The sequence below is a fragment of the Marmota flaviventris genome, chromosome 6, assembly GCF_047511675.1.
Source record: "Marmota flaviventris isolate mMarFla1 chromosome 6, mMarFla1.hap1, whole genome shotgun sequence".
Taxonomy (NCBI): Eukaryota; Metazoa; Chordata; class Mammalia; order Rodentia; family Sciuridae; genus Marmota; species Marmota flaviventris.
Window position 1 is genome coordinate 122391077 of NC_092503.1, and position 72089 is coordinate 122463165.

Here is a 72089-nt window from a genome sequence, read left to right on the forward strand (position 1 = left end):
TGAGCATCCATGAGAATGCAGGAGCTTTTTGAGTACTAAGTATAGAAATCATTGCACACACAGCTAGTTCACATGATTTTCCTAGTTCACATGACTTGGAGTTCCAAGAATTGAAAATTGAACACTCCAATTTCAAAGGATGAAATGATTACAAGCTTAACTATAGCTTCCGTAATGGCCTATCAATTTCTGACTTCCCACTTTCTTTAGCTTATATCTATTTGGGTCTCAGCCTACAGCTTAGCAGTGATTTTTTAAATCTTAGATGGCAAAAGTGCTTCCTCTGTTTTTAAGTACCTTTCTTCAGAATCAACATGTGTCCCTAAGTGAAAAGCAACTCTACAGAAGGCTCACCTCCCTAAGACTTCCTCCAGTCTTGGTATTTTCTTAAGGGCCAGGGTTTTGAGTCAGTGGTAGAGTGATTGCCTTGCACCTGTGAGGCACTAGGTTCAACTCTCAGCACCAGATATAAATAAATAAATAAACTAATGGTCCATATACAACTAAAAACATTTAAAAAATATTTGGTCTCTCCTTTCAAAAATAAAGCTTTCACCTTTTTATTGCTTTTAATGTTTCTTTTCTCCTCTGTAAATATTTTGCTCTGGATTCTCTATAAAGTATGTTCTAGAACTCTCCTTTCTCTTGAATGAATGAATATAAGAGAGTGTGTGAGTGTATATGTGTGTGTATACGTACACATATAAAGTTGTAAGGAAATCTTCAAAGATTTAGAGAAAAATTAAAAAGACAGAAAAAAATTCACTCCAACAGTGAGAAACTTGAGTATCACCTTTCCTCTTTCATTTATTTGACTTTCCAACCCAATATACCTGCATAACCTTTTGATTTATTTTTAAATTGTGTTATCTTACCAATACAGTATTATCCTTTTTACTACTATATTCAACTTAATAGCAGATTGTTAGCATCAACACACAAGTATAAAAATCATACATTTTTATTTACACTTAATTTTTAAAAATTCGTCATTCCTGACACATTTGCTTCAATGTATGTCAAACAGCAAAATACAGAAAGGCAAATTTAATGTCAGCATGATTGGACATCATAAGAGAAACTTTATTAGCTCAAAATTTGAAATTGTTTATATCTATAGACAACCCACATTGTATTAATAAGCATAGTCAGAAATGTTAATATTTTATTTGCAGAATTCAAAATTTAAAAGCTATAAAATAATTTTCATGATAATGTAGGACAAAATGAAACCTACTACAATAAGATTATTTCTGTACTGGTAGACATTTAATTAAAATCATTTATTATCTTTTGAGCAATGGGAAGAAAATCTGCATTATGAAATCACTAACCAAAAGAAAGCTCAAGTAAGTCTGGTAATGTAAGAGAAAATGAACCTCAAAATAAAAACTACTATATGAGATAGAAGGCACATTACCTGATGAAGAGAACCATTCCATAAATCTTAACAATCTTATATTTGCATGTTCTCCCCAAAATTTTTAAAGTATTTGAACACATAAAATGATAGACTTATAAGCAATATACTTAAGCCCAACAACAAAGTTGGAGATTTCAATAGCACTTGTTCAACACAGAAATTCAACAATTCATAGATTATGATCTTTATGATATCATCAGAGAACTTGAACTAATTTACATTTACAGAACAAAATCCCATCACCAATAAAAAGGTCACTTCTCAAATGCACAAAGAATATTAACCTAAACCACAGATACAACAAACATCAAAATGTATTGTTGATATCATATAATATATGTATGTGTTCAATAATAATGGGGACTGGGGTAAATAGCTCAATGGTACAGCAGTCACATTGCATACTTAAAACACTGGGTCCATTCCTGGGCAACAGGTACACACACACACACACACATACACACACACACAAGAAAGGGACAGATAATGTATAACATCCCTAATACTTGGCAATCAAAGAGCATAAATCTAAATAATCCATGAATAAAAGATACAAAGAAAATTTTTAAAAACTTACACTAGATTGAAGATGTAATAAAATCTATGGAGTGCATTTATATAGTGTTGACAGGGAACATATGTAGCATTAAATGTTTCTTTTAGAAAGAAAATAGTTCAAAAAAATTAACCTCAGCAGTCACATTGATTAAAAAAAAAAAGAAAAATTTCAATTTATGGCACAATATAACAAATATGAAACTCGGAATCAATAAAGTAGGTAAAAGAAAATGAATACAGAAAATTTAATACAAACCTGAATATTAAAAGAAAACATATGATAGATAAATTCCTAATCAAACTGAAGATGGGGGCAAAAATTGTCAATTATCAGGAATTAAAGAAGAGACACCTTGAATAACTCCATATATATTAACAGTAAAAAGATATAATACTTTACAATACAATACAATACTTGATCCCAAAATTTGACAATTTATGTAAAACAGATTAACTCCTGGAAACAGATTTTCTATTAGTTATTTAAAATGAAAAGGAAACTTGAACTGTCAACCCTCCCTCCTCAGCCTCCTAATAACTGGGATTACAAGTATGTGCCATCATGTATCACCTGTATCTAATCTGTAAATCAATTACTTATGAATAAGCAATGTGTGAAATTATATATATATATATATATATATATATATATATATATATATATATAGAGAGAGAGAGAGAGAGAGAGAGAGAGAGAGAGAGAGAGAGAGAATGTATTCTCATCTGTATTAATATATACGAAGAAGTACACATACCTTGCTAAAACGTCCCTGTAGTGAAAGTAGAGTTTTTCCGCTTGTACTGGCGAGTGTTTTCTTCCTAAGTGACAAACCTCTGCAGCCAAGCAGCTCTTGATAGCAGGTTCTGCCCACTCAGCCAAAGACCTGCCTGGAAGACACCAGGGCAGCTTGCAGCCAGTGTGTGGGTCAATGCCATTGGTTCACGGTTATGCTAATAAGTGTTTGGAAAAAGGAGCAACACTATTGGCCCAAAATTATGAACTGAGTGCCACCACGCCTCCTGAAACGAAAATGGAAGTAAAGGCGGAACACCTGAGCTAACTAATAGTGTGCTTCCTTTTCCAAGCCACCACTACCACAGAAGCCTTCATGAGTCAGAAGCATAGGAATAGCCACAGGGGTGCCGCCGCCACCAATGCAGCAGGAGCAGTCCTAAGGGCCACTGCTTTAGCTGTCACTGGAGCTGCCAACGCTAACTTTGAAGCCACAGCCAATGCTGCCTCTGCCACCGCCTCTGTCTCCTCCGCTTGAGCTACAGCGGCTGTAGTTTCGCCGCCACCAATGCCAACGCAACAGGAGCCAATGGAGCCGCTGCAGGAGACGCCGCCAACGCCAACAGCACCGGAGCCACCAGAGCCAAAGCCCACGCCCCAGGAACCGCCGGCGGAGGCAATGCCACCGAAAACTCCAAGGCCACAAATGTTGCAGCTAACACAGCTGCCGCCGATGACAACCAATGCTGTCGCTGCCAGAGCACAGGAACCTTTGGAGCCAGTGCAGCCACAAGAGCACGGAGCCGCCACCGCCATCTCAGCTGCTGGAGCACAGGATCCCTGGTAGCCTCTTTGGGAGTGGGAGTGTAGGAGCACAGAGCGTCGCCTCATCCCCCAGAGATCAGGAACCGCTGGAGGCAAGGATGCTCCAAGAGCACAGGTGCCAGAACAAGAGAGTGAAAGCTCATGTAGTTGCCGCCTGCAGAACACCTTGAAAAAGGAGGTAGGTGCTGGGACCTACTCGGGAGGGTTTAGCCCCCCTGGGGTGGGGAGGCAGTGGCTTCACTAGAGGTGGTCCTTGGAGGCTGGAGCCGCCACCTTAGAGATGGGCTCAATCATTGTGGGCATCTATCTATCTCCACAGGGTTGGGGGTGTGGCTTGCGAGTTTGGGGTTGTGGGGCTAGAGGCAAGGGGATGCCTCTGGTGTCTTGAAGCTGTGTGAAAGGGCAGATGCAGCGTGAAGATCAAACAGGTGCGGGGGGGGGGGGTCTGGGTGGGACTCCATTTTGTGAAGGAATAGGTGTGGGTCTCAGTGAAGGGATCTTAAAGGAGAGAGAAGCTCCTGGGGACTGGCAGTACTGTTGTGGGCTTGATGTTGAAAGGAGTTGTCAGAAGGGTCCTAGCCTTGAGCTAAGGGGAGAGATTCAGTTTGGGGACATAAAGACTCCTTCTGGCACCTCCACCTTCTCAGTCCTACCAGCGACCTCCAGGAGCCAGGAGGTCACTCTCCCTGAGGGTCCCAGGTCAGAGTTTGTGGATTGCTCCCTTGGTAGGCAGGGTTTCCTCACCCCTAACTCCCTACAGAGGAGGATGACAGAGGGACATCTGCTGCTCCTCTGCCTTTTCACTCTCCCTTAGGCCCACCTGGAGCTTAGTCTGGCCTCTGGATTCATAGCCAACCTAAGTACCTGTATCTGTAGGGAGTGTATATAGTTGTGGGGGCTAAAGGTAAAATTCCCACCTCTGGACTGTGAGCGAGTGCACACACATGGCTATGTGTATGTGAAGACATGTGTCTGGAGAATGTATATATTAGAATGCATGTGCCTCTGTATCTGGTGTATGTGTTTGTGTGTGAACTGTTTTTGTGACTCTGTAATTGTGTGATGCGCAAGTATGTGTGAATGAATAAGGCTATGATAGTGTGTTTGTGTGGCGTGTGTCAATAATCCTTCCCTTGTCAGCCCTCCATCACTCAGTCTGGCACCATATTTCAGGCATGTTTGGATCTTTTGAGTTGTTGGCCCAAGATTATGCGTGGCTGTAGACCTTATGGGCCAACTTACTCTTTGTGTGTGCATGGGTGTGCATGTGTGTATTAGGGGTGGAAGCATGTAGTGGCAGCATTGAGCACATCTAAGGAGCTCTTTCCTATATGGAGGCAGACAGGTTTCTAGAGCAGCCTGGAGACTGGGATCTGTTTCTGCCCTTTGTGCAGGGTGTGTGTGTGTGTGTGTATATATTTTCCCTTTTTGTTTTATAAATCAGCTGCAGGGCTGGTTGTTCATTCTAATGTTTTCTAATAAGGAAATGTGCAAGATATCTGGGCCTGGGTATTACATTCTTGAGTTTGATCATAAGATAAAGATCGTAAACAGGAATCATAAAAATTGCCCATAAGCATTTCCTAGGAAAGTGCCATGCTGAAGATGGATAAGCCAACTCTCAATAAGTTCTGCATAACTGGTATTGTCTTCTCATTATAAAGAACGTTTTTTTTTCATTGGTGCACTTGTTGGAGGAACTTAGTTACATTAGGAGCCCTCATGTGTGGAAACATGGATTTTGAACCATGAGAATCACATTCAATGCAGTAAGGAGTTTATCCCAAGAGGCACCTGTGAACTGAGCAGATTTCAAACCTCATCTTTGCACGCTGATTTTTGTGCTCATTGGTAGGAGTGATAAGGGGAACTATAGCAGTTTTCTCTTCTGCCTGAGCACACTGTCTTGAATTTCCCTAAGTTAAGTTCATTAGGTTACTACCTAGCAGATGTGGGGTGTAGAACAAAAGTATAAAAAGGAGGCAGGTATACCTTATATCAAATATTGGAAGTTTATAAATCAAAATAACAAAGGATTCAGTAAAATATATTCCATGACAAAGTGTATTTCTTGCCAGATTTACCTCAGCGGACCTATGTTTTGTTCAAATGTAGTATTTTCAGATGTCTTGAACTTCCATGCTGAAATGCAAAGGAGGTTCACCTCTCCTGCCCCTCTTCCCTTCCCAAGCCTGGCTTCCTGTGTCCTCATTGCTCCCTTATAGTCATTGAAGGTTCTTGCAGGCACATATAGGGGTATCTTATCTCATGTGTCTAAGCTCTACCTATACCCCTTAGAAATACCTACCCTTTAGCCACCACCAAATACAGGGGCTATCACCAGTGGGCTTGGGCTTGATTAATCGAGGGGACCACATTTCTTATTTGTAAAATGAAGAGGTGGATTAAATATATCTATTCATTTCAACTTAAAACTTCAAGGTTTTTAGGAAAGAAATAAAAAGAGATTTTTATTAAATTATTTAGGTTTATTCTTACTCCAGATGGCTATGAAATTATCCAATGTTAAATAGATAGTTTTTCTGTGCCAAAGTACCTACATAGTAGTTTAAGAACAGTGAATTGATTTTCAATTATCATATACTTTTTGTTTTGAGGGAGCTTAACTTAGGCTTATTGCAATTTCTATTGCTAGAGAAAATCAGTTTTCATTTTTTTTTTGACAAATGCAAAATACATGGGATGAGTCACTTATGTTTCCATGATAGTCTCTTGGGGTACTCAATAAAAGTGTAAATAAAGTCAGGTGACTTTGAAACAAAACATGATACTATTGAGATGTGTTTTTATTCTATTTGCAGATAAGATAAAGGGGAAAAATGAAACAGAATGAAATTTTAAAAAATTAAAACACAGTGTCTATTTTAAATTAAATTCATCCAAGAAATTCTGAATTTTTTTCTGTGTCTGTTGTGGGAGGCACCCTTTATACAGCTGTGGAATTTTTTTCTGGTCCACAGCTCTTCCATCAATGGAGGATGCTCTAGCCATCATGGCATACTTAGATTGTCCACCCTATTTCCTTAGTATTTAGATTACTCCAGATCCCTTTGTATTTCCTCTGTGGATGCTTATCTATTTTTCATTTTTTAATTCTTTCTGAGGGATAGGACAAGTCTTCTGGCATCAAAATAAAAAAGCTGAAATTTTTTACCTTAAGAGCTTGTTAAGAGAGATTATTCAAACTTTAATATTGAACATATCCCACGTTTAGGATTTTTATAATAAGAGATTTGGCAATAGATACAAGCTTCTGAATGAATTAAGGAAGAATCAAGTAGTGTGGAATAGCTGGAGGTTTGTGTGTTGTCTGGCGTTCAACTCAGCTCCTCTTTCCTTGGTTTCTTGGGATAAGAAGTTGAGACTACCATCATTCTCGTATTTAAATCTCTGAGCTGCCATTAGATATCTGCCCAGCAGGTGCCTGTAAGTCCTGAACATGCTATAGCCTCTTTCAGAGGCATGTGGCCTGAGAGGTCTATGACTCCCCTGATTTTTGATGTATTTAAATCTCTGAGCTTATAATCTCTTATAAGCTGCTGATGAAAGAGGCATTTCGTTGCATATGTTTTGACACGTGAGAATAGATTAGGGTGATTTCCAAAGAGCTTTCTTCACTCAGGAAGGACCACCAGATCATGTCACTCTGTAAAGTGCAGAAGGCAACAGGTTGGTGATGGGTTTAATTTGAGTTGTTCACTCTATTTCCTAGTGTCTCTTTATTTCTGGCAAAGCTCAGCATGAGGTCAGTTACAATAATTATTTGTCACTAACATGGTAGCTGTTGCTCAGGGAGTAGGGTGAGGTCAGGTTTGGCAGATCACAGGCCACAGCTGCCAACCCCTAGCTAAATTGAAAATGGAACAGAAAATCTGTTTGAAGAGATATCTGATGGTTTTGTAATTGGAAATTATAAAAATGCAGAGCAACTAAAATACTCCAATTTTGGATGATTTTGAAATGTCAACTTTAGCTAATTACAGAATTTCATTGTAATCACCTTTTGTCCTTTTAGTGTGGAATCTTATCTGTTTTGAACCTCTCATTAAAAAAATTGGTGTGGTGACTTTCTAGACCCATGTGCTTTCTTTCACCTTCCATAAGAAAAAATTGCATTTGACTTCTTATCCTCTGAAAAGGCACAATTAGTATAAGTGTCTGGAAGAATGAAAGAGACTGAATTCCTTTTAAGTATGTGTATGTGGCTGTGGACTGGTGTTTTGTTAAGTCAGTGGAAAGGTTATGGAATCTACCATTCTTCAACCAAGGAAGTGCTTTTGGTGCCAAGCCCTGGTGAGCAGACTGTGCCTTTATATCTCTCTCCAACCTAGGACAGTGATCAAGACATTTTTATCAATGGGGTTTTTGCTCATAATAGAGCCTAAAATGGGAATCTGGTGGTCATGAAACTGCTGTCCAAGAAGTAGTGGAAGGTATGTTAATTTTTTTGTCTATAGATATTCTTAGGGCATTTCACATTCCATGGAACACCAATGCAGCATCAAAAATCAGGGGAGTCATAGACCTCTCAGGCCACATGCCTCTGAAAGAGGCTATAGCATGTTCAGGACTTACAGGCACCTGCTGGGCAGATATCTAATAATTTGGATTTTCTTCTTGCTCCCTCTCCAATCCATCTTTTCTATCACATTCCTTGTATTGGATTCTGGTATTATTTTGTATAGAAGAAAAGCTTGCATTGTTATTTCCCTACACTCTACACAGCAAGTTCTGGAAAGACAAAACCATGGAGATAGTGTATTCTTCACAAATTTGTGCTTAATGTACTGGAAAATCGGGGCAATACATATCAGTTCTGTTAGGCCTAGTTTGGTGATTCGACATCCGTTATCAGATATAAAGATTACCTTTATGCATATTTTAACAATAATTTAGTTGCAAAAGAAAACATTTTTTAAAAGTGGATTTTTAAAAAAAATTATTATATGTTTATTATAGGATCGAAACAGTGCCTCACATATACTAGGCAAGTGCTCTACTACTGAGCCACAACCCAAGCCCCAGAAAATGTTTTTAATATGAAATGATTTTCATATGGAGAATTCAGTTTTTGAGTTTCAGTCTCCCATCAGTGACTATCATTTGAAAAGTAACAGTGGTTGTAGTTTTGACTGTTGTTTTAAATCACAATAAGAAACCATGGAATTGAGGTTGTTTTTTTTTTAATTGTGATGTGGAACGGTGACTTATATGTATAAGATTTTAGTTTAGTTCATTGATATTTAAAAATTTGGATTCTTTTCAGAAAGGCAAGATATACTATAACAATGAGAAGTGCTTTTAGGTAAGACTTTCTGGGTTTGAATCTCATCTCAGAAGGTCCAGTGTAAGAAGGTGGCGGAAGGCAGGGCAGGACATCCATTACTGAGGAAGAAGTGCTCATCCACAGCAGACACTGGTAAGCCACGGATACAAATTTTCCTCTGCTGCCACGCCACCGAGGGAAATTTCTGAGGCTGCCACCAACTCTAGAACTGGCTTGTCCAGTCACTGCTGAGAACCTAGACTGGGAGAAGGAGAAAGTTCTATATACATCAACTGCCTTCTGATGGGTGAGTTCTAGACCATCTGGGACAGCTGTAACCATGTCCCCACAAGCCCATGCATGGGCCCCTCTACATGGCGAGGGGCAAGACCTCTGGCATCACTGGGCCTCAGCCAGACCTTTCCCCACCACACCAGCACTGCCACCATGGAAGCCTCCACACCAAGGTGGGTGGGCTGTGCTCTCTCCTCCCACAGACACCATCCCACCTCCAACCTTAGCCTCCCCTTCTTTCCCAGCCTGCCAATTGCTTCTTTGGCCCTTCCTCCCAGGCCTTCTCCCAGCATATTGGCAGGCTTGGCTCCACAGCCAGTGGTCCCCTTTGGGGTCACCCCCTTGAACACCACTATGCCTTCACAGTCCCCCCAACTGGGGCCTCCATCTAGCTTGGGTAGGAGCTTCCTTCCCACTCACCAGGGCCCAAAGCCCAACAGTATTCTCAAGGCTTCACCTGTATATAGCTCCAGCTGGCCAGCTCTAAGGGTACAACAACACACTCCACATGGGAAGCCACCTCACATCCTTAGAGCCACCATCCCACCAATCCCTGGAGTTCCTGATGGGAAGAAGCTCAGAGCCCCCATCTTTGCCAGCTGTCAGCAGTTTGGATATCTGGGAGTTCCAGGTCTAGGAGCAGTACCATTCCCATCCTTGACAGCAGGCCCCACAACCTTAGGCAGCCCAAACCTCTCAGCTCTTGTGGTTGACAAACAGAAATCCCAACAAGGGTGTCCATGCCAGCTCCCAGACACAGGCTGCAAGGCCCACTGGTGCATCTAGTGCATCAGCCTCTGCCTCTGTAGCTGCCACCCAGAGGCCAGGGCCTGTGGCCAGAGTTTGTCCAAAGAACAGGGAGCTCCAGTCAACATGGAACAAAAAGGTTCATCCCCCTAAAGGCTGCCAGTGTCAGTTACCTCAAAGCCAACTGGGAGGACAGACTTGTCACCAGGTCCGATGTCTCACATAGCAGTAATGAGAATTTACTCAAAATGTAGGGGAATCCAAAACCAGAGAGCACCATGAAGCAAACTTGGGACAGAACACCTACACTGCTCCTAGCCAGAGCATCACCATGATGCCCAAGAAACACAGACCAAGAGCAAACAGGTGCAAGGAAATACTGGTGTTCCCACCCTGAGTGCTATCCCTCAAAGTCTGCCCTCCCAGAAATCCCTAAGCTCACATTGGTGGACCAGCACCAACCCAAGAAAGGCTACCTCTATTTGCTCATTTGTCCTGTGACATCAATGGGATCTGGGAGTCCAGATTTTCTCCCAGATCTCATATGAGACTTGGGGCCATGTGCATCTTCCCTCAGAGAGGAGGGAATCCAAGCAACAGACAGCAACATGGGACAAGCTTAGGAGAGAACAACTCCAGTGCCCCTAGGCAGAGCACTACAATGAAGAACAAGAGACACAAAGCAAAGCACAAAACAGAGCAAAGAACCACTGGTGTTCCTATAGTCACTGCCGCCCCCAAAGCCTGCCCAAGCAGAAACTCTTAAGCTCTCTTGGGGGAGCAAGCACCATATCCAAAAAGGTCGCCTCTACTTGCAATCTGTCTCATTGCCACCAATGGGGTTTGGGGACCCAGACTAACCCTAGGATCTCATATCTGCCTTTGGGGCTATGTGTGTCTTTTCTCAAAGAGGAAAAACAAGAAGCATGAGATAGCATGAAGGAGCCACCTTGAGCCTCAATACCTACAGCCCCACAAAACATACCATCCCTGTAGTGATCACCTTACATGGGACATGAAACAACTATGTTCTTGGAGCAACAGGGGTCACTCCTTTAAGTCCCAAAAGGGCCCCCCCTCAAAGAAACCCTCAAGTCCACCCTGAGGCAACACAATGAACAAGTATGCATATAGCTACACATGTGTCCTGGCCTCTCACTCTGGCATCCCTGCCTCTCATGGGTGCACATTAAAGAGGAAACTGGCCTTTAGGGTCCCATTCTCATCTGGATAGGGCTCTTCTGGAACCAGGAGCCCTGGAGAAGCCCCTAGATCCTCCTCTTCCAGGTCAGGATCCACTCCTGTGGGGTCCAGGAGGAAAATGCTGCCCTAAGCCAACATCCACCTTCCCCCTTGCAGGACCTGGTGTGAGCCCTGTTCAGGCGCATACCACCTGACCTCTGATCCTGGGGCAAACATGAGGCTCACAGACACAGCCTCCCATTCCAACCTACTTCCTAGGCAGCTTTGCCTCAAAACTGTCTAAGAGGAAGTGGGGTCTTATTTGACCCAGTGGTTGGGGTCCTTAACACTATACACTCAGGCCCTTAGCCTGGTCTCTCTAGTTTCTTTGCAGTTTGGAACTCTTTGGTGTTCTTTGGGCTTTGGCCATTTCCTTGATCTGGGAATGTGAAAGATGGCAGATCTGGGGTACCAGAGGGTAAGAAGAAATGGAATGTAAACAGAGAAAGTAGGCCTTTGGGGAGATCTTTGTTGTCCTTGTTAACTGTAGTATTACAATAGATTAAGGCCCTGCTATTTTCTGGGTGCTGTGCTGAGGTCTTTGGTTGCATGACCCTCCTGAACCCTCCCTCCTCCATGGTTCTTAATTTCATAGATGAAGTAAACCAAGAAAGGGTTTCTTTAAGTGCATACAGCAAGAAAGCATCAGCTCAACCTCTGACCACAGCCCATGGTGATGGATCTTGCTTAGATGAACCCCCTTACTCAATTGGGGTACTTTAGAAAAGTAGGGTGCCTAAGCCTTACTCTAAGAGCCACCTTACAAAATCCATGCATTTCCTTTTTGTGCCAAGTACAGAGTCTGGGAAGCCGACTGTACTGATCCTTTCTTTATATCCTAGAAATTTCTCCCCAAGATAAAAGACTCAATGGGTTTCAGCTCTACAGGCACAGGAATGTGGGCAAGGGTAGAGCCAGGGACTACCATGTCCTAAATTCAGAGCCAGGTGCCTCCCACTCAGTTGGACCATTCACCATGTCAGCACCATCACCTAAGATTAACTTGGAAAGAGTTGGGAAATTTTTCCTGGAGACAAAGCCTTCCTCAGAAACTGAGGAATCCCATCACTTGATCCATACTATCCTGGCACAGACTCATACCAGCATCACAGAGCAATGTTGCAGCAGCTCAACCATAAGAGGCCTCTTCTTCCTGCAATATCCCTTCAGCGCCCTCTAGTGAGGAAGCCCACATTATTCACAGTATAAATGGGAAATGGTTTAAAAGCTAGGCTATTATGGAGGAGCAAACAGTGAAGAAAGAAAACAATTGAGACCAGAGCCAAAATTAATGAAATTGAGAATAAAAATAACAGTACAAAGGATCAATGAAACAGAATTGTTTCTTGTAAAAGATAAACAAGATTGATAAGCCCCCATGCAAACATAACCAAGAGAAAAACAGAGAAAAAGCCAAGTTTATAAAATTAGAGAAGAAAAAGGGCCCAGGCTAGCTCTAGTATCTCATATCTGCCTTTGGGGCCATGTGTATCGCAAAGAGGAGAAACAAGATATCACCATAGATAGCACAGAAATCCAGCAGATCATTAGGGACTATTTTGAAAACGTGTACTCCAATACAGTGAAAAAAAAAAAGTCAGAAGAAATGGATACGTTTCTAGATATATATGATCTGTCAAAATTGAATCAAGAGGAAATAAAAATAACTTGTAATGAGATAGACACAGTAATAAAAACCCTTCTATCAACTAGGGGTAGGGAGCTCAAGAGAAGAATAAGGAGATGGTGTGGGTGGGGAATTCATACAGAGCTGGAGACAGACAGGAGTGAGGAGATTAAGTGAACGGACTGCATGAGGAAGGCCAGGCAGTGGGAACTCTGTGGGTTAGGCAGAAAGAATGATACCTGTGAGCATCTCAGGATGCAGAGAGGGAGAAGGACGGGATTCAGAAGGAAAGGAAGATTGAGTCATACCATAGAAACAGCCACAGCTAGCAGGATGGCATCATCCCTCCCCCTGCCCGCCACCCCCAAATCTATTTGCATCTGTGCCTTAAACTTCCCAAAATACTACCATCCTCACCACCATCACTGTCCCAATTCCAGCCTCTCCCAGCCTCACCTCCTCCCTGCCTTTCCCATAACAAGTTAAAAAATTCAAAGCCACCAGCTTTTAAAATATAGCTCTTTTCCCTGTACCTTTTCCTTCCATCTGTTCGTAACTTATACTCCAAGTCAGCTCTATAGGGGCAGTTGTGTTTGCCACACAGGCTCTTTCTTCTTTAGAGTTGGAGAAACTGAGGCCAAGAGAAGTAATTTCTATTTCTATTTCAGATCTTGATCTATACCACCTCCAGGAAGCCCTCCTGAACACCCCACTACCCTGTCAGGTTTGGTTTCCTGGTTATTTGTTTTTATATAACTATGTTGTGGGGGCTGTAGAGAACTGGCCTCAGGTTGTCACTCTTTTTCAATTTGTTTGGTTTAGTCAATGCCTTTCTATCTCACAGAGCATGCAGGAGATGCCAGAGAAACAGTGAATGAGTGAATGTCAGTTTGGGTTCTTGTGACAAGTGCCAGGAAGAGGTGTTAGTGGAACATGGAGGGGGCACCTCATGGTCCCCACATGGGGTATGAAGAGTTTTGGAAGCTTCTAGAAGGAGGTAATTACTTGACTGGAGCTTGAAACTTGAGTTGCAACTAGAACACACAGGATGGGTCTTGGTGGGAGGCTCTGCATAAACAAAGGCATGTAGGTGATCCCCAGCCCCCAACAACTTTAGAAACCTGGGTTCAAGGACTAATGGTGAAGCCCTCTGCCCCTAGCCCCATAACCTCAGGTGCCTTTGAGGCAGTCAAGGTGGCAACATCCATCCTCTGCTCACCCCCCTTACTCCAATGGTTACCATGGAGCATTTGATTCACCTGTCATTTGCCCCACTATCCCACAGTGAGATTTATTTTTAAGTCACCTTCAAAGTCCTCCAGGCTTCCTGATTTAGTCACCCTGTCCTCTGTGACTCTCTTGTAGAAGTAAAATTGAGGTCCCTGGAGGACTCCAGCCCATGAAACTCACTCGCTCAGCCTCATTTACCCCATTTTTGTTGCTATTCCACTCTCCCCACCAAGTGGCAGAGGCATCTGTTTTGGTGCTTGAGTTCTTTGCACCAGGAGTTTAGAATAGACTTGTTTATGTAGAAGAAATCCAACACCTAATGTTTCTTCCCATGTTCCTGGTCTTTGACAAAACAATTCTAATTGGATAATAGTGTAATATTTCAGGGACCTATTTAAAGACAGTTTTTTTTTCCTTTTATTCTAGCATATACAGACTCCATGCTCTATTAAATCTTTTTTCCCCCTTGGTCACAGGTTCATTGTTACAAGAAGGGCAGTCAGTGAAAATTCTTTCTAGGGAGATATTATGGGCTTAATATTTTCCATACTTACAGATTACAACAGAGATTCCCTAAACATTTTGCGTCTTCTGTGTAAGGCATCTCATTATCTGGACTACAAATCTGCCAATTTCAAATTTCCCCATCCATGCAAATTGCCTAAGGATAGAGACCTCCAAAGAGCTCAAACAGCAAGGAAACCAAAGAGGCAGACCAGGACCTCTGTAGGAGTGAGAAACCTCACCAGAGAGCCAAATAAAATGAGAGCCTCCTGCCTCTCAACTCTGAGGGCAAAGCTGCCAGGAAATGGGTGGGAAAGGGATGCCTCCACTTCTCCCAGGATCACAGAGGTCAGGGTGAGACTTGTGATATGAGTCTAAAAAGGGCTGACACCAGGTCGCATGAGGAAGAAGGTGGATGCTTAGTGAGAAAAACATTTTCTCTTGGACCCCTGCCCCAGGAGTGGATCTTGCCCTGGAAGAAGACGGTCTGGTGGTTGGTCCAGGAGGCCTTGGGTGGATGAGCAACAGTCCCTAAAGATGAGGTTCCTCTTCACTGTGTCCCCATGAGAAGCAGAGCTGCCAGGGTGAGAGGCTAGTACAGATGTGCTGGCCTACATGCAGCCTTGCTTGTGGTGGTACTGCTGCCCCAAAGCAAACTTGTGCATTTCTCCTTGAGTGGCCCTTTGGGGATGACACTGAAAGTAAATGCATGGGTGGTTCCAAGCACACAGTTGGTCTTTGTCCTATGTAACTTTGTCCCCATGGAAATTCTCTGACTAGTGGGACCACAGTTGTTCAGACCCAAGCTTGATTCATAGATCTGTCTTATGCTTGGGAGTCCCTCTGCTTTGAAAGGAGATGTTCATTACCCAAAGGCAGATATCAGATCTGGGGTAAAGTCTCTGCACTACCCTTTCACCGAGGTCACTGCCATGGGCACAGACATGTGGTTTTCCTTGGATGGTGCTGCGCCCTGAATGGGACTTGGGGATTTCTTGAGTAAGCCTTTGTATTGAGCAGAATATGTAGGGGCACCAGTGCCTCCATTCACAGGTTTGCTGTTTGTCCTTTGTCTCTTGGTCACTGGAGGTGCTCTGGTTAGAGGTGCTGCAGCTTTCATGCTCCAGACTTGCCCCATAGCACTTTCTGGTCCTTGGGGGACCCTCTTCCTTTGAAGCAGATGATCAGTGCTCCAAAGGCCAGTATCAGTGTGGAAGCAAGTCTGTGCTACCAGATCCCAGTGATGTCATGGGCATGGACTTAAAAATGCAAGCAGCCTTTCTGGGAGAGGTGCTGGCCCCTGAGTTGAACTTAGGGGTTTATACTTGGGCAGACATTGGAGATGCCACTAAAATTAGAAGCACTTATAGCTAGGGTGTCAAAGTTGGCCCTAAGCTGGACCCATGATGCTCAACAAAGACCAACAGGGGGAGAGAGAAAGCAAGTGTAGTCTTCTACCAGAGCCTGGGATCAGAAGCCTTTAAATCCAAAGCTGATAGATGCCATCCTTTCCCCTTTGAATGTGATAGTTGTCAAGTGAGTCACAGTCATTTCACAGGAGCACTGCTAGCACAGCTAGGCATTTGAGAGGAATGAAAACTAGGATAGGAGGGTTTTGAGTGGGAGTGGATATTGGGATGTTTAATGCAATTGTATTTCTAGAAGGTAAACCCTGATGAGCATTGCTGAAAATATAGAACCATCTAGAGGACTGAAATTTGGATGATAGATCGATCGATCAATCGATATCTATCTATCTATCTATTTATTAATTTATTTTTGTACCAGATATTGAATGGAGGGGTTCTTAAACACTGAGCCTGTGCCCAGCCTTTTAAAAATGTATTTATTTAGAGATAGGGTCTAGTTAAATTGCTTAAGGCCTCAATAATTTGTGGAGGCTAGTTGTGAACTCCAGATCCTCCTGACTCAGGCTCTCCAGTGCTTGGATAACTGCTGGTTAATATTTTTGTTAGGGAATCCCAAGATTAGGGAGAGTGGGTCATAAAAGAATTGTTTGTTATTGTAAAGGGCTAGGGGTTATAGTTTAAATTAGTCTAGTAGTGTTCTTAAATAATGACACCATGGATCACTGAGGGATTTCTATGGTCCTAGTTCAGTCACACTCTTTTCTTCGTGAAACTGAGATAAATATTTCTATAATGATACACCACAGGACTCCAGGTCTTGACTGGTAACTAAAGTTTTTGTTAGTAGTGTTTTCAAATATGAAACTATAGATGAGTTATCAAGTGACGTGTTTTGTCTAGGAATCATTTCCTTCCAAATCATTCCAAAGAGGTCATACAGGAAGAGGATATAGTCATTGCAATACTGACCAGCTCATCAATAATTTTCATAATTTCATCCTCTGTGTATAATCATGCAATAGAATGTGTTTGGGAAAGTATGAGGCTTAAAATTGAAACAACTAAGATATTTATTTGCCACCTATGAACAACCTCCAGCATCAGTGGCCCAATTTGCCTGCTTACATTCTTGGCAGCATATTACCAAATTCCCTGTGATGGAGGAAGATTGTCCCTTAAAACTGGAGGTCCAGCCCACTGGTGAAGGGCTGGGATCAGAGCCTGAGGGTTGCTGGCCTGATCTGGACCTTGACCCCGTGGAGCAAGCTGGAGAGGTATCTCTGGCTACTCTAAGAGCCTAGCCGTGGAAGCACCTTCCAGTCCTTTCTCCTTTCTTCCTACACCATCCCCATCCCCAACTTCCCCTGACTCCTCCCTAAACCTGACTCTGGGTTCTAGATACAGGGCCATCTGGGCACTGGGCCTCTGAGCTCTGGGCCTCTAGGCAACAGTGCAAGGCATGCATACATTGCAGCAGTCTGGGGAGAGCCAGACTGGCCAGACTCCACCCATCTGGACTTGGGGAAAAGCAGCATCTTTGGAAAATACCCTCCTAGATCTACCAAATTTAGCCTGACATTGGCTTCTTCCAAGAGATTATCAAGAAAGGAAAAATATAAGTTATCAAGTTTTGTCTTGCTAAAGGGTAGTGTGAGAAAAGACCAACACTTCAGAGTTGGTAGAGCTGGATTCAAATCCCTCTTTACTGCATGGCCTTGACCAGGGTACAGAACTAGGTATAACCTTGGTTTTGTATCTTGTAAAATAAATATGCTAGGATGGTAAGCTGTGGGTAAATTAAGCTCTTGAACACTACCTCAATTTGGGGGCCAGGTAGGCATTCAGCATTATTTCCATGCAGAAATATAATCTGAGATTAAAGGTGATACATTTAGAAATGCAACTTTGGAAGACAACTGACATATGAGGTGGGGAGTTAAAAATTACTGCATGTTTTTAGATGAAATAAAAATATATGGAAGATTTTAAGCCAAAGCATGAAATGTTGGGTTGGGATCATGATATCATAAACTGTTTTCAAATTTGTTTAAAATTACATTGATCAGCATCCACTTATCAGAGAAAACATTCAGCTTTTGTTTTTGGGGGATTGGCTTATTTCACTTAGCATGATTTTCTCTAGTTCCATCCATTTACCTGCAAATTCCATAATTTTATTCTTCTTTAAGGCTGAGTAGTGTAGTATTCCATTGTGTATATGTACCACATTTTTTTATCCATTCAACTGTTGAAGGGCATCTAGGTTGGTTCCATAGTTTAGCTATTGTGAATTGAGCTGCTATAAATATTGATGTGGCTGATAATGCTGATTTTTAAGGAAGAAAGAAACAACTTTGGTTTGTGTCGAATGGTGTGAGGGGAGGGTTGGGGCGGTATGGATTGGAAGAATGGTAAATGAGACAGACATTATTACCCTATATACATGTATGATTACACTACTGGAATGACTCTGCACCATGTACAGCCAGAGGAATGAGAAATTGTGCTCCATTTGTGTAAAATATGTCAAAATGCATTCTATTATCATGTATAACTAATTAAAACAATTAAAAAATAAAAAAGAAGAAAAAAATTACAATGAGCTAAATCTATATAGTTTGAGCCTTCTAGGATATCCCCACCTCTGTCACATGCACATGGAGCACTGTCCACAAGTTTTTATGCTTCTTTACAGTGTCACCAAATATATGTATATACACATACATATATATGTATATACACATACACAGATATACATTATGTAATATTTTGTTCCTTTGGTCTTGTTTTGGGATCTTCTGAAAATAGAATCTCATACTCTCATATACATTCTTTTGCAGCTTTGCACCCCTTCAGCTGAACATCAGGAAGAAGGAAACACCAGACAAGCTTGAGGGTCAGAGGACACTAGGCCTGCTCCAGTCACTCTGGAAGCTGACTATCCTGCACACACCCACAGCATGAGGAAATATCAGCCCTGCTTCAGTGACTTGGGGGCTGGCTGAACAACACACAGTAAACGATAAACCCATCAACTGGATAAATGGACTGTTTCATCCTCTAAGACAGCTCTTATACTGTGATGTATTGCTACCCCTTACTTCTATCATATATATAGTCATTTCCTTGGGCTTTACTAAAGGATTGATAAAGTCAGAAACATAGTTAACAATATCAGAAAGCTAGCACATGTACCAGTTCAAACCTGAAAGGCATTAAAGCTTGGCTTCCAAGCTCAGTATTTGGAGGATGGTTTTCTATTCTTGGTGGATTCAAAAACTCATTTGACATAGCAAGCATTATGCCCTTACCTTGTTTATTGTTTCCATGTGTGTCTCCCCTTTACATTAAAACTCTAGAGTCTACTACAGAAGCAGCACTTTTCAAAAAGACAACTGAAATCATAAAGTTAAGCCAAGAAGATAATAATTGTTTTTAATCTAAAGGATTGAATAATGAGCATCAAAAGGGGTAATGTTGTAGTCCCCCCGCCCCCCCCCCCCAAAAAAAAACCACTTAATTTTAACATACAATCCCCTCTCCTAGTCCACAAGATCTTTTTTTAAAATGTCAGCAGGAGTTCTGAAGAGCCCATTGTGGTTTGAGCTCTTTGTTGTAGAGGCCAGGTTTCTCTTTCTTGTGAAAATTAGGTCTGCAATCAACTTGTTGATGTGCAAGTTAATGTTTTCTTAAAAAACTTGTGAAATCTCTGTCCAGCCTAAGAAAATGGAACAAAAAGTATCTGTTGTGTTAACCACCCTGTTTTGTTAACTACCCACTGAGTATAAATCTCAAAGAATGTCCATACTCTGGATCCAGAAATTCTACATTAGCCCCTCTGGACCACTGCAGCTTAAATAAACCTGCTTCCTGAAAATTTCTCAGGTGTTCAGACTCATCTGTCATATACCAAAGCCTGCTTGAAATGCTAGAATGTCCCCATTCTTGAAGGGCACACAGAGACAGTTTCTCTAAATCTGTCATAATATGAATTCTATGCAAAGTCATTAATCACAAAAAACTAAAGGGAGATGACACTATAGTGACCTGCTGGATGTAAAGTCAATGTTGTATGATAAAACTCACATTGTATACATATATTAAATTATTGTGATATACCCCATAAAGATATGTAAATGATACATCTGAATTTTTTTTAATCTGTGGGAAAATTTGATTTGTTTGAAATCCGAATGCCAGGTTTTCATTTTATGTTGTTTCTAATATACTGTAATGATATTTAATGATATCATTACATTTTTAGATCCAAAAGACATCAGCATTTTATATTGTAAAGAGGATTTTGTTAGTAAAAGGGGTATGTTAGAGATTAGAATGTATGCTTTGCCACTTTAAAAGTTAACATGTTAAATTAAATACTTGAATTAGTGTTATGTTCCATCTTCTCCTATGCAACATTTTAAAATATTTTGTTTTTTGATGTTTAGGTACACATGACAATAGAGTGTATTTTGACATATTATACATACATGGCGTATAACTTATTCTACTTAGGATCCCATTCTTGCAGTTGTACATTTTTGGAATTACTGGTAATGTATTCATATATAAACATCTTGACTTAATATAACTTTATTTTAAAATTTATATGTAGCCTAAATTTTTAAAAAGAATTCATATGTTTTGAAAGTGAATGGATAATTCCCATATATCTTATCCTTTTGTTATTAGTATCTGATGTTTTAAAACAGTCCTTAAAAATAAGTCCTTAAACATTCTATGCTGGAGATCTCTTATACATGACTAATATTTAGACATTTGTCTAGAGGAAATTATATACAGTATGTGCTTACGTATGGATCTCCATACTAGTGTATAATTCTCTGCTGAGATTTACTACATCCTATAATATTATTTTATTGGTAAGTATTCTAATGGCTTATCTAGTGTTTATCTTCATAAGAAGAAATCCCAAAATTATTTCCCTTTACAAAGTTTCCTCATGCATGTCGTGATTCTTCCCATCCCATCCCCAGGCAATCACAGATGTACTTTAATGTTGATACTGGGTAAGAGCTCTGGTCCTTATGACTCTCAGTGCAAAATTGCACTTTTCTGTTGTCTGAGTTATAGAATTAAATTAGCTCTCATGTGCTTGCCAGCTACATGGATCAAAGTTAATATAATTTATATACACAGAAGTATACATTCATATACTTTAGCTCATAGAACATATTCTATACACCATAATTAATCATTGTAAAGCCAGCAATTCGCTTGTGTTAACAGAATCTCTCCCAGCACAAGGTCATAGCTCCAGTCCAGGCATAGCTCTGCAGGCAAATGAGAGACTCATTTGGATGTCTCTGTATATCAAAAATTTCCTGTAGAAGCACTAAAAGGAAGTTTGAGAGAAGCCAGAATGTATAGGTTCCCTCATTTATTAGCAACATCTAGAATCCAAATGTTATTTTTTCCTGATAATGAAATGAGTTTGTTGTTCAGTTCCATCTGTGACCTTCTCATCCATAAACACTGCATAACCTCTCAGGAATGTTTAAGTCTCCCTCCCCGTTTTTCTGAGACACTTAGGGGCAACCCTAGAACTCATTTAGTAAATTATTATTAAATGAAATTAAATTTTGTCACATTCCAAATGACTATCTGTGAGATGGTCATAGTGGTTTATGTTTAATTGTCTTTATTTGTCTATTTGGTAAAAGACTGTTCAGGTTATGCAAGATACATCTGCAGATATTTACAATTTCCTTTCCACAGTGTAGTGACAGTTTCTCCCACATCCTGATGATGTCAAAGCCCACAGAGTTGTAATTAGAATGAACTGCTTAGGCGACAGACAATGCTACAGCCTCAGCATGAATTTGAATCTTATATAAAGAATATTCGAACCAGATGCAGCATGTGCAACTGTGGTTACAACTACTCAGGAGGCTGAAGGAGGGGGATAATTTCTGCCCAGGAGTTCAAGACCATCCTCGAATAGAGTGAGATCCCATATCCAACAGAAAAGAAAAAAGAACAACAATACTGGGGTATTTTCTGATACATTCTGATTTAGGACTTATAATGAGGTGGTAGGAGGAAATATCAAAGCATAGGCAAAGCTGTGCTTGGATGCATGCACACTCCCAACTTCACTCCTAGCAACCCTGCCTTTGACCTGTGCACAGCAAGGAACAACTTTGTCTTTAGATTCCTATAGCACCTGCCCTGGGTGTGTTAGACACAGCTTTGTTGGGCCACCAACCAGCCTATTTTACTTTGATCCAGGAGGTATAAAATTGAGTTTAGGAAGCAAAAACTGATCTAAAATAACAGCCTGCTTGGAAATCAGCCACTTTTTCTGTCTCCCTACTCCCGAAACTAGATCTTCTGCTCTGTCTAGATTTCTAAGAGAAATCTCTGACCTTTGCCTTCCTCTAGATAACTGAAGGCCCAAGATTCTAAAGAAGTATGAGGGGAAGGAGACAGACATGTCCACAGTTTTGAACTGACATGGTCTGCCTCTGACCCTGTTTTCCATGGAAACTTAGTGGTAGCATCCCTTCCTGCTTTTCACTGGAATTTGACCTAGATAAAGGGAAGAAGTAGCAGTATTCTCCTCCTGACATCATTACAAGTGGTCACACATTTCTTTACACTTCCATCTTGCTTGACAGTAAGAAGAGGTGCCCTTCCCCTGCCACTAAAGATATTTTTCCCCAGGAAGGATGTGGATTCCTCAATGGGTCTTGGACAACAATGAATGGGTTGTTCATGAATCCAGCAGAATAACCCTGCAGAATAGTCCCCGAGAGAGTTCAGGGTGCTGATGCTGTTGGCCCACTTCCCAGTTCATATCATTTCCACTGCTGCCAGGCCCATTTCCTCCCCACCTAATAGCAAATGGGATGCCTACTAATGCCTAAACTTCCTACCTTCCTCTCTAGTTTTCTCCTGTTTTCTGTTATCTTCTCCATGTTTTACAAATAAAATTATTTTCTTGCTTCTTTATGGAATTTTCATGTTGATGCTCTGTAAGTCAAGTGTGCAGAAAACACTGATGTGGAAGAGTAGTAGTATGTGAAGCCAGCTCTAACCATTTAGATTCCTGAGGCTCAGCTAGCAGAGTATGGAAAATAGCACAAGCTGATGGCTCTGAGGGCTGACACCTGAATCTTCAAACACATTTTTAGTCTAAAGTAATGTAAATGAATCAAGGGTTGATAAAGACTAATATGAAATTTATGTGTGGCAAATGAGCAGAACCAGTTTTACCATGACTGAAGTGAGCAAGGGAAGGAGGTATAATGATCCACAGGGTAATGGATTAGAGTTGGAGACATCAACATGAACTCATGTTTACTTAAAGAAGTTACAGAGGGCACATATCCAAATATTTATAGATACCTATGTAGATAAATATATACAGGTTAACAAGCACTTATTGCCAGTTATGTCAGGTGGCAAGGCCCAGAAGCAACAATACCTGATAGCAACAACTCCACCCAGCACCCCAATTTGGTTTCTATAACATTATCCATATTATGGATCCAAGAATTCCTGGAGAAATAGGTGACCCTAACAGGTGCTGGAAATATGTAAGATGAACCTGGAGCTAGCTATACAGTGCCAGAAAGTCAAGAAGTGAAGAGAGGGCCAGAAACAAAGAGAGAGAGAAGGACAGAGAGAAAAAGAGATAGCAAAATAGCCATTTATCAAAGGGACACTGGAGTCAACTCTCAGAGATCAATGGCTAAAGATCAATCTGAGCCACCAAAGTAGTGTTTGATTATAATTCAAGTCATAAAATAAAGAACTCATGTTGATATATCTAACTTATTGAACAAGTTAAGAAATTGTCTAGGAGACAAAATATTTCCTGCAAAAAAATTTTCAAATAATTGTTATAAAATGATCTTGAAAAAGAAGAAAAATTAGATAATGCACAGTTCCATATATTCATCAACACAATGTGGTACTAGCATAAGGAGAGCCACATAGACAACTAAATCTAATTGAGATCCCATAAATAGGCCCGAACATCTCCAGTCTTCCAAGACTTCCACAGACAATGAAAACTGGGAAGATGAGAAAAGGGTTGGATGGCCACAGGGAGGCTTCTAAGGAAGATGGTAGGGTGGCCAACTACAGCTTCCTCTTTAGTGGTGTTGGTGGGCTTGGGTAGTGGAGGGCCTTCTTATATACATAATTATATACCATACAGCACATAATTTTATTCTTTCCACTCAATATTTTAAGTTATCATCTGGTTGTATGTAATTTGTTTACTCCCTATTGCTGCATTAAATCCTGTGGCTTAATCTCTAAAAAGACCTACCTTGCTCTTGCATAGGCAGAATCAATATTATCAAAATGACCATACTACCAAAAGCATTATACAGATTTAATGTCATTCCAATTAAAATCCCAATGCCATTCCTCATAGAAATAGAAAAAGCAATCATGAAATTCATCTGGAAAAATAAGAGACCCAGAATAGCTAAAGCAATCCTTAGCAGGAAGAATGAAGCAGGTGGTATCACTATAGCAGAACTTAAACTGTATTATAGAGCAATATTAACAAAAACAGCATGGCATTGGCACCAAAACAGACTGGTAGACCAATGGAACAGAATAGAGGACACAGACACTAACCCACAAAACTACAATTATCCTATATTAGACAAAGGTGCCAAGAACATGCATTGGAAAAAAGATAGCCTCTTCAACAAATGATACTGGGGAAACTGGAAATCCATTTGCAACAAAATGAAATTAAAACCCTATCTCTCACTATGCACAAAACTCAACTCAAAATGGACCAAGGACTAGGAACAAACCAGAGATCCTGTTGTCTAATAGTAAAACAGCAAAATAATATGAATAAATAAAAATCAATGTAAACCTGGATATTAAAGCAACCTTCATAATTGATAAATTTTTAACCATACTGATTGAAAGGCGTGGGACAAAATTTGTCAATATCTTACATAAAAGAAGAGGCACCTTCAATGACCCTACAGATATTGATATGAAAATGATATAATACTAGAGAACTCTTGATCCCCAAATTTGGCAATTTATGTAAAACGCAGAAATTCCAGGAAATAGATTTTCTCTTGGTCATTTAAAATAACAAGGTAATTTGAACTGGCAACCATCCTTCCTCAGCTTCCCAATAACCAGGATTACAGGTATGTGCCACCATGTATTGCCTGAGTCTAATTTTTAAATCAATTTTTTGAATAAATAATATGTGAAATCATATGAAGAAAATAAAATCCTATTTGTATTGATATATATGAATAAGTACACCTTGCTAAAAGGTCCCTGTAGTATAAGTAGTTTCCTGCTTACACTGGCGGGTGAATTCCTAGTTAGTGACAGGACTGCACAGCCAAGCAGTTCTTAATAGCAGGCTCTACTCACAGGTATTCAAGCAGACCACAGAAGCTCACCACCAATTTTGTTTTACAGGGATAGGGGGTGCTGAGTATGCTGAATCCAAACGCCAAAATCTGTCTCCTAACATTGCACAGAAGCTTGGTGAGTGTGCGCAGCTAGCGTGTACATATCTCTTTTGTCAAAGCTATTGGTTCTACTTTATGCTAATAAGGATTTGGAAAAAGTAGCAATACTGTTGGTCCAAATTTATGAACTGTCTCTGCCACCATGCCCCCTGAGGGCATGGCACTTCAGGGCAGGGCACTTGAGCTAACCAACAGCAAGTGTCCATTTCCCTGCCACCATTAGCACAGCTGCTGCAGTAGCTGTGTTTTGATCACAGGAGCAGCTGTGGTCACTGCTGCCAAGGCTGCCTCCACCACCACCACAGCAGTGAGTCCCACAGCCAGCTCTGCCTCAGCAGGAAGCCTCAGTCACAGAGCCTCCACAGCAGGGAGCAAATGCCACCAGGGCAGGCAGGAAGCCACAGTGGCTGCCACCAGAGCACAGAGCCTCTGCCACTGCCGCTGCCAATGCCAACACCACATCAGGGAGCCCCATCGCCGCTGCCGCCACAGTAGAGAGGAGCTGCTGCTGCCGCCACCACAGAAGGGAGCTGACACCACTGTCGCTGCCACCAGAGCACAGGAACCTTGGAGCTAAGGCCATTGCAGCCGCCGCCGCCGCCATCACTACCACCAGAGCACAGACTCAACAGGCGCTGCTGCAGCCACTGCTAGAGCATAGGAATGTTGGAGCCAGAACACAGCAACTGTTGAAGCCAACACCTTGCCTCATTGGGAGCGCAGGAAACGCCCCTGCCACTTCCATAGCAGGGAGCTGAGGCCACCTTCGCTGCCACCAGAACACCGAGCCAACGCCACTACCACTGCTGCCGCTAGAGCACAAGAACCTTGGGGCCAAGGCCGCCGGCGCCGCCCCCGGCCGCAGCCACCGCAGCGCTGGAACCTTTGGAACCAACGCCTCTTCCGGAAAGCAGGAATCGCCACCGCCTCCAGAGCCCCAGAGCACGGAGCCAACGCCGCCAGAGCACAGAAACTGTTGGGAGCCAACGCCTAGTCCGGAGCGTAGGAACCGCTGACGCCGCCTCACGGAGCCATCCTCGCCACCAAGAGCACAAAGTCGCCACTGCTGCCAGAACACAGGAAACGCTGGAGCAAATGCCGCTGCCGCCACCAGATCAAGAAGCCAATGCCAGCGCCATCGCTTCTGCCAGAGCACAGGAACTACTGGAGCTAACACCTTGTTGAGCCACTACGCTGCAACCCACGACGCTGCTGCTGCTGGAGCCAAGAGCCAATGCCGCAGTCTTGCCACCATAGCAAAGGTCCACTGGAGTCAAAGCCACCTCCAGGACGCAGAAGCTGTCACTGTCACTGCAACCACCTTTAGAGCACAGGAGCCAAAGCCACCTGCTGCGTCCTGAGCGCCAGAGCCCCCGCCGGCTTCACCAGATAGCTGGAGACAAGGACTCTGCTATCTAGGCTTCCAGGAAGCACAGGAGCTTCAGGAAGGCAGGAGCCACAGCCGCCGCAGCCGCTGCAGCCGCCAGACCTTAAAGCGGCTCACGACAGGATCCAAGCCAAATGAATTCTGTGCAAGGCTTTGCTGTGGCCTCCATGGGGTAAGGGAGGCGTGAGGGAGGACAGTCTCTGCCGCTCCCACCGCGTGATCGCACAAGCATTCTTGCTTTGTCTCTCAGGGTTGGAGACCCAGCAGAAATTGGAGAACAACCTGAAAAAGGTGGTAGGTACTGGGACCTAATCGCAAAGGGTGCAGGTGCCTTGGGTGGGAGACTGAAGTTTCTCTAGAGGTGCCACTTGGTGTCAGGACCCGCCATGTTAAAAGGGGGCTTACCCTTTGTGGGTGTCTACCTCAGCAGGGCTGGAGGTGTGGCCTGTGAGTTTGGGGTCTGTGGGGCTAGAGGCAAGGTATACCTCTGGCATCTTTAAGATCTGTGTAGGGGGCTGGTCTTGTGTCTGAGTGGTAGAGGGCTCCCCTAGCAAGTGTGAGGCACTGGGTTCAATCCTCAGCACCACATGAAAATGAAATAAAGGAACTGTGTCCACTACCTACAGCTAATAAATATAGATAGGGGCTGGGATGTGGCTGGCATGCGTGCGGCCCGGGTTCGATCCTCAGCACCACATACAAAGATGGTGTGTCCGCTGAAAACTAAAAAATGAATATTAAAATTCTCTCTCTCTCTCCCTCCTCTCTCTCTCTCTCTTAAAAAAAAAAAAAAAGATATATGCAGAGTCAGATGCAGCATGAGGATCATTCAGGTGGGAGGCATGCCTTGAGGTGTCCGGGTGGAAGCCTGTTTTGTGATGGAACATGTGTGTGGGTCTCAGTAATGTGATCTTAAAGGAGAGACAAGCTCCTCCGGACAAGCAGGCCTGTTGGGGGAGGATGTTTAAAGGGGTTGCCAAAAGTGTCCCAGCCTTCAGCAAAGGAGAGAGTTTCAGTTTGGGAATATAAAGACTCCCTCCTGCACCTCCACATTCTCAGTCCTTAGAACCATCTCCAGGAAGCTCCCTCACTGAGGGTACCAAGTCATAGTCTGGACTGCTCTCTTGTTAGGCAGGTCTTCTGCTCTCTACCCCCACACACAGGAAGATGACAAGCTTCTGCTGCTCCTCTGCCTTTTCACTCTCCCTTGGGGACCAGCCTGAAGCTAAGTCTGGCCTCTGGATTCATAACAATCACCTCCTAGGTACCTGTAGATGTAGGGGGTGTTTATAGTTGTAGGGGCTAAGGAAAACATTTCCATACAGAAAGGAGTGAATCAATAAGTATGTGTGAATCAATAAGGCTATGATTGTGTGTGTATTTGTGTGGGTGTGTGAGTGCACACACATGGCTGTGTGTGTGAGGACATGTGGGTGGAGTATGTGAGAACACATATGCATTTGTCTCGAGATGTCCAAGTGTATATCTAGGTATTGTGTGTATGTGAATCTGTGTGTGTGATCTGTTTCTGTGAGTCTGTATTTGTATGAAGTGTGAATATGTGTGAATCAATAAGGCTATGATTATGTATTTGTGTGGAGTGTGTGTATAGCCCTTCCCTTGTCAGCCCCCCATCACTCAGCCTGGCCTACATTGCCATGTTTGCATCTTAGGAATTGTAAGCCCAAGATTATGCATGGCTGTAGACCTTGTGGGCCAACCTGCTCCTTGTGTGTGCATGGGTGTGCTTGTGTGTGTGTGCATGTGTGCATTAGGGGTTGAAGCATGTAGTGGAAGAGCACAATGAAGGAGCCCCTTTCTGTGTGGAGGCAGATAACCCCCTAGGGCAGCCTGGAGACTGGGATCTGTTGCTGCCCTCCTTGCAGGGAGCATGAGTGTGTATGTGTCTCTGTGTGTGGATTTTCCTTTTTTGTGTTATGAATCAGATCCAGGGCTGTTTGTAATCCCAGTGTTTTCCAATAAGGAAATATACAAGATATCTGGGATCCCTCAGAATGGCCCATGTTTGTAAGGAAATTGCAGGCTAGTCCAAATGAGAAGGGCAGAATTGAAAAATGGCACATGGGAGAGTGTCAGCAAAGTTTCTGGGAGGGCTCTGGCTCAGGTTCTGGTCCTAGATTTTCCACCAGCTTTCTCAGAACTGTGCCCTAATTTCTTTCCTTCTCTAGGACTCAATTTATCATACGCAAGATGAGTTTATCCTGATGTCCCAGTCCGGTCCTTGTCAGTGCAGCTTGGTTTAGAGAACAGGCTGTGGGTTGTGCATTGCCCCTAGTGGCCAGAGTCCTGGGCCTCTGTCCTGGGGTCTGAAAGGTTTAGGGTTGGAATAAGCTTCCTGTGTGGCTATAGGCTGAGAGCTACTTATACTCAAAGAGACCTCTAGTCGCCCTGCTTGGTGTCTTGGAGGGGCAGGGGCCTAACCTCACTACATTGGACAGATCTGTTGAACTCCAGATCTGGAATCACAGTTGCAAATTTGTGGTGCTTTCAATATCTGGAATTGGTGGGGGCCCTCATTTTAGGAATAAGAGTTTCCATTTACCAGTGAATAGTATGCACCATACTCTCGAGTATACAGTAGGCTTATGAGTTGGGTAGTTTGTCCCCATTTCACAGAGAGATCAACTGAGGCTCACAGGAGGCAATGACTTGCCCAAGAGCATCCCGTCAAAAAGGGGCAGATTTAGGACTTACTTCCCAGGTCTGTCTGTCATCAGAGCCAAGCTCTTACCCACTGTCCCGATACCACAAATGTTTCTATCCAATCCCACACATCGCCACATCCTTGGAATGTGAGGGGGGTCATAATTTGTAATGTATAGATTGTAATCCTGGGCCCTGAGAGAGTAAGCAATGATCCAGTGGAGGGAAACTGTTTCAAATTTGCAATCTTTGAGCTCTCTTTTGAGCATGGGTTCTCTAAGGGCTTGGTTAAAAAACATCTATGTCCCTCAAAGCAGACCTCCTCCATTCTTTTGTTCCTTTACTTATCTCCTTGGCAAGAGACATCTATTCCAATATCAGAGGGCCAGTTTTCAGTGGGATAGTATTGAAAGCTCTTGTTCAGAAATTTGAGCACCAAATCAGGTCTTCCCTCTTCCCTCCCTCTGGGTTCAGAGGAGCTGTTTCCCTGATTGTCAGTGCCTCACCCTTTTTTTTCTGAAAGGTGAGTCTTAATCAGTTTTCCTAGATAAGCTGGACAACTTCCATATTTGGCCTGACCCTCGGTAGCCACTAAGGGCTGGAAAATATGTCTAGTGCTGACCTAGAAACCCATCAGGACCCAGGACCAGTGAAGCAGGTTAAGAAGGTACTTCAGGCTCAGGCAGAGCTGTATTCAAATCCTGGAGGCTTTTAAAAATTTTTAAATTTGTTCTGTATAGTTGTACAAGTAGACAGTAGAATGTATTTAGGCAGCAGAATGCATTTCAATTCACTGTACAAAAATGAAGTGCAACATTTCAATTCTCTGGTTATACATGGTGTAGTAATGTACCAATTTGTGCAGTTACACCTGTACTAGGGGTAATGATGTCCAATTTAATTCCACCATCTTTCCTATCCTCATAATCCCTTCCCACTGTCTCCTTTGTCCAATCTAAAGTTCTTTCATTCTTTGTATGGCCCCTTCTCCATCATAGATCAGCTCCATTAATCAGAGAAAACACTTGGCCTTTAGTTTTTTGGGATTGGATTACTTCACTTGTCATCATATTCTCAATCTTCATCCATTTAACTAAAATTGCCATAATTTTATTCTCTTTTAAGGCTGAGTAATATTCCTTTGTGTAAATATACCACAGTTTCTTTATCCATTCATCTATTAATGGTCATCTAGGTCAGTTCTACAGTTTAACTATTGTGAATTCAGTGGCTATAAACATTGGTGTGGCCATATCACTATAGTATGCTGATTTTAAGTCCTTTGGGTATAGACCAAAGAGTGGGATAGCTGGGTCAAATGGTGATTCCATTCCAAGTTTTCTGAGGAATCTCCATCCTGCTTTTCAAAGTGGTTGCATTAGTTTGCAGCCACCAGTAATGTAGGAGTGTACCTTTTTCCCCACATCCTATCTGACACTTATTATTACTTGTATTTTTCATAACTTCCATTCTGACTGGGTTGAAATAAAATTTTAGAGTAGTTTTGATTTAAATTTTTCTAACCACTAAAGATGTTGATTGCTTGTATATCAATACAAATATAAATAATCAATTTGTTGATTGCTTGTATATCTTCTGAGAAATTTCTGTTCAGTTTCTTAGCCCATATATTGTTTGGATTATTTTTTTCTTTGTTTGATTTTAAGTTTTTTGAGTTCTTTAAATATACTGGAGATTAGTGCTCAATCTGATGTATGTGTGGTAAAACTACATTCCCATACTATAGACTCTCTCTTTACCTCGATGATTATCTCTTTTGCTGAGAAGATTGTTTTAGTTTAGTGATTCTTGCTTTTGTTTCTTGTGCTTTAGGACTCTTGTTAAGGAAGTTGGGTCCTAATCTGACATGATGAAATTTGGGCCTACTTTTTCTTATATTAGGTGTAGGATATCTGGACTAATTCCTAGATCCTTGAACCACTTTGAGTTTTGTATGTATTGAGAGATGGAGGTTAATTTGATCTTGCTACATATGGATTTCCAGTTTTCCCAGCACTGTTTGTTGAAGAGGCTATATATGTTTTTGTTGCCTTTGTCTAGTATGAGATAACTATTTATGTGGGTTGATTTCTGTGTCTCTATTCTGTACCATTGGTCTACATGTCTATTTTGGTGCCAATATCATGGTGTTTTTGTTACTGTTGCTCTATAGTATAGCTTAAGGTCTGGTATTGTGATGCCTCCTGCTTCACTTTTCTTGCTAAGGATTGCTTTGGCTATTCTGGTTCTGTTATTTTGAAGTGAACTGTCACATGAGTTCAGGTGTTGAATTTTCTACCCGCGGCATCAAGTTGACACCAAAAGGTTTCAGATTTTGGATTTGTGGATTAGGGATGCTTAATCTGCAATGGTAAAATTGGAAAGTCTGCTGTCATCTGATGCTAATGTACCCCATGCCCACTATGCTCCTTCTAGCTGTCATATGTGCACATCCTCTTCTTAAGTAAATGATTATCACTTCTTTTAAATTTTTTCATATGCATGTTTAGGGTTCAGAGGAAATGTGGGGGCTGTAGTTGCTTTGATGTGTTGTCTGGAACAAATTTCCTGACATGCCTCAGCATCTCACCTGTAAAGTGGCTTGGCCCATTGATGAGGATGGACTTTGTGCTAACATTCAGTGTCTAATTCCTCGCTTCTTGTGGAAGCATTACTTGGCACCGTTCCAAGAAGACCCCAAGCCAGGTCTCTTTAACTCCCCACCACAGCCCATTGAGGAGAACCATCATCTTGTTTACTTGATATGTGAGGACTCAAAGGCACATGTTAATCAGCCTGCTTTGAGATCACCCAGCTAGTCCATGGAGCAGTTAGAATTGAAGCACTACTTTTACAGGCTCTTGTGGTCCTGGCATATAGAGAGCAGCAGGAAAGAGCTTTGGATTTTTGTATTGGTCACTGGAAACATGGCTTGGATCAGGTACATTCAAATAAACAAATGAGGCAGAAAGGTACATTTATCTCAGTTTATGTAGGACTAAAACCTGCTCACATCATTTAACTCACCTGAACAATTAGCAGGGAGCTATAGAGATTGTATGGGCATGATAGGGTTTACTTAAAGCTATCATTCAAGATGTTTGAGCTGATATCAAGAACAAGGGTGGATATTGTCTGCTAGATGTCTGAGGGGATAATATTTGAGCTGAGATCTGAAGGAAGAGAGGACATAGACATCTGCAGATAGGGTGTTCCTGGCAGAAGGATAAGCCATATGCAAAGACCTTGAATTGGGAATAGACAAAAGCAAGGAGGCCTGTGAAACGAGAGCAGAGTGAAGAAGAGTGAAGATGTCATGCAGAGCTTGTGGCTGCTGAAGTCTTTGGCTCTGGGGGAGTATTGGGCAGAAGATGAAGTGCAAGTATTAGCGATGAGTGGGGAGTAAGCAAGGATGCCAGGTTATCAGGCAAGAGAAGAAACTTCTGCCTGATCTTCACAGAGCTTTTGATTCTGGGTTGGGAACCCCAGGTCCTCCCTCCACTCCCCACCATGTGGAGATGATGTTTCCTAATGCTTGTCCATTGAATGTGTACAGAACTTCCAAATGGGTAATTTCTGATCCCCCTGATGCCTGTAGGAGGGCAGAAATTTAGCTTATGAATAATACAGACACATCTGTCTGATGCTTATTGAGACTCTTTCTTGGCTCTGGCAGCACAGCTCCTGAGAGGTCCACATAGTGATGGCCATCTGTGGAAAACTTGATTGCTCTTGTTCTCAGTGAGGAGAGTGGCAGGAGGGGCCTTGCCTTCTTACTTGCTTTTGTCTCCAGTTCCATCCAGCTGTGTCTCCCTTCAGAAGCTTCATGGAGTGGGAGCATTTTGTAGGAGTCTAGCATAAAGGAAAGGGCATGTTTATTGCCATCTTAGCCTGCAATTGCTAAGGCTTCAGAACAGTGATGGGCCATGAATAGGCCTGAGTTCTTGTTCTGAGGTCTGTTTCTAACAACCATGTGACTCCCAGTAGGTCCCTGCTCAGCCTCCTGTTCCTTTTTTCTAAGCAGAAGAGTTTGCAGAGCTGTAGGAGCCTGAATGCCTCAATTTATGTGATTGGCCTGTACCACCCTCTGTGACCAGGCCCTCATTGTTTCTGTACTTTGAATTTGCCAAATCTGTATTTAAGATTTATAAAACTCAGTAGCTGATAAGATTTTGGGAGTCTTGTTTCCCTCCAGTTAAACCAGGGCTCAGTTAAAGCCTTTAGCTCTTCATCTTAAGGAACTAAAGGCTTAAAAAAAGGACACACCATAAGATTGATTACTAGGGTTGTTTTCTTACTCAAGAGTTGTTCTGAGTTCCTTAATATGTTTCTGTTTATTTTATTGATTGTTTCTCTTGCTGTGCTGGAGAGCTGGTTGGTTTGATACAATCTCATTTGTGCTTTTTCTGCTTTTTTTTTTTTGTATGTGTATTTTGGGGTTTATATTCCAAAAAATGTTTGCCCAGATCCAGTTTCATAGAGCTTTATTCTTTGTCTTCAAATAATTTTGCACTGTCAAGTATTCTATTTAGGCCTTAAACAAATTTGAGATAATTTTTTAATATTGTCTTAATTTCATACATTTGCATTTGGATGTCCTGTTTTCCTAGCACCATTTATTGAAGAGGCTGTGCTCTCCTATTGTATGCTCTTGGCATCTTTGTTGAAGATCAGTAGATCATAAATATTTATGTCGGGGCTCTTCATTCTGTTCCATGTATCTGCATGTTTGTTTTTATGGCAGTTCTGTGTGGTGATCTTGGTAATAACATTCTTTCTTTTGGCACTTTTTTCAATCTAAATTGGTATCCTCTAATGTAGAGGTTGCCCTCTATGTTTGATACACATTTGCTATCCTGGGGTTTTCTTTCTCTCTCATCTTGGAAAATTCCTTACACTTATTTTGTTCTGGTTCTCATTATATTTACATCAACCTCTTTCTTAGTTTACAGTATTTTTTAAGAGAGAGAGAGAGAGAGAGAGAGAGAGAGAGAGAGAGAGAGAGAGAGAATTTTTCTAATATTTTTTAGTTTTCGGCAGACACAACATCTTTGTTTGTATGTGGTGCTGAGGATCGAACCCGGGCCGCACGCATACCAGGCAAGCGCGCTACCACTTGAGCTACATCCCCAGCCCAGTTTACTGTATTTTTTTCACAAGACATGTACATTAGTACCTAACTACGGAAGAACACATGAAATTTTCAGTTTTGGCTCTAATAACATTTCTTTCCACATTCTTGTAGTCATGTCTGCAGGTGATGGATTTTTCTCCCTAGTATGAAGGTGTTTCCAGTTTGTCATTATTCCTGAAGGATATTTTTGTTGGATAGAGAATTCAGTGTCCTCTGAATGGAGGATTTCATTTTCATTTAACTTCTTTAGATTTTCTTTGTATCTTTGGTTTTCAATAGCTTGATTACGTACTTTGAAGTTCTTTTTTTTTTTGAGAGGGGGAGGTTCACTCAGTTTCTTGATTCTATATGTTTATCTATTTTACATGGATATGTTTAGTCATTATTTCATTAATTTTGAAGGACCTATTCACCCTCACATTTTGGAACTCCAGTTATCCTTATGCTTGACTTTTTAATATTGTTGTTTAGGTCCATTATGTTCAGTCTGTCTGTTTGTTCAGTCTCTTTTCTGTTTTTCAGGTTGTGTAGTTTCCATTGATACAGTTCATTCTCACTGACTCTTCATTCTTTTATTTCCATTTAGCTATGAAGATTACCCACTGACTCTTTCATTGCAGATAATATATTCATTAGCTTTAAAATTCTTGTTTTTAAAGTAAATTTTTATTTCTATGGATGTTTTGAAGGGTTTCAAAAAGGCATTTCCTAAAATATCTTCTGTGTTTTGGGTAAAACATGGATTTCAGACAAGAGATTAATGTCTGAGAGACTTGTTAAACTTTTGTCATCTCTATGCTTACTATCGCAACAACCTGCATGCAGACAGTGCTAATCAAGTTGGAAAGGAAGGCATCTATTCAGGAAAATAGTGAAAATGGAATAGACACAATTTGTCCATAGGTTATTAATGGATGAAAAAGATGAGTACTGTTTACTATGTAGGATTGATAATGCTGTCATTAATCTGGATGCACTATAGGTGGGTAGTATACTTTAAGGAAAATTTTGAATTGAATTACAAACATGTTGCACTCAAATGCTGGCCAATATAAGTCAGTAGGAAGTTGGAAAATTAAAGAGGAGCTATGAGGAAGAGGTCTAGAAATGTAGATTTAACTGTTTAGCAGAGAAGCAAAATGAGTCTTATAATACAACCATGCAAATAATAGAAACATCAGAGGTCATTCTTTGAAAGAAGAAGAATCAGCATAAAATCTGAGAATTTCAAAGAAAGTTAGAAGAACCAGAAGACTGAGGTATACCAGAGGTATACCAGAGGTCAAAAGTGAGAAATTTGTAGTCTGAAGGATTTGCCAGTGTCTTCTTGAACACACATAAAAAATTCAGCAAGCAAACAGATGTACTCCTCCTCCTCAATCTAAAGCATGCCAATATTTATGTAATGAGGATCTTCCCTAGCAATACCAAAAATGTAATTTTGTTATAGAGATTAATGTAAAGTCCTACTCCAAGGAAGAGAAAAGAGGATGCACTGGAGGTAATAGAGGGGGTGAGTCCAGGCCATGTTTTAAAACTTTTCTCAGGGGTGAGAATAGATCAATATAATGGTAGCTGGTTGCTTAAAGCGTGCAGAAGGTGAACAGAGGCAGCTATTAGATTGGCTGGGTATGACTGGAAACAAAGCTATGGAGAGAATAATGGGTGTGGTGGTACGGTTTTAGAGTACATAGATAAAATTGAATTGAGGATATTAGGTTACAAACATTAAGGGGTATTTTTGCTTCTATTACCGACAGGAAGAGAGGTAGTTATGGAGAAATTTGCTCAGGGAGAAAAGTCAATCTATATTGGAGGAAGTCGGGAATGTAAGACATTTGAGTATGAAAGTTAAAGAGGGAGGTTGCTGTTTCTACTCTCAGTTATGGGATAGAAAATATTTGGAAATAAATCTTTCTTCATACAACAAATATAAAAGCTAGTTCCTCCCCCACCCAACTATTTGAAGGTATTTGAGAATCAATAAGAGGATGAATATCTAGGAGAAAATAAATGCTTAGGGAAATAAGGTCAGTTTTTGGAGCAATTTTTCTCTAGTGGATATCTGCTGATTTTTGGAAGATCATCTGAAAAACGGAGCAAGCATTTGATAGCCTCTTAGGGTTAGAGGGATATGAAGTAGAACTCCGGCCCTATTAATGTAGTATGTGTGTTCCCTGTGAATCAGTGGTAGGAAGCAGAGTGATCCAGCATGAGAGGTAGGTTCAGCATGTGGAGGGGTGTTGCAAAAGGTATCTCGATAATCGATAATCGAGAGTGGGGATGTAGGTTGGTGCTGTGGCACCAGGTGAGGGAAGAGCTGCTGTGCAGCCAGCAGTGCAGGTGGCAGAGTAACAGGAGCCTGTGCCTTGGTGCTGCTTCCTCTGATGGCATAGTGCCTGCCTTCACAGGTGTCCAACTACTACACAGAATCTGGAATCTCCACTGGCTAGTCAGTTTGGGTACCAGCCGGGGAATGGCCTGTGTTGAAAGCTGACTTCATGCCATATTGTTGTTTTTGTTTCTCCAGTACAGGAGTGGGCTGTAAATGAAGGTGGCTGCTCTCAGCACTTTCACCAACTGCCAGGAATGCTCCTTCATTTTTCTCTTGCAGCAAAGAAAGAGAAGGAAGCCCACAGTGATTACATAATACAGCCCCAGTAATCCATAATAAAGGGAATCCAATTTAAAGCTGAAACAGAAAGAGGCAAGCTGACTGACAGCTGTAGCTTGAGACCTGGACTCTTTCTTCTTCCTCTACTTGACCTGGTTCATTCATCCATTCATTTATTCCCACCCTCCTCCAAGACATGCCAATTCTCTTCTGATTGAGTCCAAGCTAGTTTGGCAGGAAGCCTGAGAGGCCACTTTCACCTTTGACAGATAAGAAACACTAGGTGTACAGGGGCCATGACCTACCCGGACTCTGTCAGACCTTCTGGCTCCCAGTCCCGGACCCATCTGATCCTTTAGACTCACTAAGGGCAAGGTCCTTGAGGAAGTCAAAGCTCCCCTCTTGACAAGGACTCCCATGTAGCTTTTCTGTTTGGGCAGAATGTAGTCTGTGTCTACCTGGAGTCCCTCCTCTTCTAGTGGAGACTACCTCTTAACTGCTTAGCACTTCCCACAGGCAGCCACCTCCCCATCCTTCCAAAGGGAATTCCCCTACACACAAAGAACAGGAGGGCTACTTACATCCAGGAAAGCCCAGGTCCTCCTTTGGGGAATCCATCAGTTGGAGGCTTCTTACCAGTCCTAAGCCTCTGGAAAGAATGAACTCCCCCACTGCTTGTTCCACCAATGGGAGTCCTCAAAAGGCCTCAGCCTCATTATGTCCTCAAGATGAGGTCAGAGGGTTCTGAGCACTGAGAATCCAGGATTGGTGGTTGTGGAGTGGGTGACAGTTGACGCAAGGAAGGGACTCCATCTTGTGACATGTCATGAGCATAGTTGTCTTCCATCAAAGAATGGACCCAAGACAGAATTGTCTGCTCCCCAGTTCATATGGGGAATGCACAGAACAGCCCCCAGGAAAAGGCCCTCACACCCTCAGGAGTTTCTATGTATGGGGTTGGTGGTTAGGGAGCCATTTCTGCATAGCTGCTGCTTCTTGTTGTTGTTGTTGTTGTTGTTGTTGTTGTTGTTCTTCTTCTTCTTCTTCTTCTTTTTCTTCTTCTTCTTCTTCTTCTTCTTCTTCTTCTCTTTTTTTCTGTTTTTTTTTTAATTGTGGATGGACCCTCATTTTATTAATTGATTGATGTGTTATGCTTAGAATCCAACACAGTGTCTCACACATGCTAGGCTAGTGCTGTACCACGGTGCCACAATCCCAGCCCTGTGGATAAGTTTTTCAGAGGGAAGTGGGTCAGGGAACACAGTGAACATTGGACAGCCCAGGCAACAAGAAGTTTCTGCATGAGTAGTCAAGGAGACACAAGCTCCAAAGTACCTTGTGGTTCAAAATTCCTTCTGTGGGTCCTGGACTCTGTCTGTTGTTTCTTCAACCAGTGTTTCTTTGGCATCATCCATCCTGGTGGGGGCTATCTCCTATGTGATCCTGTATCCCTTTCCAGCTTCATCTCCCTCCCCATCCTTCAGACACCATTCCCTTCGGGCATGCTAGAGTCCACCAGGAACTCTGGACTGTGGCTTAGACTGCCCCTTCACTCAGAGTGCCTCTCATCACATTTCTACCACCAAACACATCCTTGTCCTCCCACGTGGCAAACACCCCAACATGGTGGCATACAGTGCTTTCCATAGATTTCCCAGAACCCCATGGTCTCCAGTGGGAGGAGACTTGGAGCCTTGTCTAATCCAACTCCCATCAGATAGCAGAGTCATGAGGTTAGGACATCCCTACTTACCACCCAATCATCACAGTATGCTGTCACTCAGGGACTTGTGTCAGTTCTCCTGAGGCAGCTGGATTCACTTTTGACCAGCTCAGTTAGAGAGATATTTGCTCATGAAGCTGAGGGCAGACCCCAAGAAGCTTGTACCCCTGGTCCTGGCTTGGCTCCTTGTTACCATTTAGTTCCTCCCATTTTCTTCAGTAGCCAGAATGAGCCTTGACAGCACAGATCATGCCAGTCTGCTCCCACATGCAGTGACTTCTCATTGCCCTCTGATGGAAAACCACAATCCTGAACCAAGGCCTCCAAATGCCTGAGCATTCTCACCAGCCACTCCCATGTGTCTCTTTCCACTTCCTGGGAATCTTTTCTTTCCCTTCTTCATAGAGACTCTTTGCTCAATTTTTAGTTCTCTGCTTGAGTGTCTCTTTATTTCCATCTTTCTTTGTCTGCTTTGTTCATCAACATAGTGTTCTCATCACACAACATATATTTATTTTTTGTCTGTATCCAGTGGAATGGAAACCAGTGGAATCAAAGAAAAGAAGGATAGAAGCAATTCAGAGAGTGAAATTTCCACGAAGGGAATAAAAGAGTTGAAGTCAAAGAGACAATTAAGGTGTGCAAAGAGAGAGAGAGTTCATTTATGAAGGTTCCCTTGAGGAGTGGACATGGGAACGAAGCCCTAGGAGATGATCAGGCAGCCTGTGCAGCTGGATGCAGTAAGATGAACTGCAATGATCCTGAGCCAGTTACAGGCCAGCCCACCTAAACGTTTTAACCCTCTACTACATTCCAAACAGCACAGAGCAGGGCTGATCTGATCTTTCTAAGTACAGGTGTGAGAGAGCAGAGTTGTAGGATCTGTACCTGCCTCAGGAAGGGTTTCCTCAGCCAGATTTGCACACAATGCACATCAGTGAGTGCCTTGACAGAGGATGCCGTCATGTGTGGAGCAAGCCAGACAGATGTGCATGTCACTGGCCCTGACCTCAGGAACTCACAGTTGGTCCCAGAGGTGAAAAGGATAGTTGCATTGGGGTTGAGAGAGGCAACATGCATTGCAGGTATCCAAAGAAGCCTATAGAAGAAGTCATTGGGCCCAATTCTGGGTGACTCCAGGAAGTAGTTCCCATGTGGTTGGAGCTGCAATTTGGCTTTAGGAAGTACAGGGTAACTGAAGTTTGGGAGCATTTTCTAAAGGTCAGCTCTGGGGTATAACTGGGAGAAATCACTTAATATCAGGCCCTCAGCCTCAGCTTCCTCACCCTGAAAATGAGGGTAATTCCTGCCTGATTCTGACAAAATGGAGGTCACCTAGAAACTTCAGTAGAGAGAAGCAGCTGCTGTGAGGATGTTTGGGGAAACAACCTTTGATGCTAGAGGAATGAGTGATATGAGTGCCAAGAACGTTTTCCGAGGAGCTATCTCATGAGCACCCTCAGGTTCAGTCAGCTCCCCAGAGCAGGATTGGCACCAAAAGAGGGCTGGTCGTGAGGAGGGAAGGCATGAATTAGGGCAGGCTTTCTGAATTAGGGGTGCCATGGCACCTGCAGAGCAGAGAGAGCCCACAGGCTGGGTTTGGAGCAGCCAGCCCAACCCCTTAGTAGACTCTAGTCCACTCTGGCCACCTGCCCTTGGAAATGCTGTCTGAAATGGGAAACTTCTTCCCAAGGTATCTTTTCTTCCCAAGATATCTTTCTATTTCTTACCCCCTCTGCAGCTCCAAGGGAAAGAGGTGAAATGGCCAAGCACAGGAGACCCAAGAGAGCTCATTCTGCCAAGGCATCCCTGCAATTCACAGTGACACCTCTAGAATGGGCCCTCAGTACTAGCAGAGAGTGGTTACTGACAAATCCTCTCTCATCTATGCACTTCAGAATTTTGGTCAGGGACTAGCTCTTTCCGAATCCATCATTCTCAGCATGAGGTGTAGAAGTGTTAGAGAGAGTGGAAAGGAGAGTGAGTTCTTAGGTGCAAAATCAATGGAGTTTGTGCACCTCAACTAGATTGGTTTTCTTTTCCCTATGAAGAAAGCATAGATTTAGTGCTGGGGATGTGGCTCAAGCGTTAACATGCTCGCCTGGCATGTGCAGGGCGCTGGGTTTGATCCTCAGCACCACATAAAAAATAAAATAAAATAAAGATGTTGTGTCCACCGAAAACTGAAAAATAAATATTAAAAATGTCTCTCTTCTCTCTCTCTTAAAAAAATTAGAAAGCATAGATTAATATTGTGTCTCATCATGCATTTCACACAGTGCCTTGGGGAAACAGCCTGCATGCAGAGGACCCACTCTGGAACAGGTAGGTTTCTAAGGAAACATGGAGATCCGAGTTTAAAGCTCTAGGAGACATTTCCAACAAGGGGCTGAAAATTTGAAAATATTGGCCAGGATTCACTGTTTTTTGTGCAAGATGGTTTTTCAAAGAGATCTGAGAGATATTTCCATGGCTTTCTGAGGCCTTGCCATGACACCTGGTTTCAGTATGTGTTCCGGGGGTGCTGGAGCATATTGGAAGGAAACATAGTAACACCGCTACATTCCCTAGCCAGTCATTGAAAAAAATCCAAGGAAAACATGGGTAATCTGTCACTTCATGTGCAGATGAGGAAGCATCTCTGGTCAAATGACAGTTGCATTCAAAATGACAACCTCTGAATCTTTCAATGATTACAAAGTGCTGCAGGACTTCACCCTCATTGGTGCTGGTGAAGCCTGAACATGGAGACTTCATAGGTACTGCCCAGGAGTAGGACTGTGAAAGGCTGTGTGGCCTGTGGTCTTAGTGTTCCCAATCCTACAGTTTTTCTTTGAAATTCCTTAGTTAGAGAATGTAATCATTGATACTGTGTGCACACCATAGAAACCAGGGCCTCATACATGCCCGGCCAGCATTGGACCACTTAGCCACAAGCCCAGCCTCGCCCGCCTACAGCTCTTCTCATAGGTTTCCTGTGATTCTGGAAGATCTGTTCCATTGTGCTGACAGGCTGTTTCCAACAAGCCTGAGAACCAGAATCAAGGTGTGGGGAGGGGCATTTGCTGTTATTGTTTCTACCCTAGGTGTTGATTGCTTCTTATTGTCTCTTTTTCAGACCCTCAGTTCCATCTTTAAGGTTGAGACGGTGAAAGAGCAAGGTGCAGAAGCAATCAAACAGGTGATGTATCCAAGTGAATTGGTATCCTGGATGAAAATGTGTTCTGTGAAACCAATCTGAATGCAGAAAGAGCCAACATTTTCTGATGTCTCTTTCCTGTCCAAATGAAGAAGTAATCCTATGAGGCAAAAGTGCTAAATTCTTTCCAGAGTGCCATGAGCAAGCTCCTCTTTTCGCTGTCTTGCTCTCACAGAGCTGACCATCTCTTCTTTCCCCCTTTCCACAACTGGTGTCTACGTCTGACTCCAATTCCTCAAGACCTTATGCCTAGAAGACTGTGTGATGCTTCTGATAGGTGTCCTGCTCTCATTTCTTCCCCTCTACATATGTGATGCTCACCAGCTGAGTCCTCTTCAAGTTCTGCCTATCTTATAGGAAACCAGAGCATACTGGTTGACACATAGACTCTAGAACCGGTCTGCCAGTTTTCATCTTCAGTGAATAAAAATAAAGGTTATAATGGGAACCTGCATTCAAATGTTCCATAACTACTTCTTCCTTCCTTCCTTCCTACCTCCTTCCCTCCTTCCCCTCCTTCTTTTCTTACTTCTTGATGTTTGGAATTCCTAATCCTCCAGGATTCTACAAACATTGACAAAAGGCTTCCTGATTTCTTCCTTCTGTGTGCTTATCACCCAATCTGCTTATTGGGTCACCTTACATGCCTTGATTTTCATTGCCCATTACAATTTCATGTCCAAGTCTTTTCTAATTCAAACCCAAGAAGCTGTTTTTGTGGTATTTCATGAACTTCATTTCAGGTATGTGTACTGATTATCAAAATAAAAGTAAAAGTAGCACACTCTGTCAGGCATTATGCCTACTGCTTCCTATCCAGCATTTCATTGCACTCTCACTGAAATGAACTCAAGACCAGTTAGTGAATCTTGTGATTGGGGTTACTCTCTCGTAGAGGAACCCTTTTTTCTTGGCCTCCAGTGTCCCTTAGTGTGAGGTAGGGCTGACACAAATGCATCTTTACCTTAATCAATAATCAAAGAAACCAATATTCCTTTTCTTTTTCAACATCCACACAGGGCTGTGATTTTAGGTATCCTGTCCTGTGTTTGAGGACCTAGTTGGTCCAAATTGACTTTTTTCCTATGTATTCCTATGCAATAACTGAGATACCTCAGACATCAACTTGGGGACATTTTTGAAGACCTCTGACTTCTTTAGCTCTCCTCTATGAGTAGTGCCTCTTGCCAGGGTGGGTCTGTGTCTGGCTGACCTTAATGGCTTCTCTGGGAAGCATTGGAAATAATTGTGTCTGCAATGACCCTCCGCTTTGCAGAAGGTGCACGGGATGGCTTCCTGTTCTCTGGGGTACTCTCAGTCTCTCTGATCTGCAGATTCTATGGATCATCTTACACTTTCCCTTACCCCTTCCAATTAATCAGAGTCGGCATGAGTATTGGATGTCGGCATTCTGTACTACCTGTACTGAAGGTGATGGCTTATGATCTGCACTAAAACCAGGTTGTTGTTTAGAAGCAATACATTTGCCATACACGAACAGATAACAGTTATAAAGGGGAAGGCCTCTGTGGAGTTCACACAAATGTGAGCACAGGGCTGGCTCGAGAACATTTCAGGTGACTTGATGGTTTTGTTCCTATACAGGGGGTGGAAGAGGTGTTTCATTAGCACTGATGCCACCAAGGGAGCAATGCCTCAGCGCACCAAGGTGAAGCTGATGCCCTCGGCTTCCATTTAGGAAAAGGCCCCCTTGTACCTGATTTTTTAATCTGGTCTATTAAGAGAAGAATGGGGAATGTTCAGCTGGAAATAGACTTCTCCATGCAGTGTGCATCCACCAATAGGCAAACACATTAGTGACATAACATATTCCACCAGCCCTAGTTGGGACTTGTCATTTTTGTATAAAATGGACTGACACATCAGTTTAAGTTCTTCTAAAAATCATTGCCATTGAATGGGAGGATTCTAGGAGCTGAAGCATGCTTGACTTTTGGTAGGGACCTAAATGTATAATATGAGCAGATGCATTTGTTTTCATGATGGTCATAAGAAAGTCACTTCAGTTTGAGGGCTTGGACCTCACTTTTGACAAGTATGATTTGGTTTGGAAGAGTCATGTAGCCTCCCTTGAAACCTTTTGGTTTTGGCAACAGAAGAACTTTGGATGACGTGGTGCTAACCTTTTTTGCTCCTTAATCTTGTGGTAACTCTCTTTGGGCATCAGCTTACCTGGTAGCAAGTACTCCCAGACCAGGATAATCACACATCTCCCAGGAAGTAGAAGATATTCAATATCCACTTGCCATGCTGCATAAGAGCAGTGCCTCTTGGGACCTTGTCCAGTAATTGGGGGACAACTTGGAGCTCCAGTAATGGGGGGAGGGAATTGAGCGCCTCCACAAGTATTGTTTCCATGTGTCTCTTCCCAGCCACCCTCCAAATCTCCTTGTATTGGTGAGACCAGTTCCCCCACTCTAGAGAGGAAGGACATTGCCCAGGTAAGGGCCATTGAGATGCAAATGACTCTGAGTATTTTCAAAACATTTACTACAGTAAAAACTGCATGGAATCTGACCTCTATGTCAATGTCAATTGCCTTAGGTTAGCTCCCTTTTCTAATATCCCTGGAAGTTTTCAACTTCATTGAGCAAAGGTTAAAACTCTAAAGCAAAATGTGTATATTGAAATATTCACCCCAAGGGCTAGAGTGGGAAGCAAATGGGAGTGGACATTCCTTCCACTTCCAATGGAGACAGGGTAAAAGGCAGAATGGTTCACCATGGGAGTTAGGATAAGCATGCAGAGGGGAAGAGCAAAAGGTATCTCCTGAAAGATAATCAGGAGTGGGGATTTGGACTGCCGCTGTGGCATCAGGTTAGATTAGAGGTGCTGTGCAGCCAGCAGTGCAGGTTGCAAGGGAACAGATGCCTGTGCCTTGGTGCTGCTTCCTCTGATGGCATAGTGCCTGCCTTCACAGGTGTCCAACTGCCACAGAGAATCTGGAAACTTGACTTGAATCTCAATTTGGGGGCCTGCCAGGGAAGGGCCTGTGTTGATACTGCATTCATGCCACAATGCCGTTCTTTGTTTCTCCAGTACAGGGGTGAGCTGTAAGCAAATTTGGCAGCTCTCAGCACTTCCACTCACTGCCACAGGTAAAACAAAGCCCAGACATGTCGCCTTCAGCATTTCTGATAAGGCTCCTTCCTGTAGGCATACCATCTATATATACTCCTATAGAGCTTGAGAACCAAAAAAACCTGAAGGCAATTAACCTGGCTTTTGTAACTCAGTGGGCCCCAGACCTCCATAAAAATATTCAAAAAATTGATGGCTTTCTGAGGAAGAACAGGTCAGAGCTATTGGAGCTAGCTCAAAAGGTGTTTGAAAATAGAAACAGCCAGGATGCTCTACTGATAAAGGAAATACATTGGGCCACAGGGGCTGTGCTACAGTCTCCTGAAATTTTCAATCCCAGACAGATGCAGACTGCATACAGCAGAGGCAAAAGACAGATCAGTATTCTGTAAGAATTTGGACACTGGAAAATATAAATGCCCCCAACAAAATCAAAAGGACTTTCCCCAGCTGCAGGCCAAATCCCCTCATCTAAAACCAGCTCTAACTTTAGAAGAATAGGGGGACCATGCTTTTACAAACTAGGCTCCCAAGAGCCAATGGTACCTTCAAAATTGGGAGCCAACCTCTAAATTTCTTAGTGGATACAGGGGCTTTCACATTTGGTGTTGCAGAAGCCACCAGGACCCCTCACTAATGAAAATATGGAAGTACAAGGAGAAATAGGAGAAATTAAAAATTATAAATGGACCACTGTTGATGTAGGACAAGGAACTGTGACTCACTCTCTCATTGTTATCCCTGAATGACCTTTCCCATTGCTGGGATGGAAACTTCTAAGCAAACTTTAGGAAACTATATCATTTTCAGGGGATATGAATTCCCTACAATTGGGGAGTCCTACAAGAGCCTTAACTATATCATGCCCATAAAGGGAGGAATATCTGCTCTCTCAAAATCTTATCCAAGCTTAGAAGGAAAATGGAAAAAAAAAAAAACTATTAATCCAAGAAATTCTTACAGTTTGGGCTAAGGATAACCCTCCTAGGTTGTAATACAACTAATATCTGGGGCTATGCCAATTCAGGTTAGACAATACCCCATCAGCTCTGAAGCCAGAGAAAGAATCAAAACCCATATTAGATGTCTCCTAGAAGAGGAAATACTAATTAGATATCAGTCACCTTGGAACACCCCTTTGTTGTCTGTCCAAAGGCCTGGGACTCATGATTAGAGACCAGTACAGAACTTAAGGGAAGTGAACAAATGGGTAGAAACCATATACCCAACTGTCCCAAACCCTTATACCTTGCTCAGTCTGTTGGCATCAGAACATAGGATCCACACGGTATTAGATTTGAAAGATGCATTTTTCTCCATTCCTTTGTCAAAACTGAGTCATCCCATCTTTGCATTTGAATGGACTGACCTGGAGCAGGGAATATTGGGACAACCAACCTGGACTCGACTACCTCAGGGATTTAAGAGCTCCCCCACCATCTTTGATGAAGAACTCAACAAAGATTTGAGCCTTTTCTGCAGTGAGTACCCCAAGATAACCTTGATTCAATATGTGGATGATCTTTTGCTAGCAGCAAGGGATGAAAGGGACTGTTGAAAGGCCACCTGGGGCATAATGAGGACCTTGGCTCAATTAGGGTATTGAGTCTCCAAAAACAAAGCACAAATCTGTTCTCCTCGAGTTACTTATTTAGGATATGAACTGATGGAAGGGAAAAAGCTGCTGTCCCAAGCCCACATAGAGGCCATAATGAAGATCCCAATCCCAACTCTAAAAAGCAGGTTAGGAAATTCCTAGGGGCAGTCAGGTACTGCCACCTTTGGATACCTGGATTTGCTGATATTGACAAGCCCTCTATATATTGCAACTGTGGGAGGCAACTGACCTTTAGTTTGGACTGTAGAAAATGAATTAGCCTTTAAAAATCTAAAAAAGGCTCTGGTAGGCTCCTGTCCTAAGCTTCCCTGATATCTCTAAGCCCTTCCATCTGTATGTTCATGAGAAAAAGGGTATTGCAAAGGGAGTGCTTACCCCAAATCTAGGGCTATAGAAAAGATCAATTGCCTACATTTCAAAAAGGCTTGATCTGGTAGCATCAGGGTGGCCTCCTTGTTTAAGAGCCATAGTGGCTACTGCACTCCTGATGAAGGACACAGACAAACTAACTCTGGGGCAGACTCTTACTGTGACTGTTCCACACACAGTGGAAGATCTATTGAGGGATGCCACAAATCATTGGATGTCAAATGCCCGCCTCACTTAATAACAGGCTTTCCTCCTAGACAAGGACAGATTAACATTCAATAAATCCATGGCAGTCAATTCAACAACCCTGCTGCCAGACAACAACCTGTAGGAGCCAATTCATGACCGCTCATAGATGCTGGATGTCATCCAATGTACTTGACTAGACCTGACTGAAATTCTTCTCAGCGTCAGAGATTCAGACCTTTACACTGCTGGCAGCAGTTACGTCTGAGATGGAATGAGGTATGTGGGAGTAGCAGTAGATATGGGCCAAAAAGAAGTTATTTGGGTACAGGGTTTGCCCAGGGGCTCATCAACCCAAAAAGCAGAAATCATTGCTATCACACAGGCATTGAGATGAGCAGAAGGAAAAGGGGTGAATATTTACACAAACAGCCACTATGTTTTTGCTACAGCACATGTGCATGGACAGATATATAAACAAAGGGGACTTTTAATTTCATATGGTAAGACCATTGAAAATAAACAAGAAATTCTTCAATTACTGGAGGCTATCTATCTGGTTGCCAGATAATTATCCACTGGCCTGGACACTGCAAAGATGATAGTCCTCAAACTCAGGGAAACAACTAGGCTGATCAAACAGCCAGGGAAATAGCCCTTGGAGATCCAAGACACCAAACTATCCAACAACTCTCCAATTATCCAAAATTTTCTGTTAAAATTGGGGAGGAGGCCTCTTCACACACTACAGAAAAAAATAAACTTATCTTCTCATTGGGTGCCCAACAAAACTGTCATGGCTGGTGGAACCTCCCAAATGGAAAAATCTGCATATCTAAGCTACTAGGGAGAAAATGGTTAACTGATCTTCATCCAGCCATGCATTTATCACCCAAGAAGATGTCATAATTAATCTCATCCTATGTTTGGTTTCGGGGACATCGAGGGATGCTTCAAGATAGGCAGCGAAGAAAAAAAAAAAAAGATATCTCAAATTGTTGCATGACATGTGCACAGGTAAATGCTAGAAGGATCAACTTCCACAAGGAAACAGGAGTTAAGATTCTGTACCTGGTAAATTTGGGGAATTAGACTTTACTGAAATTAAACTTGGACTATATGAATATAAATACTTGTTAGTCTTTGTTGAAACTGTCTCTGGCTGGGCAGATGCTTTTCCAATCTAGATGGAAATGGCACAAATAGTAGATAAAAAACTAATAAATGAGAATGTTCCTAGATTTGGCTTCCCTCTAATTTTGGGGTCTGACAATGGCCTGGCCTTGATGTACAAATTATCTCAATTGATTTCAAAGGCCCTTAATATAAACTGGAAATTATGCTGTGTGTACCACCCTCAAAGCTCAAGGAAGGTAGAAAGGATGAATAGAAGTAAACACTGTCTAAATTAATCCTTAAGACTGGTGTTAACTGGGTTAATCTCCTGCTTTTTGCCCTATTGAGGGCCCATTGCATTCCTTATCAGGAAAAATTTACTGCATATGAAATAATTTATGGGCGGCCACTGCCTATGGTTTCCAGAGTACACCTAGATCTGCTAGGAGACATTCCAATCTCAGGGTCACAACTATTCATGGATAAGATCTTTCTTAAGGTTCAGGCTGCTCGGCCTGTTGGACATAGATTTGTTGATCATTCATTCCAACCTGGCGATGCTGTGCTGATACAATGTTTGAAAACTAATACCATCGAACCCAGGTGAAAAGGCCCTTCCATTGTGATTCTCCACATTCCCACTGCTGTCAAAGTTGCTGGTATTCCTGCTTGGATTCATCATTCTTAGCTTAAGAAGGCACCTTCAGAACCCACTGGAGGAGAATCTAGCTGCCAAAGGTGGAAAGTGACTGAGCATGGACCTTTTAATTTTAAAATTTCTAAGGGTTAATATTTTGTCATTAACTTCTTATTGCTTTTCCTTGTTATTGTAAACATTATGCTAATAATTTTTCCCTGTTGGAATATATATGTATTCTTGGGTGTTAGCTATGCTAGCCTCAACCAACCTTGCACCCCTTTGTAGCGCAGGTAGGACCTGCCATTGTAAGATCCCCACTAATATTAAATTGTACTTACTCCTGTCAGGATCCAATAATTGGCCCTATAAGATGGTGTAAAGAAAATCAAGAAATTTTCAGTCTGGTATTCAGGGAGGGACCATGGAAAAATCTTACAGACCAGTCTCAAGGGGATCATATAAATTTTGGAATCTATAAATACTCAGCTCACCCACAAGATTCAGGACAATATTCTTTTATTAAGTTTAAAAAGAGGGCCATAGTGGATACTGACTATTCAAGTGCTACTTTAAATGTGGATATTTCCATGAGCCTCCTAAATTCTACAAACAACCAAACCTTTTGGTTACAATTGATTGTTGATACTATGAACAAAAGTTCCTTCTGCATACAAGAAGGAAGTGCCATCAATCAATTGTTAGCTAATCATCTTATGGGCCTCTCTATAAAATATGATGACTATATTAAGGTCACTGGTGATAGGGCTACACAGCAAGACTGACCTGTGTACCATGCAGAGTCAGACTTGCCAGCTTCACTGATGTCCAAAAACATCGTTTATGCATAGAGTGCATCCTTCCCCAAACCCCACCTAATTGTTCTATTGAACAAAATATCTCCCTACCCAATGGCAAATGACTTCCTACAGGATGGGCTTTTCTCTGTAATAAGATGAGTTTCCAGGCTTTGCCTACCAATTTCTGTGGGATCTGCTCTATTGGATGGATCTTTCCCTTACTGCCATCCCTGGCATCTCCCCACCAAGACATCCGAAGTCTGCCCCCCAATTGCAATAACAATTTAATCCACTTGGACCCCCTAGACTTCGCAATTGCAGCAGCTTTCTTTTTGCCAATTCTAGTGGTAGGAATACAGAGAAATCATGAAATTAGTCTGTAGTTTTAGCAAAACAGATAACCTTATGACACAATTCTTAGTAGAAATTAATCAGGAGATGAAAGTACTCTGAATCTCAGTACTACAAAATAGAGCAGCTATTACTTTCTTTTTCTGAGATATCATTTGGGCTGTCAACAATTCCCAGGCATGTGTAGTTTTAATATTACCGATTATTCTAGTGTTATCCAACAACAGAGGGATGAAATAAAAAAGGAGATCAACAAAATTCAAATGGACAACTCTTAGCCAGGCTTGGGAAACTGGTTTCCATGGTTAACTTCCCTTGTAGGTCCTATAATTTGCATCGTCTCCTATTAGTTCTTGTCCCATGAATCATTAACTATGTGCTCAGGTTTGGAGGACTACAACTTAATTCTATTATGTATAATTGACAGTATTAACATATATGATTGACATTACTGATTGTTCCCTATCAAAGATTTGAAAGGGATACGTAAGACAAGGGGGGAATGATAAACCCAGACTAATTCCGTTTTAAGATCAGGAGCCAACGTTTCACAAGTTATAAAAGATTCATTTGTGTTTTCTGTAAAATATTAGGATTTCTATTTAGCCTGGCCGTATTTTGATGTTTTAAATTTGCTTGTAATGCTTGCCCATTCCTTGAACTCACCCATGCCTAGCTTTCACTGACAAGATAGCAGCCCTCTCTGAAACTTTAGTTATGCCTCATAATCTCTGGCTTTCCCTGGCCAGATAACGACCCTCTCTGAAACTCTAGTGGCACCTCATAAATCCTCATACTGGGATCTAAAATTACTCCCTAAATGCTGAAACATTTAGACCATTAACCTACTACCTGCCTTTGTGTTATGCTTGTCAAAATTCTGTTATCTGTAAGTTCTAAAGACACTCCCCCTTTGTATGCAAGTTTCTGTGCTATAAAGCTGTGTTCCTAGAGAGCTGTAGCATTGTCTTCTATTCCCATGGGTTTCAGGAGAGACAATCCTGGCCTGTCAAAATTACAAGCTTGTTTTAATTTGATTTAAATTGGAGTCAGTGGTCTTTTCTTTGTGTCATGGTTTAACACTCCCATGTATCTTTTCTGTTTGGACAGAACATGATCTGTGCAATAAGCCAACTCATCTTTGGATGTCTTGCTCTCATATACCTGACAAACTCGTATTTCTCCTATGCCACTACTGTTGCCTCCATCTCATTCCAAGTCTTTAAGACCCTATGCATAGATGATTGTATTATCTTTCCAATAGGTTTCCTGCTCCCATTTCTCCCTCTCTCCATATCATAAGCTCAGCAGGTGAGTCCTCCTAAAGTTCTGCCTGTCTTATAGGAAAGCAGAGCATACCTGTACAAATACAGACTCTAGAACCTGTCTGCAGTTTTCATCTGCAATGAAGAAAAATAAATATTATATTGGGAACCTGCCTACAAATGTTTCATAACTTCTCAATTTTTTCTTTCTTCTTGATGTTAGGAATTTGTAATCCTCCAGCATTCCACAAACTTGGAAGAGAAGCTCCCTGATCTTTTTCTTTCCAAGTGCTCATCATCTAGTCTGCCTGTTAGGTCACTGAATATGCCTTGATTTTCATTGCCCATTACAATTTCATGCCCAAGTCTTTTTAATTAGACTAAAAGAAGCTATTTTGTGGCATTTCATGAACTTCATTTCAGAGAAGAACCCTTTTTCCAAGGCCTTCAGCATTACTTAGTGTTTGTAGGGCTGACACAAGTGTATCTCTGCTTTTATAAACAAAAAAAAAATATTTTTGCTTTTCAACATCCATGTACTCCTGTGATTTCAGGCTATCCTCCCCTGCCCTGAGCTTTTAGTCCAAGTTGGTCCAAACTTACCTTGTTCCTATCTATTCCTAAGAATTAGCTGAGATACCTCAGACATCACCTTGAGGACATTTATGAAGACCTCTGACTTTAGCTTTCCTCTATGAGTGGTGCCCCTTGCCAGGAGGGGTCTGAGTCTGGCTGATCTTACATGGCTTCTCTTGGAAGCAATGGGGACAATTGTGTCTGCAATGACCCTTGCATTTGCAGAAGGTGCACTGGAATACTTTGGTTCTCTTGTGCCTGTGCCTTGGCACTGCTTCCTCCAATGGCATATTGCCTGTCTTCACAGGTGTCTGACTCCCACAAAGAATCTGGAATCTTGACTTGAATCTCAGTTTTGGGACCAGCCAGAAAATGGCCTGTGTTGATAGCTGCATTCATACCACATTGACGTCCCTTGATTCTCCAGTACAGGAGTGGGCTGTTAGTGAAGGTGGCACCTCTCAGCAATTCCACCCACTGCTCCTCCAGTTTTCTCTTCAAGTGCAGAAAGAGAATGCAGCCCACAGTGATCACAGAGCATAGCTACAGCTATCCAAAGTACAATTTCTCCCACACTGAGGCTGAAAAAAATAAAGGAAAGTTGACTGACAGCTGTAGGTTGAGACCTGAACACTTACTGAACATTTCACACAGACTTGATCAGTTTGTTCCCACACAGGACGTGGAAGAGGTGTTTCATCAGCACTAATGCCAACAGGGGAGGGATGCCTCAGTGCACCAAGATGAAGCTGATGTACTCTTTCCATTTAGAAAAAGGCCACCTTATACCTGATTTGGAATCTGGTGAATTAAGGGAAGAATGGGGAATGTTGAGCTGGAAATAGAATTCTCCATGCGGTGTGCATCCACAAATAGGCAAACACATATTCCACCAGCCCTAGTTTGGACTCATCATTTCTGTATAAAATGGACTTAACAGCAGTTGGAGTCATTCTGAAAATCATTCCCATTGAATGGGAAGGATTCTAGGAGCAGAAGAATGCTTGACTTTGGATAGGGAACTAACTCTATACTATGAGCAGATGCATTTCTTTTGATGATGCTCATAAAAAGGGCTCTAGAGTGTGAAGGTTTCCACCCCTCCTTTGACAAGTATGATTGTATTTGGAAGAGCCATGTAGCCTCCCTTGAAACCTTTTGTTTGGGCAACAGAAAAAATTTGCATGGCATGGTCCTAACCTTTTTGCTCCCTAATCTTGTGGTAACTCTCTTTGGGCATCAGCTTACCTGGTAGCAAGTACTCCCAGACCAGGCTAATCATACATCTCCCAGCAAGTGGAAGTTCTTCAACATCCACTTGCCCTGCTGCAGAAGAGCAGTGCCTCTGGGGACCTTGTCCAGGGGTGGTACACCTTGGAGCTCCAGTGATTGGGGGAGGGAATTGAGCTCCTCCACAAGTATTGTTTCCATGTGTCTCTTCACAGCCATCCTCCAAATCTCATTTTATTGTTAAGACCTGTTCCCCCATCCTAGAGGGGAAGAGCATTGCCATGTTAAGAGCCATTGAGACACAAATGACTCTATTTACAAAACATTTACTATTATAACATCTACCAGGGCTCTGACCTGGGTGGCAATGTCAATTGCCTGAGGTTAGCTCCTTTTTCTAATAGCCCTGGTACCTGAAGTTCTCAGCTTCAGTGAGCAGAGACTGAAAATCTAAAGAACAAAGTATGCATTGAGACATTCACCCTAAGGGCTAGAATGGGAAAAGAATGAGAGTGGACATTTCTTTCCACTTCCAGTGGAGATAGGGGTAGGAGGCAGAGTGGTCCAGCATGGGAGGTAGGTTCAGCATGTGGAGGGGTGGAGCAAAAGGTATCTCCTGAAAGATAATCAGGAGTGGGGATTTGGGCTGCCGCTGTGGCATCAGGTTAGATAAGAGCTGCTGTGTGGCCAGCAGAGCAGGTTGCAGAGGAACAGGCGCCTGTGCCTTGGTGCTACTTCCTCTGATGACATAGTGTCTGCCTTCACAGGTGTCTGACTGCCACAGAGAATCTGGAATCTCCACTTGAATGTCAGTTTGGGGACCAGCCGGGGAAGGGCCTGTGTTGATATCTGCATTCATGCCACATTGCTGTCCTTTGTTTCTCCAGTACAGGAGTGGGCTGTAAGTGAAGGTGGTGGTTCTCAGTACTTCCACCCACTGCTGGGCATGCTCCTCCAGTTTCTTCTTCCAGCACAGGAAATCAATGCAGCCCACAGTTATCACATAGTGCAGCCCCAGCAATCCAAAGTACAGTGACACCCACACTGAGGCTGAAAATGAAGAGGTAAACTGACAGCTGTAACATGGGACCTCAACTCTTTCTTCTTCCTCTGCTTGACTTGGCTCATTCATCCATTCCTTCCTTCCCACCCTCCTCAAAGACACATCTCATAGACTTCTCATTGAGTCCAAGCTGGTTTGGCAGGAAGCCTAAGATGCCACTTTCGCCTTTGACAGATAAGGAATGCTTGTGTACAGGGGCCATGACCTACCCAGACTCAGTCAGGACTTCTGGCTCCCAGTCTCAGACCCATCCTGTCCTTCAGACTGAGATGCCTCACTATGCACAATATCCTTGAGCAAGTCAAAGCTCCCCATTTTATGGCAAGACTCCTTGCTTTTCTGTTTGGGCAGAGCATGGTCTATGTCTTCAAGGAGTCCCTCCTCTTCTGGTGGAGCCTACCTCTTAACTGCTTAGCACTTCCTGCAGGAAAGCAGCCACCACCCTATCCCTACAAAGGGTATTCCCCTACACTCAAAGGACAGTAGGGCTACTTATGTCCAGGAAGGCCCAGGTCCTCCTTTGGGGAATCCATCAGTTGAAGCTTCTTACCAGTCCTATGACTCTGGAAAGAATGAACTCCCCCACTGCTCATTCCACCAATGGGAGTCCTCAGAAGGCCCCAGCCTCATTATGCCCTCAAGATGAGGTCAGTGGTTCTGAGCACTGAGAATTCCAGGATTGGTGGTTGTGGAGTGGGTGAAAGTTGATGGAAGGAAGGGACTCTATTTTGTGACATGTCATGAGCATCGTTGTCTTCCATCAAAGAATAGTCCCAACACCGAATTGTCTGTTCCCCACTTCATATGGGGAACTGACAGAACAGCCCCAGGAAAGGGCCCTCACACCCTCAGGAGTTTCTATTTATGCAGTGAGTTGTTACAAAGCCATTTATGGATTATTTCAGTGAGTTGTTACAAAGCCATTTATGGATAATTTCTCCTTCTTCCTTCTCCCTCCTCCTCCTCCTCCTCCTCCTCCTCCTCCTTCTTCTTCTATTTTTTTAATTGTCAATGGACCTTCATTTTATTAATTATTGATATGGTGTGCTTAGAATCAAACACAGTGCCTCACACATGCTAGGCTAGTGCTCTACCACTGTGCCACAATCCCAGCCCTTTACATGGATTTTTCAGAGAGGAGTGGGGCAGAGAACACAGTGAACTTTGGACAGCCTTGTCATCAAGAAGTTTCTGACCAAGTTGTCAGAGAGCCAAACAGCTCCAAAGTTTCATGTAGTCGAAACCTCCTTCTGTTGCTCTTCCAATGTCTCTTTTCTTTCTTCTACCAGTGTTTCTTGGGCATCATCCATCCCTGTGGGTGCTCTCCTTAATGTTATCCTGTATTTCTTTCCAGCTTCATCTTCTTCCCCATCCTTCAGACACCATTCCCTTCTGGGCATCCCAGAGTCCACTAAGAACTCTGGACTTTGGCCCAAACTATTCCTTCACTCAGGAGTGCCTCTCACCACATTTCTAGCTCTGAACACATCCTCATCCTCCCACATGGTCAAAACTCCAACTCAGTGGCACTCTGATGCTACCTGATGGTACTGAATCAATCCCAGCACCCTATGGTCTCCATTTGGAGGAGACTTGGAGACCTGTTTAATTCAACTTCCATCAGATAATGGAGTAATGAGATTAGTACTTTCCTACTCACCACCAAATCCCTGAAAATTGCTGTAATTCAGGGACTTGCTTACCATCTCCTGAAGCATCTGGATTCATTTTGGACCAGCTCAGTTAGAGGGAAATTTGCTCATGAAGCCTATGGCAGCCTCCAATAGCTTGTAGCACTGGTCCTGGCTTGGATCCTTGGCACTATTGAGTTGCTCCCATTTTCTTCAGTAGCCAGAATGAGCCTTGACAGCATAGATCATGTTAGTCTGCTCCCACACACAGTGACTTCCCATAGTCCTCAGATGAAAAACCATAATCCTTGACCAAGGCCTCCAAATGCCTGAGCATTCTCACCATCCACTCCCATGTGTTTCTTCCCCCTTCTTGTGAATCTTGTCTCTGAGATATTCATAGAGATCCTTTACTCACTTACTTTAGTTCCCTGCTCGAGTGTCTCTTTATCCCTGTTTTTCTTTGCCTGCTTTGTGTGTGTGTGTGTGTGTGTGTGTGTGTGTGTGTATAATCTGTATTCATTGGTATGGAAACCTGTTAAATTAAAGAAAAGAAAGATATAGGCAATTCAAATTTGAAACTGCCATGAAGGGATTGAAGCAGGTAAAATAAAAGAGACAATTTTGGTGTATAAAGAATGTTAGACTTCATCCAGGAAGGTTCAGTTGAGGTGTGGACATGGGACCTGAGCCCTAGGAGATGATGAGTCAGCCAGTGCAGATGGATGCAGTGAGAAAAACTGCAATGATCCTGAGCCAGATACAGGCCAGCCCTCCTAGACTTATTAATTTTCTACTACATTCCAAAAGCACATAGCAGAGCCAATCTTGTTAAACTACAAGAAAAAGAAAAGACCACTGAGTCCAATTTAAATCAAATTAAAGCAAGCTTGTTATTTCGACCCTCTAGGACTGTTTCTCTCCGGAAACCTGTGGTAATAGAAGACAGTGCTATGACTCTGTAGTAGCACAGTTTTATACAACAAAAGTTTCAAAAGGGGGATGTCTTGAGAACTTACAGATAACAGGGTTTTGACAAGTGTAATACAAATGTAGGCAATAGGTTAATGGTATAAATGGTTCAGCACTTAGGGTGTAAATTTACTTTCCAACCTTTGAAATTATGAGGTGCCACTAAGGTTTCAAAGAGGGTTGTTATCTGGCCAGGGAAAGCCAGAATTTACGAGGCTTCACTAAAGTTTTAGAGAGGGCATTCAAGGCATGGGCAGGCATTCCAAGTAATTTTAGAAATCATAGTAATTTATAGTAAAGCAGAAATGAAGTTTTCATGGCTTTTTGATGAGATTGCTCCCAATATTAAGGAGGAATTAGGCTCCTTGTCTTATGTCTCCCTTCCAAAACTTTGCTAGTGCAGAGGAAGAACTCTGAAGAAATTTTAATCCCTCAGGTAACAGTTCCCAGCTTCTCAGACTCACCCAAAACTGGCTTCCCTGATGCAACCTGACTGGATTTACCTATTTATATTGTGTACCTATTTCTGTCTCCATTGTTGTAAGAAAAGGGGAGGTGATTGTTCTGGCTACTTTGGAGCTTAGAGGGGGCTATGTGGAGTGAGGCAGCTTAGGAGTTCAGTCTGGCTGGAGAAGAACAGGATGTAAATTCCTATGTGAATGGGTGCTTCTATGTAAGAGAGGAAAAAGAAAAACATGAGTACTGAACAAATATTGCCAAAGAATATCATGAAGGTGACAGAAGGTACTATTTTTTCACCAGGAAGTGTGGAGATTGAGAAGCTGTCCCCATAATAAGGGCAGAGTGGACAAGGCCTTTATATAGAAATGTAAATCTTTAACATCTTTAGAGTTATCAGGAATGTAAACACAACAGTTAACTTTTAATGTTATAGATGTCCACCCCCATGAGATGTAGTTAAACTACTCAATGTCATCTGATCTTGTAAAATTTTTGCTTGTGTGACCTCCATGTCTAGTAGAGAACCCTTTATTTCTGGTTCTTGGGAATGGAAATATCATACTAGCAAATATCAAGCCTACCTGTGTAGGTTAGGAATAAAAACTTCTGACTCTGGCAGTTTCTCTTGATAGTTTTTTTTTTTTTTTTTAATCAGGCATTCCTGCCTGAGAATCCTTCTTTGTAGCCTCCAGTCTTACTTATTTGCGGGGCTAGCATAAGTGTAAATCTTAAGTTATATTTAATTATTATTATTTATCTTTAAATACCCAGGAGTGGCTATGTTCTGGTTTTAACTGTTTTTGCTAGGTGTTTAAGATGAAGCAAGTCAAACTGACTTTTGTTTCTGTCTATTATTAAGAGTCAGCTGAGTTTCCATGGGAGTCACTCTTGGGGGAACTTGGAAGCAATTTTTTAGTTCTGCTACTGCCGTTTGCACTAGGAGGGATCCAGGTCTTGTTGACCATGTGGCTTCCCTTGAAAACACCAGAAATATATCCATTCTCCAATAACTCTCCATTTCATGGCAAGAGCATTGATTGGCTTTCTGTTCTCCAGGGGTCTCATTAATCTCCCTGTTTGAGAGGTTATGTGGCCCAGAGTTGCAAAGCTCTCTGGAGAAGTTCCCTATTCCTTGGGTTTACATTGACTCAGAGGGAAAGAACCAAATATAGAGTTTTTTGTCCCTTTTAATTTAACTTTAATTTTTATTATTGATTTTATTTTTTTAAATACATGACAGCAGAATGCATTACAATTCTTATTACACATATAGAGCACAATTTTTCATATCTTTGTATACAAAGTATGTTCACTCCAATTCATGTCTTTATACATGTACTTTTTGTGCGTTACAATTCTTATCACACATATCTACCACAATTTTTCATATCTCTGTTTGTATATAAAGTAGGTTGATACCCAATTCATGTCTTCATACATGACTTTGGATAATGATGTCCATCACATTCCACCATCCTTGTTAATCCCCTGCCTCCTCCCCTTCCTTCCCTCCCCTCTTCCCTATAGATGAATTAACTTTAATTTTTAAGACTTGATGTTATACATCTAGCAATTCAGTCTCACCAGTCTTAAATTAAGAATACTGGGGTTTAACTTTAATGTATATAACCTCACATTAATTGAGGTCTCTGCTATCTTATCTGTCATTTAAGTGATTGCTTATCTTAAATTAACCCAGGTTGTGTGTTCTTGAAGCAGTACCTTTGTAAAACATTAACAGGCAACATGTATACAGTTTATAAGGAAAATATGAAATAAAATTAATAAGAGTAAAAACATGTTTAGTTTGTGTAATAGCTACCTTGAACTTCGACTGTGTTATATTATAACCCCTATTTGAGATCCTAGTAATCTTAACAACAAAAATCAATATTTTCAATACAACTTTAAATGAAGTGAAGTCTAGCCTGCTGTGAGGTTATTCTGACATGTATTAAGATGGGAGGCAGAGCCTTATCTCAGATAAGGTGGGGCTCTTTATAAATCTTAAGTAAATTGTTCTAGTTTTGAAGCTGATTTTTGTTTTTTAAATATCATTATATAAAGTTTACCTATATTGTTGCTTGAGGTCACATGAATAATAGTTAACACAATATGGTATTACATTTAAAATACAAATTACAGAAAGGCTGAAACTTTTACCCTTTTGTGAAAATGTTGCAAAATGTTTGTGTTTTACAATATTAACCTTTACATACATTAGGCTCTCATTAACTTAAAAATACATTTAAATTGTACCCCAGTGTAAAAAGTAACATAAAACTTGAGATCTTATTGATAATAAGTCCAGTTATAGAATATTAAATGATATAAATAAATCTCTAATAAAGTTTATCATTCTAATAAGCCCAAAATTACCATGCAACTTTAGTTTGGAGAACACCAACTTGATATAATGTTCTTTTAAAGATCCTACCTTAAAAACTTGTATACCTGGACGATACAAACATATTTAATATACAAATAATAGCAATAGCACCATAGTTACTTTGATATTTTATATTAATAGAATTTAGGGCTTAAGAAAATAACATATTTTTTAAATAACAGTTGTTGTTTAACCATAATTGTATAATCCTTAATTCCTTTAAGATTACTTGCTCAAAAAACAAGACTTAATGAACACAATGTTATGAGTAAATCAATGTTTTAGAAATCTTCATTTTTAACATACAGATTAAACTTTGGTTTATATCAGTATATTAACATTGGATCTTAAGGAAAATCTTCAAATAGCCTGACTAATCATTTTACATATTTATAAAACCAACTCATATGGAACTTTTAATTTTTAAAAATCTTTTATCCTCCTTGTGTTCACAATATGAAACTATCCTTGTAAACTTTTTACTTTGGACAAATTATTGTTTTAATAAAAAATATTTTATGTTGTTTATATCACTCTTAATTGAAACAGTTAAAACTTTTGTACCTTCACACATAAAAATCTTTAATAAACCTTTTTTTATATAGAATTACATCTGTTTACCATTTTATGAAAACACAATAAGTATATAGAAATATATCTGTTGGAACTTTAAATTTTTAGTAAAACCTTTTTAGTGATGACAACGTAAATTTAAACCCCTTATTTTCATTTACCAATTCATGAAAACATCAATAATGTTACCCAATGGAATTGAAGGAGTTAAAAATGCTTGATAGTATATTTAACAGTTAGCATTTTTCCCTTGTAAATTAATCAGATGTATAACAACCAAAATTATTGATAAATATGAGTAATCCCATGTCAAATATACTTTACTTATTTTACCAAAATATCACACAAGTATATTGAAGAGCATTGTCCATTTTCCTTGCTGAAGAAAATTTCTAGAACCAAAGAATATTAGACATGTTACAGACATCAATGTTTTATCAATTTCTTTTACCACCTAGAGAGACTTGTGAGTTAAGTTTAATTTTAAAGACATTTTGTTTTTATCTGTTTACCCAATTAAAAATGAACCATTTTAAATCACATGAATTAAAGGTATTTGGATCAAATTTTTAATTTTATGAGTGCTCCTTATATATCTGCCAATTTTTGTATCATGTACATGATATATGGACATATGTACATATCAACATACAACATATAACACAAATGTGCACACATAATGCAATAGTAAAGGCTTTGTAGCTTTTCGCAGGTGAAATCTCCATTGCAATGTTTAAAAACTCCATAGTTGAATAAAAATAGGGCTGATTGACAAACAGGTCTGTAGGATCAAAATCATGAGCTCAAAAAATACAGAATCTAAGAAGAAGCAAGAGTTCTGGAAAAATGACCAGCCAGTAATTAGTAAAATATCATACAATTTACTTTTTGGTTTAGTCTAATATAAGTTCAGGGAAAGGGCACTTTTTCTTTCCTTTTTTAGGGTCTGAGACTGGTCTTCTACTGAGATTCCATTTGCATTTCAATGTAAGTCCTAGCTTACATCCCAAAGGAGCTAGGGAAAACTGCTTTTCTGAGCAGAAACCTTATACCAAAGGCATTTTAACCATTTTTTTCCTAGTTGGTAGTTGGACAGGTTTGGATGTCTAAAATTATGGCACCATATTTTCTATTAACTTTGGGAACAAAGCTATGATGTTAAGTTCCTTACTAAGACAAGCCATTTGTGGTTGAGCAGGTCCACTTCCTTATGTGGCCATTCCTAGGTTTTGACTTCCTCTCTCAGTGACAAACAGGACAAATCTTGCTCCAAAGCCTGCTCCTAACTCAGGAGGAGTAAACCTTTTGGTAATAGGCTGTTCAGATATTTTTAAGAGGTCTGTGGTAAGAGGTGAGAACAGAAAACCTGATCTTCTTCCTCACAAATGCTCATCATCCAGTCTGCCTATTGGGTCACTGTACATGCCTCGATTTTCATTACAATTTCATGTCTGAGTCTTTTCTAATTTGACAAGAAGAAGCTATTTTTGTGGCATTTCATGAACTTCATTTCAGGTATGTGTACTAATTATCAAATTAATAGTAAAATAGCACAATCTCTCAGGCATTATGTCTTGTGCCTTTTATGCATTATTTTATTACTTTCTCCCTACCACTTTGTGAAGGTGGCATTGTTATCCTCCAGTTATACTTAAGGAAAATGGAACTCAAATCCATGTTTGTTTGACTTTGTGTCATATTTTCTTAGAGTTTTTTTTTTCCTGCAGATGCTATATTATTTATTTTAGTAGGCATTTATTGGATGACCGTTAAATGTCAGGTTCTCTTTCAGGCAGTATTTCTTTTTGTCAGTAGGTATAGTGGAGGACACACAGAAATACCAATAAAAGCAGCAGAGGATTCTAGTTTCTTTTAACAGATTATTATGCAAAATCTCTAGAAGACCTTATGCTGTGCCTTTGGGAAGGAGTGCCAATGAAACATGGGGGCCACACATCTCCCTCCGGAGCCATAAAACAAAATCCTGGAGGCCTGATCTTAGGGGGATCATTTGGACCTCTACATTTAGATACATATTGCTATTCATTGAAACAATTTTTGAGTAGTGAAGTTTTCACAATATCTTTTAGTATTATAAATTTCGGTGTTGATTCAAACACTTTGCTCATATCATCAATTTAAAAAATGGTTAGAATATGCTGTCCTTAAAATAGAAGACAATATTTTGATGCACTTTAAAAAGACAAAGTAATATTAGGATTATGTTGTCTTAGCCTAGGTATTTGTTTATGTTCTAGGAGTTTGTGGGTCCTTTTGCACAGAATATTTTGATTATCTAGATCCCATTTTGATTAGTGTCTTCAATTGGAACTTTAAAAAAAACTTTTTTAGTTGTATATGGACTCAATCAATGCCTTTCTTTGTTTTTATGAGGTGCTAGTTTTGAAACCAGAGCCTCACACTTGTGAGGCAATTACTCTACCAATGAGCTACAACTCTAGCCCTCAGTTGGAACTTTTTCTGTTTGGGTGTTGTGCCTGGTGTTGCAGAAAGCTTTGTCCTTGTTTTTGAAGCCAACCTGATAATGAGGACATGGGTTTGTGGAAAAGGAGAAAGAAGGTTTATTGCTTTTATAAGAAAGGAGAATCAAATCAGACTCATGTCCCAAAGGCAATGATTGTGCCCATCAAGGGAAAATAAATTTGAGGGAAAACTGATCAGGAAAGAGAAGTTTAGGGCAAAGAAGATTATTATGCAAAGTCTCAGGGAGACATTATGCTATGCCTTTGGGAAGGAGTGTCAGTGAAACGTAGTCTCCACATGTCACTCTTGAGTTAGAGAACCATGTCTAGGAGGCCTGACCATAGATGGATCATTTAGACTAAGAGATAGATTATCCTGTCAAAGAATCAATTAAGAAACAATAAGATTATATTGTATCATAGATCAAGTGAATTATTTAAATGTTCACAAAACTTTTCATCTAACATATGCAGAATATATATTCTTTTTTATCAACATGTGAATCTTTTCCCAAAAATCTACCACATATATTTTTTTCTGGAAGTAATTATTTATAATTTTTTAAATTGAAATAATTTATTGCATCTGATCTGGTTTAATGGTACAGAACTAGAAATCAATAGCAAGAGAAAATGTAGAAATTTTACAAATATATGGAAATTTAACAATACACTATTGAATGAACAGTAGTCACTGAAAAAATCAGAGGGGAAATTTACAATTTTTTAATTAAATGAAAAATGGAAACATTCAATATTAAAATAGGAATAGAGAGACTGAGCAAACAAACAAACAAACAAAACACTTCAATGTTGGAGATATAGCAAAATAGCCTAAAAGAAAAATACAGAATGAATGATTAAATTAAAAAAAGTAGAGAGCTCTCACATAAATATCATCATGATGCACCTAAAATTCTTACTAAAAGAAGAACAAACTGAACTCCAATCTAATACAAATAATTAGAAAGGTTCAGAATATAGTGACTAAATGAACAATAGAATTGATTAATAAATCAAATAATTGGTTTTTAATGTATAAACCAAATTCAAAGACCTTTAGCTAAATAGCCAAAAGAAAAGATGAAGATTCAAATAAATTGCAGATGGAGAAGATGACAGTATAACAGACAAGAATTAAATGTAAAAGGTTACTCAGAAATATTTTGAAGGACTATATGCCAATAAATGGTAAAGTTTAGAAAGAATGGGCCAATTTTGGACACATAAAATCATTAAAATTGAAATAAGTGTATATGGAAAATCTAATAGATTAGTAACAAGTTATAATATTAAAATAGGAATAGAGAGACTGAGCAAGAAAATCCAACTTCAGTTAAATTCACTGCTGAATTTGAACAGACTTTTATAAAAAAAAAAAAAAGAGTGATTCTCAAATCACTGTATAAAATTGAAAGAAAAGAATACTTTCCAACTCATTTTAAAATGATGACAGTATTATGTTGTACTAAAATATGACAAGTTCACAACAAAAAGAAAGACTACAGGCCAGTATCCTTCATGACCATGACTAAACTAAGGGTGAGAAAAACCTTTACAATGAAAATGATAAAACAGTTCAGAAATAAACCAAAGAAAAGACTTCAAGGTGGAAAGACCTCAAGGGTTCATGGATTGATATAATAAATATTGTTAAAATGGTCTGATTATCCAAAGTAATCTACAGATTCAGTTTAGTCATTGAAATGCCAATATTATATATGAATGTTCATAACAGTTTTATTTATTTATTAGCTTTATTTAATTAATTTATTTTTTACGGGGTTTTGAGGATCAAAGCAGGGCCTTGAACATGCTAGGCAACTGCTCTACAACTGAGCCACAACCCCAGCCTTTAACAGTTTTATTTGTAATAGCAAAAACTAGAAATGACCCAGATATATTTGAAAGGTAAACTATCAGGCAAATTGTGATACCTTCACATTGTGGGTACTCATAATAATAAAAAGAAATACTCCATCAATACATTCAGATTCATTGGTAGAATTATTTTTTTAATCCAACTGAAAATTTTATATACTGTATAATTCCAATTATGTGCCATTTTGAGATAGAAATATTTTGGATATAGACAACAGGTTATTGATAATAGATGACTGTGTCGAAAAGGGGATAGGAGGGAGGTAATTGAGGTTATGAAATTACAGCAAAAAAGGGATCCTTGTGGTGATAAAATGTTCAGTATGATATCTGGTAGTAGACACAAAAAACAAACACCTGGGGAAAAAACAGCTAAATTTACACATTTATACATAAATGTGCACAAATGTGTGCTGGTAAATTGAGAAAAGTGAGATCAGTATATAGTGTCAAAGTTGGTATCCTAGTTGGTATAGTATTTCATAATTCTGTGTAATTTTTTAAAGAATGTAATGTTTATTTGTTTGTTTATTTATTTATTTATTTTGGTTTTTTATGTTGTGCTGAGGATCAAACCCAATGTCTCAGCCATGCTAGGTAAGCCTCTACCACTGAGTTACATTCTTCTGCTGCCAGGGTGAGTACCAGTGGCTGCATCTGGACCATATAAGCTGTACTTTTGCAAGTCCCACTTCCTGGTGATGGCCTATGCCTCTGTACCATCCCCACCTACCCCAATGGCCAAATTAGGTTCATGCTGTGCATCAAATAACACAGCACCAACTTCCAGGAGCCCCTGAAGCAGCTACAGAGACACAGGTGGAGCAAATGAAGTGGAGGTACTACAACAAAGATGTTCACTGGACATTGTGTAAACCTTTGAATTCTGTCCTATAGTATCACTATTATAACAATAGTAAGCCTTTTGATTTTTCAGCACAGGTGCCTTGATATTTATTTACATTGCCTGAAGTTTCATTCAGTAATATTTTCTATTATTTTACATGGCATTGTAAATAAAATTACTTAAATTGGTCATCACTCATGCTTCAGACCAAATGATTTAACCTTGACCTATACTTTATGACTTTGCAGAATATGCTTGTTCTGTTCATTTTTTGCAAACCCTTAGAGACTTGTGATATGTAATATTGGGTCCTCTGGATGTAAAGATAGTCTGGTTCGTGGCACTTGGGTGTCTTGAATTCTTGTCTAATTTCTCTAGTTAGAATTTCAAGTCCAATGATAAATAGCAGTGGAAAAAGTACATGTCTTTGACCTGCTGCTGATTACATGGAAGGTTTTCAGACTTTAATACCTCTGAAATGTACACTTAAAATTTATTCAAAGGATAGATATTAAGAACACTTTACCACAAAAAATATTGAAAAATCAAATAGAACACATGGTAAACACAGTAGTAGCAGATATTTATCCAAAAATCCAAACAATTTTGCCACATGTAAAAAGTTAAATAGAAGTTTCCTGGTCTTCAAAATGCACCAGAGGATTGGCATTAAATTATACAATGCATTTTTTGTGAACCCACATTGATTAGGTTGCTGTTAGTTAGAAAGTCAGGCTCTGTGTTTTCATTTCATTTACTGCCCATTTCTTTCATTCCTTTATCCACTAGGAAACACGTCCACAAGCAACTTAGTCTGTGCTTCAATCAACAGCCTCCATCTACTCTATCCCCACATATGCACAAAGAAAGCTCTGCAAGTCTTTCTTCAACACCACAAATGCACTCACAATTATTGTACATTATCCTGGTTCATACTGAGTTCCTGGTGAAGATGTTTGACAAGGCAGTGTATGTATCCCATACACTGTATGTAAGATTGCCTTTCTTTTTTTTTTTTTAGAGAGAGAGATAATTTTTTAATATTTATTTTTTAGTTTTTGGTGGACACAACATCTTTATTTTGTTTTTATGTGATGCTGAGGATCGAACCCAGCGTCCTCGCATGCCAGGTGAGAGCACTACCACTTGAGCCACATCCCCAACTTCAATCAACTTCAGAAAAAAATTGGGCCCTGAACATTTTAGATTACCTAAAGAATTTCCTTTGTGGAAGAATGACAACAGCATCTTTATTCAACTGATATGAGATTCAAGATTGAATTTATATAAGGCAGACTCTATTACAATCTGTATGATCCTGAGTACTTTTCCTTTTTATCACTGCTTACTTGTTCCAATAGAATTCTGTGTGTGCCAGCCAAACTGGGTTTGGTAAATATTTCATGCAAACCTGTGCCTTTTCTACAAGTGCACAGAAATACTTTGTTTTGTGGCCATTGCCTGGAGAACTACTTCTTATCTGATTTTATTATACCAACATAGTGAGCAAAACATCTGTGTGGGTTTGGGACTTGATTTTTGAAACAACATATTTATTCTTTGTTTTGAGGTAAAACTGACAAAAATGTGTCTATATTTACATGCTTATTGTTCTATGATATTCTTGTAGTTATACAAACATGTCGTGAATATACCAGCTTTAGTAACCCACATTGTAGATTGTGTGTTCACTCTGAAAGATCTAAGACTCTCTTGTCACTATGGTTATGTGATTATGTATATTTTTTCCTCATGTATGAATTTTACTACCAGATGAAATTTTTAAAATTATACATTTATTAATTAATTATTACTACTTCAGGCTTTGTAATGGAGATAAATTTTCTTCCTTTCATTTCTGAAGCATATACCTATGAGAAGCCTGAATTGTTGTAGGAGAGGTATGTTAATTTTGTCCTTGAATGCTTCTCCTTCAAATAGACTAATGTTTCTAAAAATATTTAAACATTTTTCTTTGTATCAAATTGTGAAAGCATATGATTTGTTGTTTAATTTTATTCAATTTATAGTTTTAATTCTTTTATAAAGCATTTCTCTTGAACTTTTCTTCACCTAAAAATGAATATTTTTTTCCATTTATATCCTGCATCCATCAAGTTCCCCCTAATTAGGTATGGCCTTAGGTCACGATGGCAAAATATTTTGTAATGCAGGTTTTAATGTGATTCAGGTTCTTTGTATTACAATTATTCTTTTCACAAATTTGAAGTGAATTCAGAATGGTGATTTCTTGAGGGATTTCACATTACATGGTTTGTCTACCTGTGTTTTCAGGATGCATTGTCTTCTTTTTTCTGGATGGTATATTTTATTCAATAAAGTTAGTAGAATGTCCTTTCCATTTATATAACACATCATGAGAATGTTTTTTACCATTGTGTTAGTGAACTAAATGCCTATTTACTTTTATGTTTTGTGGGTTATATAGAATCCTTTTCACAATGCTTTTTTCCCAGTTACCCTATGAGTAGTCAGTATTTTAGTATACAAAAGTAGACCCATAGGGTTATTTGTACACACTGATGAACAACAACATAGAGATGGACATGTGATTTACCACAGAAACATACTTATGATATGCAAAAATATGATGACCAATAAGAATCATATACAAATGATTATATATGTTTCTACACAGAATTGTAGCTTTAAAAAAAGACACACTGAAATTTAATGCTTTTATCATGAATTATATAGCTCAGTTCTCCTGATCCTTCAGCCACAGCTCTTTCCAAAATCTAAGTTATAACTTTTCCAAGAATTGGCCTGCATTTAACTTAGAGGCATTTATATTTGTAAGGAATACTTAATGTAAGATGATATTATTATAAATATTTTAGCATAATATACTTTTATTTTTGCTACTTGGGTATATTCCAAGATGTTTGTGAATAAGCTATCACTGAGTTGAGGAGGCAGACATCAAATTTGTGAACCTCCTGCATAAGCCTTCTAAGTAGCTGGAATTACATGTTTCTACCTCTGTGCCTAGCAAGATAATAAACTTTTTAATAGATGGTGCTGTTCTACCCTGTCTATTGAGTTAATCTCATTTCAGCAGGTATCCTTCACCATGGTCAGGCAAACATTCTATAAAACAATGCTGCTCTTTCATATAGAGTGGATACATCGTGTGTACTCAGGGATAAAATGGCAGAATAAAACAACAACAAAAAAACTTTTATAAGATTCTTGCAAACCTGTGTGGGGGTGAAATTATGGTGTCTGCTTTCATGCCAAGTAGACATCTGTCCTAAAAAGAATGATGACAGGGCTTGAATGAGTATCTGAGTCATGTCAAGTACAAGATCTAAGGCATGACATTTCCACAATAGTTAACCTTCTCATCATCTGCACTACATGCATAGTATCCATGAAATTATTTAAATCTCATCAGACATATTTTCAGACGTTGTATACCCCAGGGCAGGTATTACCACACTGATAACATGGATTTAATCTTGCTCATTATGTGGAAAGCACACAGAAAGTTTCAATGCTTGGGCTGGAGATATAGCTCAGTTGGTAGAGTGCTTGCCTCGCCTGAACAAGGCCCTGGGTCCAATCCACAGCACCACCAGAAAAAAAAAGTCTCAATGCTTTTAAGATAATGGATTCTCAGAATTGGGACATGCCATTTGGGAAAACCAAACTCTCTTAGTGCTGGGTCACTTCTCAGCCCCAGTCTCAAAGCTGATTAGAAATCAGGCAATCCTTTAGGTATACTTGATGCCATTTTAATTATGTTGTTGTCTCATAATTTATATTAGATAAATTATTATTGTCATTGACTAAATTGAGGATGACTTCTTACCTGGAAGCCTGCAGTCTCTCAGTGGAAGTCAGATTAGTGGTGTCAGCCTGAGAGTCTGGCCAATGTCAGTCCACAGACATCCCCAGACACTTCCATACTCTGTCCCAAGGTAAAGGATATTAGTAAACAGCCTTTGCCTCTGAGGAGTTCTAGTTGAGCAGGAGCAAGACCTGGGACATAATCTGACCACAGTATGAGAAGACTGCAAGGAAGTGAAAATGCTGAGTGTTGTGCTCTGGAAGCAAAGTCCTGAACAGTTTCTTTTGCAGGAGCTAGGCAGTGGAAAACTGTGATGTGGGTCTGAGCGAGGATGTGGTACTAAGGTCACAGGACATCATCTAAGCACATCACAGTCCTAAAGAGAGAGATGTTTTTCAGAATAATTATACTTATTAAATAGCATGGTGTGGTGGTGATGAGGGAGTATATCATTCACAGGAGAATCAAACAAATGCAATAAAACTGCAAGGGAACTTGCCAGTGTGTGGAGGTCCTTATGTGCCATAGTGAGGCAATTAGTTCCTTCCATGATTTGCAGTTGTTGGAAATTGTAAGCAGCACAATCAATGTAAATTATACTTTAGAGAAACTTCCCTGATGTCAGTTTCAGAAAAGTTTCTGAAAACATAGGGTCAACACTTTAGCTTTTAGGCAGAGCAACAAATTTCTCAATAAGATCCCTAAAGCTCAGAAAATAATGCCAAGAGTCAATAAGTAGGATTAGAAAATGCTCTAAAAAATTAATTGTAGGGTTGAGATTGTGGCTCAGTGGTAGAGCACTCGCCTAGCACTGGCGGGACCCAGGTTTGATCCTCAGCACCACATAAAAATAAAGGCATTGTGTTAAAAAAAAAGTTAAAAAAATTAATTGTATCTTCTAGAGTTGAAGAGTAATTTGGGGGTTACAAGTAAGATGTTACATGCACCTGAAAAATGTGAATGTTGGAGAACTTCCTAAAGACAATTTCTTTAATCAGGAATATTGAACAAGAACTTAAAGTCTCTTTCTTTTATTCTCCATCTTCTTTTGCATATACAAATTTTAAACAATTAGAAAATTTAAAAATGTACTGTGCATATCTGTTAAAGGAGATACAAGTTTTAGGAACTAGAATATGAGAAGAAATTGGCAATAGTGACTAAGGACAAAATTTTAATTAGAAAATTACCATTAAAGTTAGAATTCTCAACTTAGTTAATTTTATGGCATATATTATAGGATTTGTAAATTCAGGCTGATATTGAAATATGAATTTATATTAAATATAGATTATTAAGAATGATGATGCCATCATAGTCAAATTGTAGATTAATTCTAATAATGAAATCACAATATTATTTGCTTTGTTGTTTGGGAGTATAACTAATATAGAATATTTATATCACAAAATAAATGATCTTACCATTCTTGAATCTCTATCCATATTAAAAATGATATTAAAAAACCTCTTTTCAGACTCTTTCTAGGTCAGACTCAATACACACCTCAATACACACTTTGGTTAAGATTTGCATACTTGAGCCATAATTTCTCTCTTATTTGGTCTTATGAAACAGTTTTACCCAGCATTCAGTTGGTGTCTAGAATTGTTAAGGATAATCAATTTCAATACAAAATGTTTTTTACAATTGAAGAATATAGGGTTGTTAGGATATCAGGTTAACAGCAGACAGGAAAAAACATGGAAGACTATTATATATTCTAATTGCTATCTTCATAATAAAGAAAAAAGGAATTAGAAAATGCTCTAAAAAATTAATTGTATCCTCTAGAGTTGAAAAGTAATTTGGGGGTTACAAGTCAGATGTTACATGCATCTGAAAAATGTGAATGTTGGAGAAGTCCCTTAATATTTAACAGGGCTTTCATATGCCTATTTACCCAAAGAAGATATTTCTGGAATGATAGAAACACAAGGTCCATCCAAAAACTTTGGCTCATTGTCATTAATATCCTGCACTTTGATGATAAACTCTGATTTAAGCTCCAAGAGTTTTCTGGTCTCTATGTCCATGGCCTGTGCATGCAGGGTATAGAAAGGATTTTCTTCTCTATCCAGATTCCTTATTACATGAATGTTGCCTGTGGTTTCATCAATGGTAAAAACAATGCTGGCACTGTCACCTGGGAGTATTTAATAGTACCCTCTCCCTTGTCCTGGTTGGGGCAGGGGGAGAGAAGAGGGAAAAGGGAGATCATTAATAATCTTGCCATTACTAAGGAGTCATATTTTACAATATAATTTCTTTAATCAGGATTATTAAACAAAAACTTACAGCCCCTTTTAATTTTTAATCAATCATTTTTGATACAAAAACTTTAAACACTCAGAAAATTAAAAATACCTGTATATATATATATATACACATCATCTAGATATTCTTCATTCACCTTTCAGTTACTTGCCTCATCATTAAGGTGCATCAAAAATTCATCCTCCTGTTGATTCTACTCTGAGTTCATCCTCCTTTTAATTCATTATGAAGATAAGAAACACTCCAAATGTATCACCTGGTATAAGTGTAATTAATTTAGAACATTTGTTGAGTTCTTTCATACCTCTTTAGGAATCAAATTTTAATTAATGACCAAGCACAAATCTTAAATATAGTTATTGTTTAGTTTAAATGATCATCATAAAATAAGT

The 72089-nt window shown here is 40.5% G+C and overlaps 1 protein-coding gene and 1 long non-coding RNA gene across 2 annotated transcripts; one reads left to right on the top strand and one right to left on the bottom strand.

Moving 5' to 3' along the window:
• Positions 1-3048: 3048 nt before the first annotated feature.
• On the top strand, positions 3049-19720 carry LOC139706049 (uncharacterized). Its single transcript, XR_011707768.1, has 2 exons — positions 3049-3717; positions 18681-19720. It is a non-coding gene; the product is annotated as an uncharacterized lncRNA (long non-coding RNA).
• Positions 19721-53795: 34075 nt separating this feature from the next.
• On the bottom strand, positions 53796-54570 carry LOC114084484 (testis-expressed protein 38-like). The gene is made up of 2 exons (XM_071613631.1): positions 54456-54570; positions 53796-54355 (listed from the first exon to the last, which is right to left on the bottom strand). The coding sequence occupies exons 1-2, from the start codon at positions 54568-54570 to the stop codon at positions 53796-53798; spliced, it is 675 nt and encodes a 224-aa protein (XP_071469732.1).
• Positions 54571-72089: the final 17519 nt, after the last annotated feature.

Excerpts from the sequence above, each read along its gene's own strand:
- LOC114084484 (XM_071613631.1), bottom strand. The coding sequence starts at position 54,570 with ATGGCCCCTGTACACAAGCATTCCTTATCTGTCAAAGGCGAAAGTGGC. Across the intron at positions 54,356-54,455 it reads GAGATGTGTCTTTGAGGAGG|CCTCAGTGTGGGTGTCACTG; the intron begins GTGGGAAGGAAG and ends CTTCATTTTCAG.